This window comes from Salmo trutta, chromosome 31, assembly GCF_901001165.1.
Source record: "Salmo trutta chromosome 31, fSalTru1.1, whole genome shotgun sequence".
Classification (NCBI taxonomy): Eukaryota; Metazoa; Chordata; class Actinopteri; order Salmoniformes; family Salmonidae; genus Salmo; species Salmo trutta.
This window is the reverse complement of record NC_042987.1, coordinates 43,125,993-43,197,414: the sequence shown is the minus strand read 5'-3', so window position 1 is coordinate 43,197,414 and position 71,422 is coordinate 43,125,993. Positions and strand designations below refer to the sequence as shown.

General features: G+C 43.9%; 4 protein-coding genes, 1 long non-coding RNA gene and 3 other non-coding genes across 12 annotated transcripts in view; 7 read left to right on the top strand and 1 right to left on the bottom strand.

The window, feature by feature from the left end:
* Positions 1-2,797, top strand: part of znf414 (zinc finger protein 414) — a 15,951-nt gene extending 13,154 nt beyond the window's left edge. For all 3 annotated transcript variants that reach the window (XR_003871007.1, XM_029726635.1, XM_029726636.1), the window contains 2 exons: positions 2,171-2,323; positions 2,602-2,797. Coding sequence is in view for 2 of the 3 variants with exons in the window: in XM_029726635.1 (XP_029582495.1) it covers positions 2,171-2,323; positions 2,602-2,672 (224 nt within the window). In the remaining variant the exon portion in view is untranslated. The remainder of the gene's footprint in view (positions 1-2,170; positions 2,324-2,601) is intronic.
* On the bottom strand, positions 2,725-14,752 carry LOC115170240 (zinc finger protein ZFMSA12A). 2 transcript variants are annotated; one of them, XM_029726633.1, is made up of 9 exons: positions 14,614-14,752; positions 12,362-12,567; positions 9,159-9,251; positions 8,843-8,938; positions 7,329-7,439; positions 5,678-5,801; positions 4,589-5,351; positions 4,037-4,154; positions 2,725-3,895 (listed from the first exon to the last, which is right to left on the bottom strand). In XM_029726633.1, the coding sequence occupies exons 1-9, from the start codon at positions 14,615-14,617 to the stop codon at positions 3,314-3,316; spliced, it is 2,097 nt and encodes a 698-aa protein (XP_029582493.1). In that variant the 5' UTR covers positions 14,618-14,752; the 3' UTR covers positions 2,725-3,313. The 2 variants fall into 2 exon arrangements, with proteins under 2 accessions (XP_029582493.1, XP_029582494.1); XM_029726634.1 differs by having other exon boundaries at positions 12,362-12,564.
* A 10,115-nt stretch (positions 14,753-24,867) lies between these two features.
* LOC115170238 (trophoblast glycoprotein) lies at positions 24,868-36,399 on the top strand. Of its 2 annotated transcripts, none has more exons than XM_029726630.1 (2): positions 24,868-25,118; positions 34,300-36,399. In XM_029726630.1, exons 1-2 carry the CDS (start codon positions 25,106-25,108, stop codon positions 35,583-35,585), a joined length of 1,299 nt encoding a protein of 432 aa, XP_029582490.1. In that variant the 5' UTR covers positions 24,868-25,105; the 3' UTR covers positions 35,586-36,399. The 2 variants fall into 2 exon arrangements, with proteins under 2 accessions (XP_029582490.1, XP_029582492.1); XM_029726632.1 differs by lacking the exon at positions 24,868-25,118 and adding an exon at positions 31,529-33,138.
* Positions 36,400-39,082: 2,683 nt separating this feature from the next.
* On the top strand, positions 39,083-40,772 carry LOC115170239 (uncharacterized). The gene is made up of 3 exons (XR_003871006.1): positions 39,083-39,215; positions 39,710-39,880; positions 40,558-40,772. It is a non-coding gene; the product is annotated as an uncharacterized LOC115170239 (long non-coding RNA).
* Positions 40,773-62,043: 21,271 nt separating this feature from the next.
* LOC115170237 (40S ribosomal protein S8) lies at positions 62,044-65,852 on the top strand. The gene is made up of 6 exons (XM_029726629.1): positions 62,044-62,119; positions 63,051-63,157; positions 63,509-63,608; positions 63,945-64,120; positions 64,759-64,888; positions 65,699-65,852. The coding sequence occupies exons 1-6, from the start codon at positions 62,116-62,118 to the stop codon at positions 65,806-65,808; spliced, it is 627 nt and encodes a 208-aa protein (XP_029582489.1). The 5' UTR covers positions 62,044-62,115; the 3' UTR covers positions 65,809-65,852.
* On the top strand, positions 63,668-63,736 carry LOC115170289 (small nucleolar RNA SNORD38). The gene has a single exon (XR_003871033.1). It is a non-coding gene; the product is annotated as a small nucleolar RNA SNORD38 (small nucleolar RNA).
* Positions 64,482-64,551, top strand: LOC115170291 (small nucleolar RNA SNORD38). The gene has a single exon (XR_003871034.1). It is a non-coding gene; the product is annotated as a small nucleolar RNA SNORD38 (small nucleolar RNA).
* A 346-nt stretch (positions 65,853-66,198) lies between the features above and the next one.
* On the top strand, positions 66,199-66,330 carry LOC115170297 (small nucleolar RNA SNORA35). The gene has a single exon (XR_003871040.1). It is a non-coding gene; the product is annotated as a small nucleolar RNA SNORA35 (small nucleolar RNA).
* Positions 66,331-71,422: the final 5,092 nt, after the last annotated feature.

Sequence of the window (71,422 nt, the reverse complement as noted above, 5' to 3'; positions counted from 1 at the left end):
CAACTAGAGAGAAAGACCACTAAACACACAACTAGAGAGAGAGAGAGAGAGAGAGACCACTAAACACACAACTAGAGAGAGAGAGAGAGAGAGACCACTAAACACACAACTAGAGAGAGAGAGAGACCACTAAACACACAACTAGAGAGAGAGAGAGAGAGAGACCACTAAACACACAACTAGAGAGAGAGAGAGAGAGAGAGAGAGAGAGAGACCACTAAACACACAACTAGAGAGAGAGAGACCACTAAACACACAACTAGAGAGAGAGACACCACTAAACACACAACTAGAGAGAGAGAGAGACCACTAAACACACAACTAGAGAGAGAGAGACCACTAAACACACAACTAGAGAGAGAGAGAGAGACCACTAAACACACAACTAGAGAGAGAGAGAGAGAGACCACTAAACACACAACTAGAGAGAGAGAGAGAGACCACTAAACACACAACTAGAGAGAGAGAAACCACTAAACTGCCCTCTGGTCATATCCAATGGAATTCTCCTGCTTCTTCCTCCAATGCTAACCTGCGTTATTGGCTTCCTCCCTCTACCCTTCCTGCTGACTTGGCTTCCCTTTTCCTGCCCCGGCCTAACCAATCACCTATCCAATCACCTAACCAATCCATCATTCAACCTGTCCAACTCCCAGATTCACTGACACAGCAAGGTGTGGATGCTTTCACCAGCAGGGGTATTAACCTCTAAAAGTCTAATATATTTATATATATATTATATATCTATCCTATAGAATAACACATTCAGAACTGGCAAAAAAATAAATGCCCGGACTTGAACCCGAGCGAACATCTCTGGAGAGACCTGAAAATAGCGACGCTCCCCATCCAACCTGACAGAGCTTGAGAGGATCTGCAGAGAAGAATGAGAGAAACTCCCCAAAATACAGGTGTTGCCAAGCTTGTAGCGTCATACCCAAGAAGACTTGAGGCTGTAATCGCTGCCTAAAGTGCTTCAACAAAGTTCTGATTTGAAGGGTCTACATACCTTTTATTTTTAATACTTTTGCAAAAAATTCTATAAACCTGTTTTTGCTTTGTCATTATGGGGTATTGTGTGTAGATTGATGAGGGGGGAAAAAACAATTTAATCCGTTTTAGAATGAGGCTGTAACGTAACGTGGGAAAAGCCAAGGTGTCTGAATACTTTCCAAATGCCCTGTATATGAAAGCTCAGGAAATATGGTTTTATTTGGACACATATTTAACCCCTCATTTTTGTTGCCACAAAAACCCTCCGAGTTTTTGTGGGCCAAACCTTTCAGACGCTACAGATGCGTGTGAGAGAGAATACATGGTCTGACAAACACCACTCTAGCTCTTCCACCGCAGATGCAGAAGGCCCGACATCGACGTATATGTGGTGGATTGAGAGATGCAGCCCAAGCAAAAGACTGATATCTATAGCTTAAACTGACAGATTGCCAGGTCGCAATTGTAAATGAGAACTTGTTCTCAACTTGCCTACCTGGTTAAATAAAAGTAAAATAAAATAAATAAAGATTGGATTTATTATTGTTACTTAGATTGATATTAGACTTTTTAAGGATTAACTACCATTCAGATGTCTGGGTTCGTTACCGTAAAACCTTTTCCTACAGAACATGCAGGTGAGCGTACTTTATCATACTTCCTCTCGTTCCATCTGGTGCCTACTGAACAAGACCCCTGTCTGTGCCCAAGCACCGACTTCCTTTTAGTAGAGGTCTGTGGTGTGAAGAGCTGTAGGTTCATTGGGGCTTTCAAGTAGTCCAGGGCTGAGGGCTTGTGGCTTTCAAGTAGTCCAGGGCTGAGGGCTTGTGGCTTTGCTGTCTGGCTGCCTTCACTTCAATGTTGATTCATGTTCACCAGCTTCCACTTTCCCCGCCCGCCCTTGTCAAAAACCTTGTGCTTTTTAGGCTACACATGCTTTGACCTTACATCAATCTGAAACCACTATCCCACGTGTTAACAATATGGACCACTAGACCCTACCCCTTAGGGAGATGTGAGAGGATTTGATTGGTGTAACTTCTACCTAAGCCTATCAGAGAGCAAAGGGCAGCTACTACCTACCATGTTTACACCCTCAGCTCCTCCCCAAGGGTCTAGGAGTCCATTTTGGGATTGGACCATGGTTAATTTACAGAGTTACACCTCTTCCCTCCAGGTCAATCCTTCAACGGCCGTATTCTATGGAAACACACCAAGGGGCGCTACAGCTGTGTCCAGTGTGGCCACTCCACCCCAAACAGGAAGGAGATGACTGCCCACATCAAGGGCCAACACAAGAGCCCTGCTGCAAGGCCTGGTAACGACGCAGGTACCACTGTCTATTATAGAGCCTCTGCTGCCAGGCCTGGTAACGACACTGTCTATTATAGAGCCTCTGCTGCCAGGCCTGGTAACGACAGATACCACTGCCTATTATAGAGCCTCTGCTGCCAGGCCTGGTAACGACAGGTACCACTGTCTATTATACCCTCTGTTGTCTAGTAAATCCCACCGTCTATGCTGTAACATTTGAGGGATCCTTTGGTTAAATAAGGACTGATTTGGTGTGCGTGTTGCCTCGTCTCACTCAGCCCTCTTCATTTTTAGACGGCCACGTGCCCTCTTCACAGACTAAAGTGTCTTCAGCTGTGGAGGCCAACACCTACACCTGTCTCTGACTCGACGCCCACAGGAGAGGAAAATGGCAGAGGACCGTTCAATAATGTGGAACTAGTTTCATCACCTTTTTTTATTTTCCTGTGAAAAGTGATTCATTTCAATAAACATAATTAAACTTGATCAAGGTCAATGGTATTCAAGTGAGTTTTTTTTTTTTTTTTTATGTGCAGAAAATGTATTGACATCACACACCCTCATAACTAGATTGGTTGGGAAGGACCACAAATTATAGTTCTGACTGATAGTCAACGCAGCTTTACATAGCTGATAAAGTTAACTTGGCATGTGAGATGTCAACAATCACCATCTGCTGCAGCAAGCTAAAAGCATGGTGACATTAGACAAAATTACCTTGTTCCCAGGCGCAACTACAGCAGCAAATAAAACATTCCACTTCCTAGTCCTGACATTAAACAGTCAGAAAATAAAACATTCCACTTCCTAGTCCTGACATTAAACAGTCAGAAAATAAAACATTCCACTTCCTAGTCCTGACATTAAACAAGAAATAATGCACTCAGTCGAATTTTAACTACCGCGCCTTACAAGGAGCATAAAGCAGTCAGAAAATAAAACATTTTATAAATCGACAACATCGTGTTAAATAAGGGCAATATGTATTTCCTCTGCCAAGTGGTCATTATACTACAGTCGACCCACTGCTCATATCCAACGACTGGGAGCCAGAGTGAGTCTTTAAATGTCTCTTCAGGTGATTTAGACAGGTGTAGGTCTTAGAACAGAGATGACATGGGTACGGTCTCACCCCAGTGTGGTTCAGAACGTGTTTCTTCAACTCCGCACCGCGTGAGAATGCCTTACCACACTCGTGGCAGATGTAAGGCCGTACTCCTGTATGTACACGCATGTGAAGCGTGACCTTACTGGCCATGGTAAAACCTTTCTCGCAGACGGTGCACTTGTACGGTCTCTCCCCAGTGTGTGTTCTCCTGTGGATCTGCAGCTCTCCTGCAGAGCAGAAGGCCTTGCCGCAGTCGGAGCAGAGGAAAGGTTTCTCCCCCGTGTGAGTCCTGATGTGTATCGTCAGGTTTCCGTTCACAGAGAATCGCTTGGCGCAGTAGGTGCACTGGTACGGTCTCTCGCCAGTGTGAGTTCGCATGTGCAGCTTCAGGTCTCCTTTGCATCTGAAGGCCTTTCCACAGCTGGAGCAGATCTTGGACCTCTCTTGGGAGTGACGTTGCTCGTGGTTATTCTGCCAGACCTAAACGAAATTATTTCGTTAAGACATTTTATAATAATATTAGTCGTCTCAACCGTTTTAGTATAATAATAACATACAGCGTTTTTCTTGTCTGTGAAATCAGGGTTAACCTCTAGATTCTGTGGTTTTACTAATCAATACCTGTGAGCTGAAGCCCTTTCCACACTGTTTACACTTGTAGGGTTTGTCTTCTGCACCGTGGGCTTTCTGGTGGGCCCTCAGCTCCGCCACGCCTGGGAATGGTCCCTCCCCACAGTACCTGGCAATACATAGGTTAGCAGATTGTCTGTGTGCTAAATTACAGTCTATTCCATACATATATATATATACATATATATATATATATATATATATACACACACACACACACACACACATATACACACACACACACACACACACACACACACACACATATATATATATAGGGCTCTGGTCAAAACTAGTGCCCTGAATAGGGTGTAATTTGGGATGTAGTTATTGACTGTTCACCTTACAGGACAGAGAACTTTCTGAAGGGCAGGGGGACTGTACAAGTGAAAAAAAAACATGATCAACAATCATGAATCACAGACGGGTATCCCAAATGGCACCCTATTCCCTACATGGGGGGCCCTGGTCAAAACTAGTACACTATATAGGGTCCCATTTGGGACTACACATACAGCAATAGGATATCAGTATAATATATACCTGCAGTTGAAGACCTTGTCAGTGGTGTGGGTTACCAGGTGTTTTTTTAACGAGTTGTGCCACTTGAAGATTTTCCCACACTGCGGACACTCAAACTGACCCGCTTGACCCAAACCGCTGGCCCGTCTACCGCCACTACACCGGTGTCTGATCCGCTCCCTGATCGACTCAAAACTGCTCCCACATTTAATACAGACATAGGCGGCGTTGGAGCACTGTGTCCGACGGTGGGTAGACATCTCCGAGGACCTTCTGAAGGTCTTACCACACTGGGAACACTTGTAAGGGTTCTCCCCCGTGTGAAGTCTCTGGTGCTCTAACATCTCATAGAGGTAGATGAAACAACGGCCACATTGGGGACACTTGTGAGCCACTCGTTGACGCGGCTGCTCTGATGATACACTGGAGGAGGAGGAGGCTGCTGTTGTTGTTGTTGACTGGGCCGGGTCGTGTTCAGCTGTAGCGCTGCTCAGGGAGTATTGGTGCTCAGAGACAACCGCTTCTCTTCCTTCCTCAGACTTCAATCTCACCTTCGGTCTCTCCTTCAGGTGATCTTTTCCTTCAGATCCTTGGCTTTCTACTGACTCTGTTCCTGTAATCTTATCCGTACTTGCTTTTGACTCAGCCCATTGGCCACTCAAACTGTCAGTCATGATCTCCAAGGGCGGGCTGTCGCGGGCGCTGTGGCGCGAGGCATTGGCCAGTCTCAGTGATGGAGGGAAGGATAACGAGACGAGGAGACGGTCCTCTGTTCTCGAGGGAACTGAACGGTGACGACCAGGACCAATGGAAAGAAGATGGGAAAAAGCTAATTATTCTATAGGTTAGTGAAATATAATGCTATAGCACTTCAACTACAGTCAGACAGAATATGCATCCCAAATTACACCTATTCCCTATATAGTGCCCTACTACGGGACCCTATTCCCTATATAGTGCCCTACTACGGGACCCTATTCCCTATATAGTGCCCTACTACGACCCTATATAGTGCACTACTACAACACTGGGACCCTATGGACCCTGGTCAACAGTAGAGCATTATAAAAGGGAATAAGGTTGCCATGTGGACTGCAGACAGGGGCTTACCGCTCTTGGGCAGCTTCCCGGGGCAGTGTTGGTTCTGTAGCAGAGACTTCAGGTCCTCTCCGTGAGAGACACAGCGCATGTAGTCCTCCAGAACAGAGGGGGCAGCACTGATCAACAACGCAGTCTGAACAAAGAAAAAGAAAAATCACATTGTATTGGTCACATACATTTACATTTAAGTCATTTAGCAGACGCTCTTATCCAGAGCGACTTACAAACATTGTATTGGTCACATACACACGTTTAGCAGATGTTATTGTGGGTGTAGCGAAATGCTTGTAAATGTTTTAGTTATTCTACATACACCAATGAATTGCCATGTAAGCAATAAGGCCCGGGGGTGTGTGGTATATGGCCAATATACCACAGCTAAGGGCTGTTCTTAAGCACGACGCAATGCTGAGTTCCTGGATACAGCCCTTAGCTGTGGTATTGGCCATATACCACACACCCCTGAGGTGCCTTATTGCTGTTATAAACTGATTACCAACGTCAAAATATTTGTCATATCGGTGGTATACAGCTGTCAGCCAATCAGCACTTGAACAACCCAGTTTATTCTAAATAACCATGTTTTGTTCCAACCCTGTATAATCATTTTATCTTGACACCAGACTGTTCAGAGGAACAACGGACCAAGTGTTACTCATTGATCTGAAAACTCAGTGTCACTGGCCATGTCCCAAATCTGTCTGGCCTACTACTTACTAATCATACATTTACATTTTAGTCATTTAGCAGACGCTCTTATCCAGAGCAACTTACAGTAGTGAATGCATACATTATCTTTTTTTTTTTGTACTGGCCCCCCGTGGGAATTGAACCCACAACCCTGGCGTTGCAAACACCATGCTCTACCAACTGAGCCACAGGGAAGACCATACTGCATACTGTTCAGTAGAAATAAATGCAGTAAGCAACAAACAACATTCTAGGCTCCTCCTCCCGAGAATCTCCACATTCTAGGCTCCTCCTCCCGAGAATCTCATTATACTAGGCCCCTCCTCCCGAGAATCTCATTATACTAGGCCCCTCCTCCCGAGAATCTCATTATACTAGGCCCCTCCTCCCGAGAATCTCATTATACTAGGCCCCTCCTCCCGAGAATCTCATTATACTAGGCCCCTCCTGCCGAGAATCTCATTATACTAGGCCCCTCCTGCCGAGAATCTCATTATACTAGGCCCCTCCTCGCGAGAATCTCATTATACTAGGCCCCTCCTCCCGAGAATCTCATTATACTAGGCCCCTCCTCCCGAGAATCTCATTATACTAGGCCCCTCCTCCCGAGAATCTCATTATACTAGGCCCCTCCTCCCGAGAATCTCATTATACTAGGCCCCTCCTCCCGAGAATATCATTATACTAGGCTCCTCCTCCTGAGAGCGTGTAATCTAATGTGTTGATTCCTGCCATTGGTTCATTCTGGTACAGCGCCTCCCCTCATCAGCTGTTGTCTGGAAAGACTGTTCCTCAGTAGTGAATTCTACTGAATGAAGAGCTGAAATGAGTATGACATCACGACATTTAAACCATACTCGATTTTAGAAAGTTTGATAGTATGTCAATTTTCGCATACCTAAAAATGCCTTCCATTTACAACACAAGTATGGGTATTCGGACATTGTAGCACTGCTGTCCAACTGTGTACCTGTTTGAAGTCTGGGACCGGCAGCAGCTCCTCCAGTCTAGACAGGAAGTGGCACACCAGAGTTTGCAGCGATGAGTCAAAGTTAGGACCATACTCCACCGGGAACACCACCTGACAGACAGTCAAAGTTAGGACCTTAGTTAGAGATGATACTTTAAACTTCTTTGGGATAGGGGGCGGTATTTTGACGTCCGGATGAAAAGCGTGCCCAAAGTAAATTGCCTGCTACTCAGGCACAGAACCTAGGATATGCATATAATTGGTAGATTTGGATAGAAAACACTCTGAAGTTTCTAAAACTGTTCAAATAATGTCTGAGTATAACAGAACTGAAATGGTAGGCGAAACCCCAAGGACAAACCATCCCCCCCCCAAAAAAAATAAATCATGCTACCATTGATTTCAACGGTTGGCACTTTTATAATAGGGCGAAATCATGCCCGATTGCAATTCCTAGGGCTTCCACTAGATGTCAGTCTTTAGAACGAGTTTCAGGCTGGTTTTTGGACAAATGAGCCAGAAATAGTAGTTTTTGTAGGAGGCTCCCATTTTGGCTGTAGTGTTTCCTAGCGAGTGAATGAGAGTACGTTCCTTGGTATTCTTCTCCGGTAAAGACAATAACGATTCTCAGTCTTAAATTGTATCGTTTATTTGCGTATTAGGGTACCGAAGGTTTGATTATAAACGTTGATTGACTTGTTTGGAAAAGTTTATTGGTAACGTTTGGGATTCATTTTGTATGCATTTTGAAAGAGGGAAACCGAATGGATTATTGACTGAAGCATGCCAGCTAAACTGATTTTTTATGGATATAAAGAAGGCCATTATCAAACAAAAGGACCATTTGTAATGTAACTGGGACCTTGGAGTGCCAACAGAAGATCTTCAAAGGTAAGGCATATTTTATATTGCTATTTCTGACTTTCATGTCGCACCTCTGGTTGAAAATGATTTGTTATGCATTTGTGTGCTGGGCACTGTCCTCAGATAATCGCATGGTTTGCTTTCGCCGTAAAGCCTTTTTGAAATCTGACACGGTGGCTGGATTAACAAGTTAAGCTTTATTTTGATGTATTGCACTTGTGATTTCATGAAAGTTTAATATTTATAGTAATTTAATTAGAATTTGGCGCTCTGCAATTTCACCGGAAATTGTCGAAATGGGACGGTAGCAAGAAGTTAAAGATCCCAGAGGGGAAACCCAACAACCATAGTGAAGGGCAAGAGAATTTATCACTGTTCCAATACTTTAAAACAGCATCCTGCCTTGAGATTAAAACACTAACATGAATCTTCATCATCTGAGAAGAGAAGTCCATCATGGAGGTTAGGAGCCCTGTTAGAGTTTAGCAGCCTCGTGTCCCCTCCTATCTGGGTCTTCCACTAGGCTCTATCATACCTTGAAGAAGTGTTCCCTAGGCTCTATCATACCTTGAAGAAGTGTTCCCTCCTATCTGGGTCTTCCACTAGGCTCTATCATACCTTGAAGAAGTGTTCACTAGGCTCTATCATACCTTGAAGAAGTGTTCCCTTCTATCTGGGTCTTCCACTAGGCTCTGGATCAGCTTCAGGAAGTTGGATTCAGCAAATTCAATCGCGGCATCGTTTGACTGCAACACATAAGGGTCCAGACAAACATCACAAGCTGGACACAGTGTCGGTTTCCTGGAGACAGTCTAGTCTTGGACTAAAAAGCAAACAAATAGAGAATCATCTTTGATAAGTGCTTTTTAGTCTAGGACTTAGTTTGAATCTGTATCCAGGGAACTGCTCATTACTGTTCAAAAAGAATGGGCTTGTCAAAATATCTCCCCAGTTGATTAAACACACCTGTTTCAGACCAGATGCTGTGATTCTATCCAGGTGTGTTTGAACAGCCTCGAGGTCATCAGGATGTCCAGATCGGAACAGTTCCAGAGTCACCTGAGAAGAGAACCAACCAGTTACCACGTGCATTCAACTCATCCGCAGCCTCCAATCACAGACGCTCTTGTGCTGTGTGCACCTTCCCACACAGACGCCAAGCCCCTCCACCCTGACACTCACAACAACAAAGTCGAGATGAAAGATCACGACTTCCTCTCTGACAACAAGCAGTTTCAACTCTCCATTAGCATTTGAGGTTTGGTCCGACATAGGTCGGTCATATGAACACCGAAACAGACATTTACTGTTGTCGTAGAAATTACCAGTAAGGATCCCAAAGTCGAGCTTAAATTAATTGAAGCTTAACTGCCTGTAGCTCAGGACCTGAAGCAAGGATATGCATATTCTTGATACCATTTGAAAGGAAACACTTTGAAGTTTATGGAAATGTGAATTGAATGTAGGAGAATATAACACAATAGATCTGGTAGAAGAAAATACAAAAAAAAAAAAGTATTTTTCTACCACCATCTTTGAAATGCAAGAGAAAGGTCATAGTTCTAGCCATCACTCTGGTTGTAATTCCAATAGTGTCCACAAGATGGCAGAAGTGTGCGCACAAAAGTTTCAGATGGATAACTTGAAGTATGAGTGAACTACAAGACTTTCAGTGTGAAGATCCCAGGTACATTTGGGCAAATCGTGAAGGAGGCATTCGCCTTCATATTAAATTTTTTGGCAAGAATATCATCAAATCTGTATACTTGGACTTTGATTTAGATTTCCAAGTATTAGTAGCCATATCATAAGTTCAACATTTGCAAAACAACCAGTTTTCATAACTTCATAACTCTGAAAATCCTTATAATTTCTGTCCAAAATGAAATATACATGGTTTCTGGATACTCCTGTAAAGCCCAGCTCATTGGCTATCTAGCTAGCTTTGTTTGACCCCGATTGGTGCTTCTTTGACAAAGACAGACTTTCAAGCGGGCCATGAAGGCGTCGCTCTCTGACCAAATATGGTGTCCTATCGGATACACTACACCCCTAATGATATAGTGAAGTCTGTATACATTCTAGGATCTCTGAGGAATAAATACGAATGTGATTTGACTCATTGAAACAACGTTTAGAGTGAGATATTCACAGATTTCTTTCTTTGCAAGTTGAACGAGTGGAAATACAAAAATCGGTCTTGCATGCTATTTGGACCTTTTTAGGATATGAAATCCTTTTTCACTTAACAAAATGACACTTCATGTTATCTCTGGGACCCTTTGGATGATAAATCAGAGCAAGATTTCAGAATGTAAGTACACATTTCACCTTCAGAGGTGAATTTATCAAACCTATCGGGGTGAAAAAAAGTGTTGTTAGGAGCTCTCAAACAATCGCATGGTATTATTTCTCAGTAATAGCTACTGTAAATTGGACAGAGCAGTTATATTAACAAGTATTTAAGCTTTCAGCCGATATAAGACATTTAATATGCACCGACATTTGTTGTTTCTTTAAAATCTGTGATCTTGACATAAAAACGCTGCATGATTTACAACTGTCCCGTTGACGGAACGCCGATCCTTAATTATTAATATCTGGGTTTTTAGTCATTTACACTGAAATAGTTTTTCCAACCCAACAATTAATTTTGAAATAAAAATATACACACAGTGCATTCGGAAAGTATTCAGACCCCTGGACTTTTCCCACTTTGTTATGTTACAGCCTTATTCTACAATGGATTAAATTGTTTTTTTTGTAAATCAATCTACACACAATACCCAATAATGACAAAGCAAAAACAGGTTTAGAAATTTTGGCAAATGTATTAATTAAACTGACATTTCAAATTTTCATAAGTATTCTGACATTTTACTCAGTACTTTGCTGAAGCACCTTTGGCAGCGATTACAGCCTTGAGTCTTCTTGGGTATGATGCTACAAACTTGGCACACCTGTATTTGGGGAGTTTCTCCCATTCTTCTCTGCAGATCCTCTCAAGCTCTGTCAGGTTGGATGGGGAGCGTCGCTGTACAGCTATTTTTCAGGTTTCTCCAGAGATGTTTGATCGGGTTCAAGTCCGGGCTCTGGATGGGCCACTCATACTTGTCCCGAAGGATCTCAAGGATCTCAGTACTTTGCTCCGTTCATCTTTCCCTCAAACCTGACTAGTCTCCCAGTCTCTGCCGCTGAAAAACATCCCCAAAGCATGATGCTGCCACCACCATCCTTCAGGTTTCCTCCAGATGTGACACTTGGTATTCAGGTCAAAGAGTTCAATCTTGGTTTCATCAGACCAGAGAATATTGTTTCTCTTGCTCAGAGTCCTTTAGGTGCTTTTTGGCAAACTCCAAGCAGGCTGTCATGTGTCTTTTACTGATGAGTGGCTTCCGTTTGGCCACTCTACCATAAAGGCCTGATTGGCGGAGTGTTGCAGAGATGGTTGACCTTCTGGAAGGTTCACCCATCTCCACAGAGGAACAACTCTGAATCTCTGTCAGAGTGACCATAAGGTTCTTGGTCACCTCCCTGACCAAGGCCCTTCTATCCCGATTTGATCAGTTTTGCCAGGCGGCCAGCTCTAAGTGGTTCCAAACTTCTTCCATTTAAGAATGATGGAGGCCACTGTGCTCTTGAGGACCTTCAATGCTGCTGATATTTTTTTGGTACTCTTCCCAGATCTGTGCCTCGACATAATCCTGTCTCGGAGCTCTACGGACAATTCCTTCGACCTCATGGCTTGGTTTTTGCTCTGACATGCACTGTCAACTGTGGGACCTTTATATAGACCGGTGTGTGCCTTTCCAAATCATGTCCAATCAATTGAATTTACCACAGATGGACTCCAATCAAGTTGTAGAAACATCTCAAGGATGATCAATGGAAACAGGATGCACCTGAGCTCAACTTCAAGTCTCATAGCAAAGGGGTCTGAATACTTATGTAAATAAGATATGTTTTTCTTTTTTATTATACATTTGCAGACATTTTACATTTGATCAATTTTAGAATAAGGATGTAACGTAACAAAATGTGGAAAAAGTCAAGGGGTCTGAATACTTTCTGAATGCATTGAATATATATTATTTATTTTACACACTGTTTGGACACCTAAGGATTTCAAACAGCAGAAAAATCCCTGAGATTGATTCAGAATCTCTTACCCGTCCTCTGAGAGCCAGGATGAGCAGCCACCTCTGTCTGTTGGACAGGAGTTCTGGAACCACCTCCGTTACCATGGACACAAACTCCTCCAGCTTCCCATAATGCTTTGTGTTGCCCTGGCGCACCACCTGCCACATAACAGCTGACATCATCCGGAGAGGAGGGACCAGCAGGCCCAGGGAGGGCAGAGGAAAGGGAGATTCTGCTAGGAGGAGAGACGGGGGGGAGAGGGAGGTAGAGAGATGGTGAAGGGGAGAGGGAGGTAGAGAGATGGTGAAGGGGAGAGGGAGGTAGAGAGATGGTGAAGGGGAGAGGGAGGTAGAGAGATGGTGAAGGGGAGAGGGAGGTAGAGAGATGGTGAAGGGGAGAGGGAGGTAGAGAGATGGTGAAGGGAGAGGGAGGTAGAGAGATGGTGAAGGGGAGAGGGAGGTAGAGAGACGAGGTTGAGTCACCGTAGTGAGGCATAGTTCATTGTCTAAATAAACTAAACCAACACAAGCAAGCTAAAGGCCGTCCTTCGTCCTCCTTTCTGCAAATCAGATCATGATTCTACACTCCTGCTTCATTTTTTACAAGCAGAAGCTCTCAAAAGGAAGTAGCCATAGAGAAATGTTCCTCCGAAGCGGAGACTATGCTGCAGCTTTGATAGCTGCTGACAAATGTTTCTGGGACGCCGACGATAGCGTTGACGAGTTAACCACCTCAGTCCCCCAGTTAGCTGCTTCCCCTGGATTAACACCCCCGGGTATGCACTAAAGGACAGGGTTACCGCTCACAGGGCTATTGTAGTGTACCCTGACACTATAGCTGAGGACACGAACGCATACAAGTCCCGCTACGACCTCCTCAAACAGGCAAAATAACAATATAGGAACAAGGTGGAATCCTATTATGGCAGGGCTTGCAAACTATTGCGGACTACAAAAGGAAAACCCAGTGACGCGAGCCTACCAGACGGGCTAAATGCCTTCCATGCTCGCGTCGAGGCAAGCAACACTGAAGCATGCATGAGAGCACCATGTTCCGGACAACTGTAATCACTTTCCATAGCCGATGTGAGTAAGACCTTCAAGCAGGTCGACATTCACAAGGCCGCAGGGCCAGACGGATTACCAGGATGTGTACTCAGAGTACACGCTGACCAACTGTCAAGTGTCTTCACTGACTTTTTCAACCTCTCCCTGACCAAGTCTGTCATACCGTCATGTTTCAAGCAGAACACTATAGTCCCCGTGCCCAAGGAAGCGAAGGTAACCTGCCTAAATGACTACCGTCCCTTAGCACTCACGTCGGTAACCATAAAGTGCTTTGAAAGGCTGGTCATGGCTCACGTCAACATCCCTGAACCCCTAGACCCACTCCAATTTGCATACCACCCCAACAGAGCCACAGATGACTCAATCACACTCCACACTGCCCTTTCCCACCTGGACAGAAGGAATACCTATGTAAGAATGCTGTTCATTGACTACAGCTCAGCATTCAACACCACAGTACCCTTGATAAATGTGTATTCAACCAATAAAATTAGATTTTAAAGAAAGTGGAGAGGAGAATTTTTAAAAGAATTTAGAAATAGCTTGACAACTTTGAATTTTCTGCATGCAGAACATCTGGAAAACTGTATAAAATAGCACTTTTGGTCCATGAACCACACACGTTACGATGTTGGGAGCATAAGGACCTTCATCTTTCATTATCAGCGAGAAATAGTCCAAACACAAAGATGTTTACTGAAGACAGAGTGGACTGCTAATTCCCCACAACACCTCTGTGTAAACGGAAGATCGATGCCACAAACACGTTGTCACTGATAAAACAATAGTGTTGGCTGCCACTGTTAATAAAACTGGTTACCCGTGTAAAGACTAGTTGTCCTTATTGTGTATGCGTTACATTTTACATTTACATTTTTTGTCATTTTAGCAGACGCTCTTATCCAGAGTGACTTACAGTAGTGAATGCATACATTTCATACATTTTTCCCCCGTACTGGTCCCCCGTGGGAATCGAACCCACAACCCTGGCGTTGCAAACACCATGCTCTACCAACTGAGCTTTCATTCTCCCCTGCATTGTTGGGAAGGGCCCCATATTATTAAGCATGTGACGAGTACAGTTTGATCTGGGCTACTAAGGCTACAGCCAGATAAAACATGTAACGGAGGGCCGAAGCAAGATAGCTAAGCTACATATAGAAGCATAATAGCTAAGCTACAAAACAAAATATACGACTTTAGTTAATACATACCCATGTTGCACCTCTAAGCAACTTAACGCTTCGGATTGTTATAAAGACAAAATGAAATGAGCGTTGTATTTATATAAAAAAAATGTTTTTGCTAGTTAGCACAAGGACACCATTTTTGGCGTTTTCTTTGTTGGTTATAAAAAAAAAAGAAGCAAATGTACTTCCGGAAACAGTCCTTATGGTTGGTGCATAGAGGTAGATAGAGGTCTTATCTTTATATCTGTTCCGTTTATATTGTCTGTGACAGCATGAGCAGCTCCATAGAGGTAGATAGAGGACTTATCTTTCTATCTGTGTCATTATACAGTCTGTGACAGCATAGAGCAGCTCCATAGAGATAGATAGAGGTCTTATCTTTATATCTGTGCCATTATAGAGTCTGTGACAGCATAGAGCAGCTCCATAGAGATAGATAGAGGTCTTATCTTTATATCTGTGTCATTATAGAGTCTGTGACAGCATGAGCAGCTCCATAGAGATAGATAGAGGTCTTATCTTTATATCTGTGTCATTATAGAGTCTGTGACAGCATAGAGCAGCTCCATAGAGATAGATAGAGGTCGTATCTTTATATCTGTGCCATTATAGAGTCTGTGACAGCATAGAGCAGCTCCATAGAGTTAGATAGAGGTCTTATCTTTATATCTGTGTCATTATAGAGTCTGTGACAGCATGAGCAGCTCCATAGAGGTAGATAGAGGACTTATCTTTCTATCTGTGCCGTTTATAGCGTCTGTGACAGCATGAGCAGCTCCATAGAGGTATATAGAGGTCTTATCTTACTATCTGTGTCATTTATAGCGTCTGTGACAGCATGAGCAGCTCCATAGAGGTATATAGAGGTCTTATCTTTCTATCTGTGCCATTTATAGCGTCTGTGACAGCATGAGCAGCTCCATAGAGGTAGATAGAGGACTTATCTTTCTATCTGTGTCATTATAGAGTCTGTGACAGCATGAGCAGCTCCATAGAGATAGATAGAGGTCTCTCCGGATCACAGAATTTCTGGGGGGTTTTTTTCAAATAAAAGTCCCTCACGTAATAGTATAAAGGTGTAATTAACCTGTATTTATTCATAATGTATGAAAAATAATTGTCTAAACATTAACAATGATAACTATTTGTTAATTTTTTTTAAGTGACATTTCCATTAAATTTGGCTTTTAAAACATGTTCCAAGGTCAAATAAATTCCCCCAATTTAAATCATTGTATATGTATTGCGTATTGGATTCTAGAGAAAAAAAGTATTATTTGTGCCAATGTAAAAGTGGAGTTGGGGGTCTGTAGAATCTATATATGGTGTCATTTCATGGGGCTCTGAATAATACGGAGTGCTGCTGGCCTTTTACTGGGGTCAAACAGCTTAAAGAGGGTTGCCTGGACACTACAGTAGAAAATATAGCACTGTACAGGAAAAATTCTTGCAAAACCTAAAATATCCATATTCACAGGGTAAAGTGAACGGTGGCGTAGCAGCACCAGGATCACCCTGGAAGGTCAGTGTGACCTGGAGGTGGACGTCTTCCCCAAGTCCTACCGAGTTCATACTGATAGTGATGCTGTTGTCTGTGGTAACTGAGTTAACTGTGGAGATAACTGTACTGATAAAGGCATAGATCATAAATGCTGTTGAACCACCAAATTTAAGACATAAATTGTATGAGGTGGTTGTGATGTTGGGGAGCGCCAGAAAGTTAAGAATTGCAAAAGAAAGGGGAAAAAATAAAATACATGTTTGGATTATCATGCTGTTTCCATGGCAATACACGTTGTCATGCAGCATAATGAAACATTGCTGTTTCCATGGCAATACATGCTGGAGGAAGTTTGCAATGGTGTTTGGAAATTGCTCCCAAGGATGAACCAGACTTGTGGAGGTCTACAATTTTTTTTTGACTCAAATGATGTCAATTAGCCTATCAGAAGCTTCTAAAGCCATGATATCATTTCCTGGAATTTTCCAAGCTGTTTAAAGGCACAGTCATATTATGTATTGTTGTTGTATGTAAACTTCTGACCCACTGGAATTGTAATACAGTGAATTATACAGTGAAATAATCTGTCTGTAAACAATTGTTGGAAAAATGACTTGTGTCATGCACAAAGTAGATGTCCTAACCGACTTGCCAAAACTATAGTTTGTTAAAATTAACAAGACATTTGGGGAGTGGTTTGAAAAACAAGTTTTAATGACTTCAACCTAAGTGTATGTAAACTTCTGACTTCAACTGTATATATGGTGAGGAATGGGTCATACAGCAAAATAAACCCAAAACACTGATTTGTTTCTGTAAATCACCAAATAACAGTAAACGAGTAATGATAACATTTGATATTTGTACAAATTGGTATTACTTAAATTCGTCTGGCCTATCTCCAGATAGTCAAAACGATGTGGAATCTGCTACTGTTCTATGCAACTCAGAATCATGTACAGCCACTGCGAAATGGATTTAACCTTATTAAAAGGGGCTTTGACACATTGATACATTACATTGATAAGTGACAACAAGGTGACATTAAACAGATTGGTAAAGAGGATTTAAAGGAGCCTCGGGTTCTAAACCTGGTAATCTCTGAATCAGATGAACAGTATTTAACTAGAGAGGTTGACCTGGTAATCTCTGAATCAGATGAACAGTATGTAACTAGAGAGATTGACATGGTAATCTCTGAATCAGATGAACAGTATGTAACTAGAGAGATTGACATGGTAATCTCTGAATCAGATGAACAGTATGTAACTAGAGAGATTGACATGGTAATCTCTGAATCAGATGAACAGTATGTAACTAGAGAGGTTGACCTGGTAATCTCTGAATCAGATGAACAGTATGTAACTAGAGAGATTGACATGGTAATCTCTGAATCAGATGAACAGTATGTAACTAGAGAGATTGACATGGTAATCTCTGAATCAGATGAACAGTATGTAACTAGAGAGATTGACCTGGTAATCTCTGAATCAGATGAACAGTATGTAACTAGAGAGATTGACATGGTAATCTCTGAATCAGATGAACAGTATGTAACTAGAGAGGTTGACCTGGTAATCTCTGAATCAGATGAACAGTATGTAACTAGAGAGATTGACATGGTAATCTCTGAATCAGATGAACAGTATGTAACTAGAGAGATTGACCTGGTAATCTCTGAATCAGATGAACAGTATGTAACTAGAGAGATTGACATGGTAATCTCTGAATCAGATGAACAGTATGTAACTAGAGAGGTTGACCTGGTAATCTCTGAATCAGATGAACAGTATGTAACTAGAGAGATTGACATGGTAATCTCTGAATCAGATGAACAGTATGTAACTAGAGAGATTGACATGGTAATCTCTGAATCAGATGAACAGTATGTAACTAGAGAGGTTGACCTGGTAATCTCTGAATCAGATGAACAGTATGTAACTAGAGAGATTGACATGGTAATCTCTGAATCAGATGAACAGTATGTAACTAGAGAGATTGACATGGTAATCTCTGAATCAGATGAACAGTATGTAACTAGAGAGATTGACCTGGTAATCTCTGAATCAGATGAACAGTATGTAACTAGAGAGATTGACATGGTAATCTCTGAATCAGATGAACAGTATGTAACTAGAGAGGTTGACCTGGTAATCTCTGAATCAGATGAACAGTATGTAACTAGAGAGATTGACATGGTAATCTCTGAATCAGATGAACAGTATGTAACTAGAGAGATTGACATGGTAATCTCTGAATCAGATGAACAGTATGTAACTAGAGAGGTTGACCTGGTAATCTCTGAATCAGATGAACAGTATGTAACTAGAGAGATTGACATGGTAATCTCTGAATCAGATGAACAGTATGTAACTAGAGAGATTGACATGGTAATCTCTGAATCAGATGAACAGTATGTAACTAGAGAGATTGACCTGGTAATCTCTGAATCAGATGAACAGTATGTAACTAGAGAGATTGACATGGTAATCTCTGAATCAGATGAACAGTATGTAACTAGAGAGGTTGACCTGGTAATCTCTGAATCAGATGAACAGTATGTAACTAGAGAGATTGACATGGTAATCTCTGAATCAGATGAACAGTATGTAACTAGAGAGGTTGACCTGGTAATCTCTGAATCAGATGAACAGTATGTAACTAGAGAGGTTGACCTGGTAATCTCTGAATCAGATGAACAGTATGTAACTAGAGAGATTGACATGGTAATCTCTGAATCAGATGAACAGTATGTAACTAGAGAGATTGACATGGTAATCTCTGAATCAGATGAACAGTATGTAACTAGAGAGGTTGACATGGTAATCTCTGAATCAGATGAACAGTATGTAACTAGAGAGGTTGACATGGTAATCTCTGAATCAGATGAACAGTATGTAACTAGAGAGATTGACATCTAAATAAGGATATGCTGAAGTGTGTTTTGTCAGATGAGGATCATTTTGTAGGGTTCAGGTTAACCACTCCAAATAATGGTGTGTTTACTTTGACTCGTGAGGAATGGGAGAGGGACCATTCGGAGAGAAGTGGTAGGTTATTCAAAAAGTTATCATAGGTAGTCCTGTAGTTACCATGGGAAGGTATATAGTTACCATGGGTAGGTCTATAGTTACCATGGGTAGGTATATAGTTACCATGGGTAGGTCTATATTTACCATGGGTAGGTCTATAGTTACCATGGGTAGGTCTATAGTTACCATGGGTAGGTGTATAGTTACCATTGGTAGGTCTATAGTTACCATGGGTAGGTCTATAGTTACCATGGGTAGGTCTATAGTTACCATGGGTAGGTTTATAGTTACCATGGGTAGGTCTATAGTTACCATGGGTAGGTATATAGTTACCATGGGTAGGTCTATAGTTACCATGGGTAGGTCTATAGTTACCATGGGTAGGTATATAGTTACCATGGGTAGGTCTATAGTTACCATGGGTAGGTCTATAGTTACCATGGGTAGGTCTATAGTTACCATGGGTAGGTGTATAGTTACCATGGGTAGGTCTATAGTTACCATGGGTAGGTCTATAGTTACCATGGGTAGGTATATAGTTACCATGGGTAGGTCTATAGTTACCATGGGTAGGTCTATAGTTACCATGGGTAGGTCTATAGTTACCATGGGTAGGTCTATAGTTACCATGGGTAGGTGTATAGTTACCATTGGTAGGTCTATAGTTACCATGGGTAGGTCTATAGTTACCATGGGTAGGTCTATAGTTACCATGGGTAGGTCTATAGTTACCATGGGTAGGTCTATAGTTACCATGGGTAGGTCTATAGTTACCATGGGTAGGTATATAGTTACCATGGGTAGGTCTATAGTTACCATGGGTAGGTCTATAGTTACCATGGGTAGGTCTATAGTTACCATGGGTAGGTGTATAGTTACCATGGGTAGGTCTATAGTTACCATGGGTAGGTCTATAGTTACCATGGGTAGGTCTATAGTTACCATGGGTAGGTCTATAGTTACCATGGGTAGGTCTGTAGTTAACCATGGGTAGGTCTATAGTTACCATGGGTAGGTCTGTAGTTACCATGGGTAGGTCTATAGTTACCATGGGTAGGTATATAGTTACCATGGGTAGGTATATAGTTACCATGGGTAGGTCTGTAGTTACCATGGGTAGGCCTATAGTTACCATGGGTAGGCCTATAGTTACCATGGGTAGGCCTATAGTTACCATGGGTAGGTCTATAGTTACCATGGGTAGGTCTATAGTTACCATGGGTAGGTATATAGTTACCATGGGTAGGTCTATAGTTACCATGGGTAGGTCTATAGTTACCATGGGTAGGTATATAGTTACCATGGGTAGGTCTATAGTTACCATGGGTAGGTCTATAGTTACCATGGGTAGGTATATAGTTACCATGGGTAGGTGTAACAGGGTTGGTTATGTTTCCACTTGCCTCTAAAGCAATGTGTACTTAATGTTCAAGCATTCGTATTGGTTGGTTCAACTGATGACAATAAGGTGTGTTGTGATTGGCCCCGCTTGCAGATAGGGGGAGATCGCGAACGTCAGGTCTTCCCAGTATGAAAATGTGATGCAAGGGGTAGGTCACGTTCTGAATACTGTTTTATATTTTATATTTTACAATGTGTACAAGTTTGCTGTACGTTACTGATTTATACATGTGTGGGTATATGGTACCTGTTAGGGATTGAGGGGCTTTCTGTGAAGTGCTTTGGCATATGATTGCTGTAGATAATTGTTAGCTAGCATACACCGTTGTAATGGTCACATAAGCCCACTGCTAACACAGTTGTCTTCATGCTACCGCTTTTGCCATCGACAGCCATCAGTATCATTAAGCCCTGCACAACTACCGTGCTGTTTCTCATTTAACAACAGATAATAAATGATGCTCAACTGGGACCACTGGCTGATGTGATTTATTAGGAGAAAACACAACGCAAGGAGAGTACGATATACATCTGTTACATAGGCATATAGTTACCATGGGTAGGTCTATAGTTACCATGGGTAGGTCTATAGTTACCATGGGTAGGCATATAGTTACCATGGGTAGGTCTATAGTTACCATGGGTAGGTCTATAGTTACCATGAGTAGGCATATAGTTACCATGGGTAGGTCTATAGTTACCATGGGTATTTACATTACATTTAAGTCATTTAGCAGACGCTCTTATCCAGAGCGACTTACAAATTGGTGCATTCACCTATAATATCCAGTAGAACAAACACTTTACAATAGTGCATCTAAATCCTTTAAAGGGGGGGGGGGGGGGGGTTAGAAGGATTACTTTATCCTATCCCAGGTATTCCTTAAAGAGGTGGGGTTTCAGGTGTCTCCGGAAGGTGGTGATTGACTCCGCTGTCCTGGCATCGTGAGGGAGATTGTTCCACCATTGGGGTGCCAGAGCGGCGAACAGTTTTGACTGGGCTGAGCGGGAACTGTGCTTCCTCAGAGGTAGGGAGGCGAGCAGGCCAGAGGTGGATGAACGCAGTGCCCTTGTTTGGGTGTAGGGCCTGATCAGAGCCTGAAGGTACGGAGGTGCCGTTCCCCTCACAGCTCCGTAGGCAAGCACCATGGTCTTGTAGCGGATGCGAGCTTCAACTGGAAGCCAGTGGAGAGAGCGGAGGAGCGGGGTGACGTGAGAGAACTTGGGAAGGTTGAACACCAGACGGGCTGCGGCGTTCTGGATGAGTTGTAGGGGTTTGATGGCACAGGCAGGGAGCCCAGCCAACAGCGAGTTGCAGTAATCCAGACGGGAGATGACAAGTGCCTGGATTAGGACCTGCGCCGCTTCCTGTGTGAGGCAGGGTCGTACTCTGCGAATGTTGTAGAGCATGAACCTACAGGATCGGGTCACCGCCTTGATGTTAGTGGAGAACGACAGGGTGTTGTCCAGGATCACGCCAAGGTTCTTAGCACTCTGGGAGGAGGACACAAGGGAGTTGTCAACCGTGATGGCGAGATCATGGAACGGGCAGTCCTTCCCCGGGAGGAAGAGCAGCTCCGTCTTGCCGAGGTTCAGCTTGAGGTGGTGATCCGTCATCCACACTGATATGTCTGCCAGACATGCAGAGATGCGATTCGCCACCTGGTTGTCAGAAGGGGGAAAGGAGAAGATTAATTGTGTGTCGTCTGCATAGCAATGATAGGAGAGACCGTGTGAGGATATGACAGAGCCAAGTGACTTGGTGTATAGCGAGAATAGGAGAGGGCCTAGAACAGAGCCCTGGGGGACACCAGTGGTGAGAGCACGTGGTGCGGAGACAGCTTCTCGCCACGCCACCTGGTAGGAGCGACCTGTCAGGTAGGACGCAATCCAAGCGTGGGCCGCGCCGGAGATGCCCAGCTCGGAGAGGGTGGAGAGGAGGATCTGATGGTTCACAGTATCAAAGGCAGCAGATAGGTCTAGAAGGATGAGAGCAGAGGAGAGAGAGTTAGCTTTAGCAGTGCGGAGAGCCTCCGTGACACAGAGAAGAGCAGTCTCAGTTGAATGCCCAGTCTTGAAACCTGACTGATTAGGATCAAGAAGGTCATTCTGAGAGAGATAGCAGGAGAGCTGGCCAAGGACGGCACGTTCAAGAGTTTTGGAGAGAAAAGAAAGAAGGGATACTGGTCTGTAGTTGTTGACATCGGAGGGATCGAGTGTAGGTTTTTTCAGAAGGGGTGCAACTCTCGCTCTCTTGAAGACGGAAGGGACGTAGCCAGCGGTCAAGGATGAGTTGATGAGCGAGGTGAGGTAGGGGAGAAGGTCTCCGGAAATGGTCTGGAGAAGAGAGGAGGGGATAGGGTCAAGTGGGCAGGTTGTTGGGCGGCCGGCCGTCACAAGACGCGAGATTTCATCTGGAGAGAGAGGGGAGAAAGAGGTCAAAGCACAGGGTAGGGCAGTGTGAGCAGGACCAGCGGTGTCGCTTGACTTAGCAAACGAGGATCGGATGTCGTCAACCTTCTTTTCAAAATGGTTGACGAAGTCATCCGCAGTGAGGGAGGAGGGGGGGGGGAGGGGGAGGAGGATTCAGGAGGGAGGAGAAGGTAGCAAAAAGCTTCCTAGGGTTAGAGGCAGATGCTTGGAATTTAGAGTGGTAGAAAGTGGCTTTAGCAGCAGAGACAGAAGAGGAAAATGTAGAGAGGAGGGAGTGAAAGGATGCGAGGTCCGCAGGGAGGCGAGTTTTCCTCCATTTCCGCTCGGCTGCCCGTTATTTAGGTTGACGTGATGACGAGGTCGCGGCTTCCGTCACATGGGTAGGCATATAGTTACCATGGGTAGGTATATAGTTACCATGGGTAGGTCTATAGTTACCATGGGTAGGTCTGTAGTTGCCATGGGTAGGTTATAGTTACCATGGGTAGGTCTATAGTTAGCATCGGTAGGTCTATAGTTACCATGGGTAGGTCTGTAGTTACCATGGGTAGGTCTATAGTTACCATGGGTAGGTCTATAGTTACCATGGGTAGGTCTATAGTTACCATGGGTAGGTCTATAGTTACCATGGGTAGGTCTGTAGTTACCATGGGTAGGTCTACAGTTACCATGGGTAGGTTTATAGTTACCATGGGTAGGTCTGTAGTTACCATGGGTAGGTCTACAGTTACCATGGGTAGGTCTATAGTTACCATGGGTAGGTCTATAGTTACCATGGGTAGGTCTGTAGTTACCATGGGTAGGTCTACAGTTACCATGGGTAGGTCTACAGTTACCATGGGTAGGTCTATAGTTACCATGGGTAGGTCTATAGTTACCATGGGTAGGTCTATAGTTACCATGGGTAGGCCTGTAGTTACCATGGGTAGGTCTACAGTTACCATGGGTAGGTCTATAGTTACCATGGGTAGGCCTGTAGTTACCATGGGTAGGTCTACAGTTATCATGGGTAGGTCTATAGTTACCATGGGTTAGAATGGTCCACCACCTAAAGGACATCCAGCCAACTGGACACAACTGTGTGGAAGCACTGGAGTCAACATGGGACCAGCATCCCTGTGGAACGATTTCAACACCTTGTAGATTTCATGCCTCGTCTAATTGAGGCTGTTCTGAAGGGAAAAGGGTGATGCAAATCAATATTAGGAAGGTGTTCCTAATGTTTTGTAGACTCCGTGTAAATTGTCAAAGACATATCAGCAAGTAAACAATGTGTACGTTTGAAGTGAAAGATACCTTGTCAGTTATTCGACTGAAATGTGTCTTCCACATTTAACCCAAGCCCTCTGAATCAGAGAGCCCCCCCCCCCCGACACATAAACTACTGCAGCATAAATACTGGAGGCTGAGACAGGAGGGGTCGGGGACACTGTGGCCCCATCCGATGATACCCCCGGACAGGGACAAACTGGCCCTGTCAGAGGATTTGGAACTTGACGTTTAAGACTTATCCATCGACGACCACCAGAGGGCGCACTAGTACTAAGCTACAATATTACTGGGGCGCGGTATAGTAACAAATACCAACTACACCGACTGTGTACCAACTATACTGACTGTGCTTAAAAGGAAAGTTAGTGTTATTTTAGCATGAACTATACCGACTGTGCTTAAAAGGAAAGTTAGTGTTATTTTAGCATGAACTATACCGACTGTGTACCAACTATACTGACTGTGCTTAAAAGGAAAGTTAGTGTTATTTTAGCATGAACTATACCGACTGTGCTTAAAAGGAAAGTTAGTGTTATTTTATCCTATGTCAATGTTTCAGTCACGCACCTACCGTGCGCGTAAACACACCCTCTAAAATAAGATTTCCACATTCCGTTTAAACTTGTCCGACTGTGCATTAGCGGGGAGGCAGGGACAAGAGACACACCCATAGGGATAAGACCCAGGAGAGATCAGCGATGGGTGACTATAGTTACTAAATCACTTCGTTATTTAGGTTGACGTGATGACGAGGTCGCGGCTTCCGTCACCGCTGTAGGCTAAACGTTTTACAGCGGGATACACGCTGGCTGTGGCGGACCAGTCGTGTTGAGAAGGCTATGTGCGTCTACTGAAGACGAGGCAACAGGTTGCAGCCATGGGCGTTAAAGGTAAGATAAATGATACATTCATTCAGGGTCGCTACAATATTATTAAAGTTTATTTTGCCATATGTGAAATGGGGAATAGGAAAAAAAGTTCATATTGTTGTTAATTTATGCTTTATTAGAATATAGTTTGTAATATTTATATTACTCAGTGATATAATTTAAAACCGGCTAAGTGTGCTGCATCTGTAAGTCGTTTTGTTTTGTTTTAGACATCTTTTTTTTAAAGTCAATTGTTAACTTGTTATTGCTGTAACTAGGTGTAACCATTTGGTTGATAAGCAGAGGGAATTACTTTTGTTGAACAGCTGATTAGTTTAATGTAACATTCAGTCAAGTCTTGTATTGAATTTCATCTGCCTTACATTTAAAAAGATGTACACAAAAAAAAACACATCAAAAAGAGTCATGGAATAAGCTATTCAGTCTGAAAAAAATAGTATTTATCAGAAATAAGGGCCAAGCCATTATCTTTGAGGAAACTCAGCGAGAGAGAATGTAACAGCTCACATTGTTCCAGAATGAGATCACCTTAGTCCTTAGAATAAACCTCACCTCCTTTCCTCTCCTCCTTTCCTCTCCTCCTTTCCTTTCCTCCTTTCCTATGCTCTCTTGACTACAGTAACACAGTACACACATAACAATGTCTCTCTGTAGGCCTACACACCCGAAGAGCTCTCTCTCTCTCTCTTTAGCCATTCTACACACACACACACACACACACACACACACACACACACACACACACACACACACACACACACACCCTAAGATAAGATCTCTCTCTACCTACTCCACACACACACACACACACCCATACAATGATCTATCACTCTACACACACACACACACACACACACCCATACAATGATCTATCACTCTACACACACCCTAAGATACACTCTATATACAGCAGTATGTGGACATCCCTTCAAATTAGTGGATTTCTGGCACACAATGATTTTTTTTGTTTGTTGAGCACACAGCCATGCAATCTCCATAGACAAACATTGGCAGTAGAATGGCCCGTACTGAAGAGCACAGTGACTTTCAATGTTGCATCGTCATAGGATGCCACCTTTCCAACAAGTCAGTTCGTCAAACTGGGGGGTGCCGCTCTGCCCTGCTAGAGACGCCCCCTGGTCAACTGTAAGTGCTGTTATTATGAAGTGGAAACAACTAGGAGCAACAACGGCTAAGCCGTGAAGTGGTAGGGCCACACAAGTTCACAGAACGGGACCACCGAGTGATGAAGCGCGTAGCGTGTAAAAATCGTCTGTCCTCGGTTGCAACACTCCACTCACTACCGAGTTACTGCCTCTGGAAGCAACGTCAGCACAAGAGCTGTTCGTCGGGAGCTTCATGAAATGGGTTTCCATGGCTGAGCAGCCGCACACAAGCCTAAGATCACCATGCGCAATGCCAAGCGTCGGCTGGAGTGGTGTAAAGCTCGCCGCCATTGGACTCTGGGTTTGGTGGAGGAGGAATAATGGTCTGGGGCTGTTTTCATGGCCCCTTAGTTCCAGTGAAGGGAAATCTTAACGCTACAGCATACAATGACATTCTAGACTATTCTATGCTTCCAACTTTGTGGCAACAGTTTGGGGAAGGCGCTTTCCTGTTTCAGCATGACAATGCCCCCGTGCACAAAGCAAGGTCCATACAGAAATGGTTTGTCGAGATCGGTGTGGAAGAACTTGACTGGCCTGCACAGAGCCCTGACCTCAACCCCATCGAACACCTTTGGGATGAATTGTAACATCGACTGCGAGCCAGGCCTAATCGCCCAACATCAGTGCACGACCTCACTAATGCTCTTGTGGCTGAATGGAAGCAAGTCCACTACAGCAATGTTCCAACATCTAGTGGAAAGCCTTCCCAGAAGAGTGGAGGCTGTTATAGCAGCAATGTTCCAACATCTAGTGGAAAGCCTTCCCAGAAGAGTGGAGGCTGTTATAGCAGCAATGTTCCAACATCTAGTGGAAAGCCTTCCCAGAAGAGTGGAGGCTGTTATAGCAGCAATGTTCCAACATCTAGTGGAAAGCCTTCCCAGAAGAGTGGAGGCTGTTACAGCAGCAATGTTCCTACATCTAGTGGAAAGCCTTCCCAGAAGAGTAGAGGCTGTTATAGCAGCAATGTTCCAACATCTAGTGGAAAGCCTTCCCAGAAGAGTGGAGGCTGTTACAGCAGCAATGTTCCTACATCTAGTGGAAAGCCTTCCCAGAAGAGTGGAGGCTGTTATATCAGCAATGTTCCAACATCTAGTGGAAAGCCTTCCCAGAAGAGTGGAGGCTGTTATAGCAGCAAAGGGGGGGACCAACTCCATATTAATGCCCAATGATTTTAGAATAAGATGTTGGACAAGAAGGTGTCCATATACTTTTGGTCATGTAGTGTATTTCACGAACACTCCCAAATACCGCCCCTGAGAATTCTCACTCTGCGCCTGAAGAACTCTACTGTAGACCTACTCCAAGACGAGACATTCCCCAGAGACAAACTGTTTAGATAATACCAAGTGAGTGTGTGCCGTTGAAATAGACAAGCGGATAGGCCTGCTGCTGTTTGCCAAATGGCACCCTATTCCCTATGTATAGGGAACTACTTCTGATCAAGGCCAATAGGGAATAGGATGGCATTTGGGACGTCGCCCTGTCGACGAGCTGTTTCATAGCAGGCTACATACATAGTGCATTAGTCATCCTCAACCTTTGACCTCAGTGAGAGACTTGAGTCCCAAATGGTACCCTCATCCCTATATAGTGCACTACTATAGCACCCTCATCCCTATATAGTGCACTACTATAGCACCCTCATCCCTATATAGTGCACTACTATAGCACCCTCATCCCTATATAGTGCACTACTATAGCACCCTCATCCCTATATAGTGCACTACTATAGCACCCTCATCCCTATATAGTGCACTACTATAGCACCCTAATCCCTATATAGTGCACTACTATAGCACCCTAATCCCTATATAGTGCACTACTATAGCACCCTCATCCCTATATATAGTGCACTACTTTTGACCAGAAAAGTACATCAGAAATATGATGCCATTAGGGACACGGCCCCACGACTGGGATTTCCAAACGCACAGCGAGACACCCTCATCAGTCAATACGGCTGTTTGCCTGTTCTGTTCTGTGATAAAACCCCAGACTACAGCTTTCCTGTCGTATAATCGTACCGCAGAACAGACTTTGAAATATTATCAATCACGCCAACCTTTAGACTCGGTTACCATGGCTACCAGAGTCACTCATATTAACTAGTATCAGACCAGATCATTAGACTACACATGGGATAACTAGTATCAGACCAGATCATTAGACTACACATGGATGGGTTAACTAGTATCAGACCAGAGCATTAGACTACACATGGATGGGTTAACTAGTATCAGACCAGATCATTAGACTACACATGGATGGGTTAACTAGTATCAGACCAGAGCATTAGACTACACATGGATGGGTTAACTAGTAGGTCTATCATGGATCTTAACGTGGACTGTTGAACCAAACTGTTAGCACACGTTTCAATCACTTCAACAAACACATTTATTGGAATTCTTGTTGGATAAGATTAAGTGACTGGTGAAGTGATCGTTGCTGTGCGATATGGATTCTGAAGGTGCGCTGTTAAACAGGTACAGTATATAACCGCTAATCACAGCGTTAGCATACAATATATAACTTTTACTTACAAAATGCAGAGGGGGTTTTATTTTAACAAAGGAATCCCTACATTCAGTACAGTGTCCCTACTGAATCAAGTGATTGGGGGGACCACAACCCAACCTCTCAGTGACTGTATGTTTACTTGATCCGATCATTTCAATCAATGATGAGGTGAATAAATGACCAGCCTATCTGTTGTCTAGACTGTTGGATAGCCTTCAGAGCCTCGTAGAAGATAGCCTGATTGATCTATGCGTATCAATTAATGTGTGTGTGTGTGTTAAATACATCAAAATCAAGTCTCCTTCAGTCAGAATAGTTCTGTTTATAATACTGCAACAGTAAACAGTCTCTTTCCATTGTAATAGATTGTAGCAGAACTTTTGAGGCCTATTTTTCTAGTCCTGAGTTTCAACAAAGCCTTTCCATAAAGCTGTGAAGGATGCAAATGATACTGAGTATAAATAACAAGAGGTCGATGTGAATCCCAAATACCACCCTATTCTCAATGTAGTGCACTCTGGGCTTTTGGTCAACGGTAGTGCACTATATAGGGAATAGGGTGGCGTTTGAGGCTAGAGAAAACAGTGACTGTCGCAATCCACAGTCTCTATGGGATACTATCTTTGATAGAGACAGTGTTGGATAATGCTTCACTCTTTTTGTAAACAAATCGACTTCCTCCCTCAAACTCGCCTGTGTTTTTCCTAAGAAAATACCCAAATACACGTCTTCCTGTTGGTAAATAACTATGGATGAAGTTTCATCTGGATGTACTGTGACCAGCAGGCAAAGATTGGATACTATAGTCTATTGGAGCACATGGTTAACGTATGGTCTGCTCTGAATGCAAGGTTTTATTCTAGCCAAGCTGTAACACACCTGATTTTAGAAAACATTCATAGCGTGTTAACTAGTAACCAGCTGTCAGAGCCGCTCACAGATTACTGCACCTGTACATAGCCCATCTATAATCTAGCCTAAACAACTACCTCTTCCCCTACTGTATTTATTTATTTTGCTCCTTTGCACCCCATTATTTCTATTTCTACTTTGCACTTTCTTCCACTGCAAATCTACCATTCCAGTGTTTTACTTGCTATATTGTATTTACTTTGCCACCATGGCCTTTTTTGCCTTTACCTCCCTTATCTCACCTCATTTGCTCACATTGTATATAGACTTATTTTTCTACTGTATTATTGACTGTATATTTGTTTTATTCCATGTGTGACTCTGTGTTGTTGTATGTTGTCGAACTGCTTTGCTTTATCTTGACCAGGTCGCAATTGTAAATGAGAACTTGTTCTCAACTTGCCTACCTGGTTAAATAAAGGTGAAATAAAAATAAAATACAAAAATGTAACCTGTGTATTGCATCAAATGTAGTCATACATTTCGAGTTTACATCCGACTATCAAATGTCTGAGTTAAAACAAAGTGGCTTTCACACGGTGAAGACCTCTGTACAGGGTTTATATGATAACAGTTAAACCATCCCTCCTCCTAAATTAACAAGAAATAGTGTGTGATTATAGAAAACTTCTCATAACTCAGGACCCACCTCTCACATGCCCAGGGTCCACTCTGGGTCCCGACCCATAGTTTAAGAAACCCTGTTGTAGAAACCCTGTTATAGAAACCCTGTTATAGTTATGGAAACCCTGTTATAGAAACCCTGTTATAGAAACCCTGTTATAGAAACCCTGTTATAGTTATAGAAACCCTGTTATAGTTATAGAAACCCTGTTATAGTTATAGAAACCCTGTTATAGTTATAGAAACCCTGTTATAGTTATAGAAACCCTGTTATAGAAACCCTGTTATAGTTATAGAAACACTGTTATAGTTATAGAAACCCTGTTATAGAAACCCTGTTATAGTTATAGAAACCCTGTTATAGTTATAGAAACCCTGTTATAGAAACCCTGTTATAGAAACCCTGTTATAGAAACCCTGTTATAGAAACCCTGTTATAGTTATAGAAACCCTGTTATAGAAACCCTGTTATAGAAACCCTGTTATAGTTATAGAAACCCTGTTATAGTTATAGAAACCCTGTTATAGTTATAGAAACCCTGTTATAGTTATAGAAAGCCTGTTATAGTTATAGAAACCCTGTTATAGTTATAGAAACCCTGTTATAGTTATAGAAACCCTGTTATAGTTATAGAAACCCTGTTATAGAAACCCTGTTATAGAAACCCTGTTATAGAAACCCTGTTATAGAAACCCTGTTATAGTTATAGAAAGCCTGTTATAGTTATAGAAACCCTGTTATAGTTATAGAAACCCTGTTATAGTTATAGAAACCCTGTTATAGTTATAGAAACCCTGTTATAGTTCTAGAAACCCTGTTATAGTTATAGAAAGCCTGTTATAGTTATAGAAACCCTGTTATAGAAACCCTGTTATAGTTATAGAAACCCTGTTATAGTTATAGAAAGCCTGTTATAGTTATATAAACCCTGTTATAGTTATAGAAAGCCTGTTATAGTTATAGAAAGCCTGTTATAGTTATAGAAACCCTGTTATAGTTATAGAAACCCTGTTATAGTTATAGAAAGCCTGTTATAGTTATAGAAACCCTGTTATAGTTATAGAAACCCTGTTATAGAAACCCTGTTATAGTTATAGAAACCCTGTTATAGTTATAGAAACCCTGTTATAGTTATAGAAAGCCTGTTATAGTTATATAAACCCTGTTATAGTTATAGAAAGCCTGTTATAGTTATAGAAAGCCTGTTATAGTTATAGAAAGCCTGTTATAGTTATAGAAACCCTGTTATAGTTATAGAAACCCTGTTATAGTTATAGAAACCCTGTTATAGTTATAGAAACCCTGTTATAGTTATAGAAAGCCTGTTATAGTTATAGAAACCCTGTTATAGTTATAGAAACCCTGTTATAGTTATAGAAACCCTGTTATAGTTATAGAAAGCCATTCTTATTATACAGGTAGTGTACAGCCTTATTACTGCTAGTCACAGCCTCACAGGTGACAGACAGGTGTTTTCTCTTTAAAGCTCAATGGAATCAAATACATCCAGGGTTATAGAGCAGGGGTGGGCAATCTTCCACTCTGTTCAGTCTCTCTTTTAGAGAGCCAGTCAGTCAGTCTGCTGGGTTGTTGGGGAGTTCCTGTCTTCTATTCCTGTGCTATTGTTGTTGAGGAAGTGTGACATCATATCCACACACAGATACAGGCTTTCTCTCTGTTGTTCTGCCAGCCACACAAATATACAGGCTTTCTCTCTTTCTCGTTCTGCCAGCCACACACATATACAGGCTTTCTCTCTGTCGTTCTGCCAGCCACACAAATATACAGGCTTTCTCTCTTTCTCGTTCTGCCAGCCACACAAATATACAGGCTTTCTCTCTTTCTCGTTCTGCCAGCCACACACATATACAGGCTTTCTCTCTGTTGTTCTGCCAGCCACACAAATATACAGGCTTTCTCTCTTTCTCGTTCTGCCAGCCACACAAATATACAGGCTTTCTCTCTTTCTCGTTCTGCCAGCCACACACATATACAGGCTTTCTCTCTGTCGTTCTGCCAGCCACACAAATATACAGGCTTTCTCCCTTTCTCGTTCTGCCAGCCACACAGATACAGGCTTTCTCTCTGTCTCGTTCTGCCAGCCACACAAATATACAGGCTTTCTCTCTTTCTCGTTCTGCCAGCCACACACATATACAGGCTTTCTCTCTGTCGTTCTGCCAGCCACACAAATATACAGGCTTTCTCCCTTTCTCGTTCTGCCAGCCACACAGATACAGGCTTTCTCTCTCTCTCTTTCTGCCAGCCACACAAATATACAGGCTTTCTCTCTCTCTTTTCCTGCCTGTTTAAAATGAGTTTTTTAGAGTTAGTTGGGAGAGAGAGTTTTTTTAAGGGTCCTTTGGGAGAGACAGTTTTTTAACTATAAAGAAACCCTGTTGTTGATCACCTTTAATTTAATTTTTTTCCATTTTTTTTTTTTTTATTTCATTTTTTTCCAAAATCCCCTTCAGAAGTCAGACGGAGAAGACAGTCAGGATTTCGGATCTGTTGACCATTACAGTTGACCGTTACAGTTGACCGTTACAGTTGACCGTTACAGTTGACCGTTACAGTTGACCGTTACAGTTGACCATTACAGAGTTGGTTCAGTTGACAGACAGACAGACTCAACACAACAACAATATAGTACAGACAACAGACATGATACAGTAGACAGGCGTGAGAGGTGGACGTCTGATCTCCCAGCGTTCCGCATCGCCAGGCCGACGGCCTCCCCGACTTGTCAACAACCAGCCAGGAGCCTCAGAAGGGTTGCTACAGGGGTTGCTGGGTAACGGATTCCTGGTTACATCTCTGTGGAACAACAAATAGCATGTCCCTCTGGGAGGGAGAGAGGCCCAGGACAGCAACACAATTAGACCTAACCAAATCATGAGGAAATTAAAAGATAATTACTTGACACATTGGAAAGAATTTACAAAGAAACTGAGGAAACTAAAATGCTATTTGGCTCTAAACAGAGAGTACACAGTGGCAGAATACCTGACCACTGTGACTGACCTTAACTTAAGGAAAGCTTTGACTATGTACAGACTCAGTGAGCATAGCCTTGCTATTGAGAAAGGTCGCCGTAGGCAGACCTGGCTCTCAAGAGAAGACAGGCTATGTGCATACTGCCCACAAAATGAGGTGGAAACTGAGCTGCACTTCCTAACCTCCTGTCCAATGTATGACCATATCAGAGACACATACTTCCCTCAGATTAAACAGACCCATAAATAATTTGAAAACAAATCCAATTTTGATAAACTCTCATATCTACTGGGTGAAATACCACAGTGTGCCATCACAGCAGCAAGATTTGTGACCTGTTGCCACAAGAAAAGGTCAACCAGTGAAGAACAAACACCATTGTAAATACAACCCATATTTATGTTTATTTATTTTCCCTTTTATACTTTAACTATTTGCACATCATTACAACACTGTATATAGACATACTATGACATTTGAAATGTCTTTATTCTTTTGGAACTTCTGTGAGTGTAATGTTTAGTGTTCATTTTTATTATTTATTTCATTTGTGTTTATTATCTACTTCACTTGCTTTGGCAAAGTGAACATGTTTCCCATGCCAATAAAGCTCTTAAATTAAAATTGAATTGAGAGAGAGAGAGACGGGCCAACTTTGTAATCACAATCATGACACAATGTCTGTATGTCTCTCTCTCTCGCCTCTCTATCTCTCTCTATCTCTCTCTCTGTCTCTGTCTCTGTCTCTCTCTGTCTCTCTCTCTCTCTCTCTATCTCTCTCTCTGTCTCTGTCTCTGTCTCTCTCTGTCTCTCTCTCTCGCCTCTCTATCTCTCTCTGTCTCTCTCTATCTCTCTCTGTCTCTCTCTATCTCTCTCTGTCTCTCTCTGTCTGTCTCTGTCTCTCTCTGTCTCTCTCTGTCTCTCACCTCTCTATCTCTCTCTGTCTCTCTCTCTCCAGAGATGTTCTCTCAGTGGGCTCTGCTGTTGCTGTGTACTCTCCCTGTGATGACCATCCACTCAGAGGGATGTCAGTGTCCAGGAGCCACCATTTTGTCCCAGTTTCCCTCTGTCCTACCCGCTGAGGCCTGCTGTCTGAACTACTCCGGCTCCACGTTCGGCCATGTTCGCTGGGCCATGCTCACCAACAGGACCAGACTACAGCTCCTGGACCTGTCTCACTGTACCATCACTCAGATAGACCTGGAGGATACAGAGACCACACTCTCTCCTCTCCAGGAGGTCTATCTGGGTCACAACAGACTGACCTCCATCCCAGGGGACTTCCTGTCAGATCTACCCAGCCTGAAGGTGCTGGAGCTGGGTATGAACCAGCTGAGGGAGCTACCTGAGGATTTCCTCCAGGGATCTGACGGTCTTCAGGAGCTAGATCTCAGGGGCAACCTCCTCCGTTCTCTCCCCGCCTCTGTGTTGTCTCTGCGGGGTCTGGAGCGGCTGGAACTGATAGACAACCCCTGGGACTGCTCTTGCTCCCTGGTAGAGGAGCTGGACAACAACAACAACAACACCATCCTGCAGAGCATCGTGGGTAACATCACCTGCGCATCTCCTCGGAGCCTGGCTGGGCGGCTCGTGTGGTCGGTGGCTCCTGGTGACGTCTGCCGCCCACCAGGGCTCACGGCACTTTTCATCCTTCTGCCCCTCCTCATCCTCCTCGGTCTAGTCCTCTGCTGGTGCTGTGGGAGGAAGAGGAAGACGAAGGAGAAGCCGGCCTTCGGCTCCTCCAAGAAGAAGGCCTCCCACTCTCATTCACCCAACGGCCACCACCACCACCACCGATCCAAGCCCCCAGCAGGCGGAGGAGGGAGTAACTTCCCCACCGCGGGGGACAGCAACAGGAAGGAGATGTTGAAGAACCAGCTCTTCCTACGACCCTCCTCCACCCTTCTTGGCTCCACCAGGGACATTTATGAGGAGGTGGAGATTAAAGTAGAATCTGTAGAGTCCCTCCCTCACTCCCTCCCCAACTCCCCTCCTTCTCATGGATCCTCCTCCCAGACAGAGGGCCCTGAGCTGGGCCTGGGCGGACAAGCAGAGTTGGATGCAGTGAGTGTGACGGAGATGATGAAGGATTCAGCAGACAGGGAGAAGGCTTATATGACCCAATCCACTGAATACTACAGTCTGGTGCCAGGGATGGACCTGGACGACTCAGATCACGCCCCGGACTACACCTCGGATCAGGCATCAGACCACGCAGAGTACGAGAGTGTTGACCTGTCGTGACAACGGACATAAGTTCGCTAGAAGGAGTGTGTCTCTCTCATGACTGGCTGACTGGCTTGTGTGTGTGTGTGTGTGTGTGTGTGTGTGTGTGTGTGTGTGTGTGTGTGTGTGTGTGTGTGTGTGTGTGTGTGTGTGTGTGTGTGTGTGTGTGTCAGAGAGAAAAGAGAAACGGAGTGTTCCACAGAGATGTGGTCGGAACACTGAAATTGTCGATCACAATCATATGACAGGAAGTGAGGTCACCTTGAGATCTCCAGGATGGGACTGACATGACATCACCCTGAACACCACCACCACCACACACTCAGACTTACTGTATTGTGTTCTATACAACATGGGATGCCACAAAGGACACTGTTGGAAGATAACTACCATATGCAACACCTTATCCTGATGAATGTGACATAGACATCGAATGACAATTAAAATGACTGTTGCAAGATAATCAACAACAACAAGAAGGACGTGCTTCTACACCTGCATTGTTTGCTGTTTTGGGTTTTAGGCTGGGTTTCTGTACAGCACTTTGAGATATCAGCTGATGTAAGAAGGGCTATATAAATACATTTGATTTGATTTGATTACTGTCTAAGTGTGTATGTCTGCGAAAGAGAGGTTAGTTAAAAAAAAAAATCCGTTGTTCTTACACTGTTACAATGTCAGAAAGTTAAACCACTTCTTGGCTAAAGGCACAGATTTAGTTTTCTTCATTTCTGTATGTTCAGATTGTCAAACATCGTATCTGTCCATTTTGTACTTTGTCTGAATTGCATATTTGTTATTTGAGATAAATAAAAGAAAAATGTTATTTTTATGTTTCTTTCTCAGTGCTGTCTCTTGAGGTTGTTCAAGGTGGTAAGACGGAAGACTCATTTTAGCTAGCTAAATATTCACAGTAAAAGATATATAGAGGACTCATCATAGGATTTAACCCATTTTAGCATGGACATGGAGGGCTTCCACCATTTTAAAGTAGTCAACTGGATGGGGATTCCTATGAGTTGGGAGCAATCAATGCCAATGAAGAAGAAGAAGAAGAAAATGAACTACTTCAAAATGGAGATGGCCTCAATGACACTTCCCATTCTGTCACAGATGCCGTAATGGCACAGATACAAAGATGAGTCCTCTGTCTATCTCAAATCAAATCAAAATCAAATCAAATTTATTTATATAGCCCTTCGTACATCAGCTGAAATCTCAAAGTGCTGTACAGAAACCCAGCCTAAAACCCCAAACAGCAAGCAATGCATGTGAAAGAAGCACGGTGGCTGGGAAAAACTCCCTAGGAAAAACTCCTGAGAAAGGCCAAAAACCTAGGAAGAAACCTAGAGAGGAACCAGGCTATGAGGGGTGGCCAGTCCTCTTCTGGCTGTGCCGGGTGGATATTATAACAGAACATGGTCAAGATGTTAAAATGTTCGTAAATGACCAGCATGGTCAAATAATAATAATCATAGTAATTGTCGAGGGTGCAACAAGCACGTCCGGTGAACAGGTCAGGGTTCCGTAGCCGCAGGCAGAACAGTTGAAACTGGAGCAGCAGCATGGCCAGGTGGACTGGGGACAGCAAGGAGTCATCATGCCAGGTAGTCCTGAGGCATGGTCCTAGGGCTCAGGTCCTCCGAGAGAAAGAAAGAAAGAGAGAAAGAGAGAATTAGAGAGAGCATATTTACATTCACACAGGACACCGGATAAGACAAGAGAATACTCCAGATGTAACAGACTGACCCTAGTCCTCCGACACATAAACTACCGCAGCATAAATATTTAACCTTTTTTAAACTATCATATTTGTTTATTAAATTGGACTTTATTAATGCAATGAGTAATCCAGGAATTTCATAACTTAATTGACACGAGAAACCCTTCCCTTGGCCTCTCAGCCTCTCTCTGTCCCAACAGCGACCCAGGACCCAGGCCAGACCTTTCTCAGTCAGCTACCTGAAATCCCTCCTCACCTGAAGTCTTTCCTCACCAGCCAGTCAGCCAGAGAACCATGGAACCAGAGAACCAGAGAGTCAGAGAACCAGAGAGTCAGAGAACCAGAGAGTCAGAGAACCAGAGAGTCAGAGAACCAGAGAGTCAGAGAACCATGGAACCAGAGAGTCAGAGAACCAGAGAGTCAGAGAACCATGGTACCAGGCTCTGATTTCACCCATCGTGGGAGGTAGTAATTATAGCATTGGGTTACCAGGCACTCAGACAATCACCCAGGGCTGGAGTAGACCTCTGTCCATCCAGTTCTCAGAGAGGTCTGAAACATAGAATTAGAATGACTGGAATTATAACTATAGAATTAATAATATCATTAGAACGGATATTACCCGTTCCATGGTGGGTGGACCAGCAACTATATTGAGTGAGCCAGCTACATTGCTCTGGTCTGATTCTGAGGCCCTTTCTGCAGTCTTCTTCACCGGGCAGGTGATCAGGCTAAAGGGGAGAGGGATCTACAGTGAGGGGGAAAAAGTATTTGATCCCCTGCTGATTTTGTACGTTTCCCACTGACAAAGAAATGCGCAGTCTATACTTTTAATGGTTTATTTGAACAGTGAGAGACAGAATAATAACAAAAAAATCCAGAAAAACACATGTCAAAAATGTTATAAAATGATTTGCAATATACATAACTTTTATGAGAGAGAGAAAGAGAGAGCTTCCTGGAATTAAACCACACATGAAGCCCTCTGCTGAGCTAACTGAATAATAAAAAAAAACTTTCTGAAACATATCTACCTTTTATCTTGCGCATATTAATGCAAAATTAAGTATCTAATACTCCACTACATTTACGGATCCTTATATGATTTGAACCAATGTGATTAAGGACGTTGTCTGGCTGTCAGTAGGACAGGTAAGTTCTTAAGCGGCGTCTCTCCAATAGAAACCAATGCGATAGCAGCTGGGTCTGGACTACTTGTAGTTAGTTCATTGACTTCCATTGAAACAGAAAAAAATGTGGGTTAAATGTCCGTGTCCGTGTTCTTTTGAAAAGACAGATGGACCCATAAATAGGGTGCTTCTACACCTGCTTGCTGTTTGGGGGTTTTAGGCTGGGTTTCTATACAGCACTTTGAGATATCAGCTGATGTAAGAAGGGCTATATAAATAGAATTGATAGAAGTTAATGGTTATCTGTAGGAGCCAGATGGCTTTGGAATGTGCTGGGTGGATGGGAAGAAGTCAGGGGACTGCTGTAGGGGGATACGGGTGGGTTTCAACCACAGGGTCGTCTACAGCACCACAAAACGGTGTTCCTCTGAGATACAGCCTAGGTGTTCAGATTGTCAGGAAGGCTAGTGTACCGTAATATAACATGTTTTTATGCCAACGCGACTTACAGTCATGCGTGAAAACATTTTGGTATGAGTGGCACCAGCAGGAATCAAACCGACGATAGTGAAGTTGGAAGCGCCATGCTCTACCAACTGACTTACAGCTGTAGTGGTTTGTCTTTTCAGACACAAGGCTACTTCAGGTGGATGGACGGCTGGCCCTTGAGCCTGGTCCGGTGGGCCCAAAACGAGCCCAGCAGAGACCGGCCCTGTGTCTACCTGGATGTGGAAGGCATCTGGAAGACAGCCCTTTGTAACCACACCTACCCCACTGTGTGCAAGCAGTCCACAGGTGAGACAGTCACTGAACCCGGTATGTTAGTAGTCACCAGGTGAGACAGTCACTGACCCAAGTCTGTTAGTAGTCACCAGGTGAGACAGGTACCTACCCCAGTGTGTTAATAGTCACCAGGTGAGACAGTCTCCTACCCCAGTGTGTTAGTAGTCACCAGGTGAGACAGTCACCTACCCCAGTGTGTTAGTAGTCACCAGGTGAGACAGTCACCCACCCCAGTGAGTTAGTAGTCACCAGGTGAGACAGTCTCCTACCCCAGTGTGTTAGTAGTCACCAGGTGAGACAGTCACCTACCCCAGTGTGTTAGTAGTCCCCAGGTGAGACAGGTACCACAGCCACATACCCCAGTGTGTCAAAGCAGGGAGGGACGGATCCTATCTGTAGGTCCCTATTCAGCGCCATAATCCCATACACTAGTTTCTTCCAGAGAGGAGATCCTATTGGTGGATCCATGTGCAGTGCTGTAATCCTATTGGTTGGTTCCCCCATAGCCGTCCCGCCCACGGCCCCGCCCCAGTACCCCGGGGTATGTGTCCAGGAGGACGAGGATATCAGCGGTAGGAACAGCCCCTGGTCCTGGTTGCCTTTCCGAGGTCACTGCTACAGCTTTGTCATTAACGACGTCAGGTGGGCCGACGCCTCCACCAGCTGTATACGTAAAGGTAGGAGGAGCCTCAAAACCAAGGGTGTGTCAAAAAATGCCGCCCTATTGAATACCCGTGATTTCTGATAAGATGACTTGGCAGGAGAGAGACGAGACTTGAGGCCATGTAACACATTTCATTCAGAACTCTTCAGGGTTCAAAATGCCAGATTTGATAGCAAGTTTCATCTTAGATCCAAGGGCATAGTACTTAGTGCACCTTCACTATTCCCTACATAGTGCACTACTTTTGATCAAGGCCCTATGTGGGGTACCGTTATAAAATGGAGCAATTTTGGACGGGGCCCATATCCCATTCTCTAACCCTTCTCCTCCAAGTGTGTACTGGTTGACTGGATTGGTGGAAGAAAGGTGTTTCAGTGTGTGTCCCACCTATCTAATGATGTAGTACACAGACTGTTACACCTATCTAATGCTTTAGGATACAGACTATTACACTAATCTAATGATGTAGTACACAGACTGATACACCTATCTAATGATGTAGTACACAGACTGTTACACCTATCTAATGCTTTTACATCCTGGCGTGGAGTGAGATGGTGAACGCTTCAGGGAGAAAAGGAGACAACTGGAATTGGGATCCAGTATTCCATGATCTCTGCACTTCTTTGGACAGAACAAACCGTAAAGAAAGTAAATGGAGAAGCATTAATACGAATATTGTGTGTGAAGGGGCGTCTCTGGTGAGCATCGAGGATCCTGCCGAACTCCGCTTCATAAAGAGCAACCTGGAGTTTCTGAAAGACAGCTACTCTTCCTTCTGGATAGGCCTGTTCAAAACACACCTAGGTAACTACCAATCCTTCTGGATAGGCCTGTTCAAAACACACCTAGGTACCTACCAATCCTTCCAGATAGGCCTGTTCAAAACACACCTAGGTAACTACCAATCCTTCCAGATAGGCCTGTACAAAACACACCTAGGTAACTACCAATCCTTCTGGATAGGCCTGTTCAAAACACACCTAGGTAACTACCAATCCTTCCAGATAGGCCTGTACAAAACACACCTAGGTAACTACCAATCCTTCTGGATAGGCCTGTTCAAAACACACCTAGGTAACTACCAATCCTTCTAGATAGGCCTGTTCAAAACACACCTAGGTAACTACCAATCCTTCTGGATAGGCCTGTTCAAAACACACCTAGGTAACTACCAATCCTTCCAGATAGGCCTGTACAAAACACACCTAGGTAACTACCAGTCCTTCCAGATAGGCCTGTGTGAAGGGGCGTCTCTGGTGAGCATCGAGGATCCTGCCGAACTGAGAAATACACACAATAAATCGGATATAATAATATATTAAAAATGTATTATTTAAAGTGTTAGCCTTACATTTTGCTCAAAGCTCTACTATATGACAGAATTAAGTCTGTGACTGTGAATGTTGTCCATTATTGATAATCTTTGTCTCACAGTGTGCTGTGATGTCCAGTTCCTCCTCCATCTTGGGAAAATGGGAAACCAGGTCCTGCAACAACACCTACGGCTTCATCTGTCAGCGCAAAGTTGGTGAGCAAAGACATTCTTCTATTTCCTCTTCTTTCTTTCTCCTCTTCTTTCTCTCTCCTCCTCTTCATCCTCTTCTTCATCCTTCTTCTCGTCTCCATCCTCAGCCCTCTGATTTGTAATGTGACTAAGTGTTGCTCTGCCCTCCTAGACTCAGGCATCCCAGTCCCGGCCCCGACAATGTTACCTAGAGGCTGGGTGAAGCTGGCCAACGACTCTTACAAGGTGCTGCCCCAGAACTGTACATGGCCCGAAGCCCGGATGCAGTGTGAGGCTGAGGAGGGCCAGCTGGCTAGCACCCTGGATGAACTGTCAGCAGCCTACCTGGAGCTGCAGGCTCTGAAGCTGCAGACACCACTGTGGATTGGACTCAATAGGAATGAGGTACAGTAAAAGCTGTATCTTCAGGTGCCACAGACTCCTCATCAGAATAGGCAGGTTATTGGTACTGTTGGATTCTGGGTGAAACTTTGAACACTGCTATACTAGAGACATGATGGATCAGAAGCAATACTACAGTATCTGAGGGGTGATAGAGAATGGTTGTTACATCAGAAGTAACAAGGTGCTTCTACATCTGCATTGCTCGCTGTTTGGGGGTTTTGGGCTGGGTTTCTATACAGCACTTTGTGACATCAGCTGATGTAAGAAGGGCTTCATAAATACATTTGATGAATTTGTGTCGGAAAGGAGGAACAGAACAAACAGAGGAGGATGAAACAGGACAAGTAGAGAACAGAGAGGTTTATTAGTCCACTGACTGGTGAAAACCGTCTTGGCATTGAAATGAGAAACATAAGTCAGCTGGGTACCAGCAACAACGACAAAGAGGACAAGATACACAACACGTCACCAAAAGTATGTGGACACCTGCACGTAGAACATCTCATTCCAAAATCATGGGTATTAGTATGGAGTTGGTCCCCCCCCTTTTCTGCTATAACAGCCTCCTCTCTTCTGGGAAGGCTTTCCACTAGATAACAAACTTTCCGCTAGATGTTGGAACATTGCTGCGGGGACTTGATGTTGGGTGATTAGGCATCCAATTCATACCAAATGTGTTCGATGTGGTTGAGGTCAGGGCTCTGTGCAGGCCAGTCAAGTTCTTCCACATCGATCTCGACAGAATTGTCATGCTGAAACAGGAAAGGGCCTTCCCCAAACTATTGCCACAAAGTTGGAAGCACAGAATCATCTAGAATGTCATTGTATGCTGTAGCGTTAAGATTTCCCTTCACTGGAATTAAGGGGCCTGAACCATGAAAAACAGCCCCAGACCATTATTCCTCCTCCACCAAACTTTACAGTTGACACTATGCATTCGTCTGTCGGACTGCCAGATGGTGAAGCGTGATTCATCACTCCAGTGAATGCGTTTACACTGCTCCAGAATCCAATGGCAGCGAGCTTTACACCACTTGGCATTGCGCATGGTGATCTTAGGCTTGTGTGTGGCTGCTCGGGCATGGAAACCCATTTCATGAAGCTCTCGACGAACAGTTCTTGTTCTGACGTTGCTTCCAGAGGCAATTTGGAACTCGGTAGTGAGTATTGCAACTGAGGACAGACAATTTTTACGCGCTAAGTACTTCAGCACTTGGTGGTCATGTTCTGTGAGCTTGTGTGGCCTACCACTTAGCTGAGCCGTTGTTGCTCCTAGACGTTTCCACTTCACATTAACAGCACTTACAGTTGACTGGGAAGCTCTAGCAGGACATAAATTTGATGAACTGACTTGCTGGAAAGGTGGCATCCTATGACGGTGCAATGTTGAATGTTACTGAGCTCTTCAGTACGGGCCATTCTATTGCCAGTGTTTGTCTATGGAGATTGCATGGTTGTGTGCTCGATTTTATACACCTGTCAGCAACGGGTGTGATTGAAATAGCCGAATCCACTAATTTGAATGGGTGTCCACATACTTTTGTATATATTGTGTAGTTGGGCTCTACACAGCTGTCAGTCTATGAAGGACCAAACCTGCAATAATTATAAATAAATAAATTAACAAATATATGCAAACATATATAAATAAATTAATTCACTCATAAATAAATAAATGAACAAGGAAATACAAAAATGCTGACAAAAAGAAATACATTTTTCTCTATATATCTGTATAAAATGATTTATCTAACTATAATCTAATTATTCACACTTTCATTCATTTATATTATTTATACATTTATTTATGTATTTCTTCCTCCAATATGATAATGATGGGGTGTCAATCAAACGTCTCCGGGTGGTAAACACAACATTGGTTGGTCAATGTCACAGAGCGTTGCTCGATTGCATTTTCTTGGCTCTGATGGTCCAAAATGACAAACAATCAAACTAGGTAGACAGTAGCCCAGTTCTTCTGGCAAGTAGTATGGCTGCCATCAGGTGAGCCTTAGTTTCACGGCTGTCAAAAGGATCGGACCAAAGTGCAGCGTGTGTTTAGTTCCACATATTTATTTAATCCGTGAAACTATGCAATACATCAATTTAACTGAAATCTACAAAAACAACAAACCGTGACGCAGAGGAGAAACAAACACTACTCACAAATGAATCACCCACAAAAACAGGTGGGACCAACATCAGCTTAGATATGACCTCCAATTAGAGACAACGACGACCAGCTGCCTCTAATTGGAGATCATACCAAACAAAACCAACATAGAAATACAAAACTAGAAACTGAACATAGAAATACAAAACATAGACAAACACCCCCTGTCATGCCCTGACCTACTCTACCATAGAAAATAACCACTTACTATGGTCAGGATGTGACACGTAGCCTTAGACTTGGTAGTGCTGCTGAGTTAGGTTCAACGTTTCCAATGTTGCGTGACGGTTTGAACTCAACGACACGTTTTACGAAAATGGTGCGCATCGTTCTTCATCCTTTTAGGTATGTTTGCATCCCCTTTTGGTGGGTGTGGCCTGATCAATATGGGTGTGACCATTGTCGCAAAATTTGTGCAGCACAACATAGACAGTCGCCCTCTGGGCCACCATAATCACACAGTTTTTTCAACTGGTTGTTCAGTACAGTGAGGTTTCCATTGAATTAAGCGTTGCAGGCAAAGGCAATGGAGCAACGCGCCGTGACATTGATCAACCAACGGTGTGTTTGATACCACCCACGTACATTTGATTGACACTCTTTCATTATCATAATTTAGATGAATGAAAGTGGGATTAATGTATCTATTTATGTGTGCTTTGATGGATTTATTAATTTATTTCTAATTATGGCAGGTTTGGTCCTCCATATAAGTCAATCAAGCATTCAAATAGGCAGTGTAAAACATTTTGTTCCAGTTTTGTGGTACCTCCATAAACTATATTTTGTTCTGCTCTGAACAGGGTGATATTGTGGGGAGTTATCACTATGCTATCAATCAATCACTGTAAAAAAAAAAACGCCTTTTTAATTTCACAGTGTTGGTGTACTTCCTCAATTTTTGTTGCATTCATTGATTAACATTCTCAGAGAGTACCCGACCTGTAAATCTGAAAATGACGATGATGGATTCTGACAGGCCATCATGGAAGGTTAAAATGAGAGGAGAGGGAAGTCATTATCTTTCTAAGGACAAAAGGACTGGATTCTTTAGCAGTCTTTACAGGTATGAGGGGACATGCCTTTATAATGATTTTCAACTTAGCTGTAACATCATTATATTACTCTGAAAAATCAAACATTTGAATTTAAAATGTAAAGAATTGTACATTTTGGATAGGATAGATAGGATATATAGGATAAGATAGGACAGATAGGATAGAATAAGATGGAATAGATAGATAGATAGATAGATAGATAGATAGATAGATAGATAGATAGATAGATAGATAGATAGACAGACAGACGGACGGATAGATGGATAGATGGATAGATGGATGGATGGATGGATGGATGGATGGATGGATGGATGGATGGATGGATAGATAGATAGATAGATAGATAGATAGGTTAGATGGGATGGGATAGATAGGATAGGATGAGACAGATAGATAGTTTCGGATAGGATGGGTGTGACGACCCTCCCGCTCGGTCTGCTGTATTTTCTCTCTTTGCTCTTGTTCCTTATTAGGATGCCAGTGGGCGGAGTTGGAAGGGTCGTCAGCTAGATGGGAAACACCTGGGCTCGGGTGTGTCCCAGGATAAAGACAACTCTTCCACAGTCATTGGGGAGACTCTCTCCATGCAGACACCTTGTTTTTGGTTGTGCTAGTTATGGTATCGAATAAATATATATTTTTGATACTCCTTGTCTCCACGTTGTCTCCCTTTTGTTGCGAACTCTGAGCCGGTTCGTAACAATGGGACAGATAGATAGGATGGGATAGGATGGGATAGGATAGGTTAGGATGTACTTAAATGTCATTGAGGGTGACATACAGTAGATTTTACACACAGTACTGCTGTATATAAAATAAACACCTTACATTACACATTCAACAAAATAAAGTTCAAAACAATTTTACAGGTGTTTTGCTTTACTACAAGCTAACAATGTCCTTTGTGCTGGGTAAGTCAACGTTATTCCAATGTCTATTGTGCTGTGTGTAAGGGTCCTGTGTGTAGTGGTGTAATGGTCCTGTGTGTAGTGGTGTAATGGTCCTGTGTGTAGTGGTGTAATGGTCCTGTGTGTAGTGGTGTAATGGTCCTGTGTGTAGTGGTGTAAGGGTCCTGTGTGTAGTGGTGTAAGGGTCCTGTGTGTAGTGGTGTAAGGGTCCTGTGTGTAGTGGTGTAAGGGTCCTGTGTGTAGTGGTGTAATGGTCCTGTGTGTAGTGGTGTAATGGTCCTGTGTGTAGTGGTGTAAGGGTCCTGTGTGTAGTGGTGTAATGGTCCTGTGTGTAGTGGTGTAAGGGTCCTGTGTGTAGTGGTGTAATGGTCCTGTGTGTAGTGGTGTAAGGGTCCTGTGTGTAGTGGTGTAATGGTCCTGTGTGTAGTGGTGTAATGGTCCTGTGTGTAGTGGTGTAATGGTCCTGTGTGTAGTGGTGTAGAGAGTCAGGCGCAGGACAGCAGATATGAGTAGAACAACACCAGGTCTGTAAGGGTCCTGTGTGTAGTGGTGTAGAGAGTCAGGCGCAGGACAGCAGATATGAGTAATCAACGTACTTTTACTCAAAAAGACAAATTTACAAAGTGACATCACGAGCCCACAAAGACGGACCGAATTACAATAAACAATCACTCACAAACACAACCTGGGGAACAGAGGGTTAAATAATGAACAGGTAATTGGTTGAGTGAAGCCAGGTGTGTAAGACAAAGACAAAACAAATGGAAAATGAAAAGTGGATCGGCGGTGGATAGAAGGCCGGTGACGTCGACCGCCGAACGAACAAGGAGAGGGACCGACTTCGGTGAAGTCAACTTTATTCCAATGTGCTGGGTAAGTCATCTTTATTCCAATGTCCTTTGTGCTGGGTAAGTCAAAACCTCTCAGTTGGGGGTTGTCATGCCTCTATTGTATCTGTGTCGGAGAATACTAGGATGTAGTATGTTATATTTACTGATGAACACCTGGGGGGCCAGGTAAACTGCAGGTTTGTCAAAGTTACCTGTTGTAATATAGCCCCTCATTATGCTATTAACACAGGATTGTTACTGTAGAAGTCACGTAGACCTGCTCACAGGATTGTTATTGTAGAAGTCGCATTCTGCTGAATAACAGCCGTGATAATGATGCATGACTTTTACTGAAGCCTGGTACCATCGATATGACGGAGCACAGTGCCCTCTAGTGGTTTTCTATGGTGTCACTTGGATGGTCTAAGGTAGGACTTCGATATTCACCAGACATTCGGACCTTCAAACTTCAATAGCTCACAAACTATTTGAGCGACAGACCTCAGGTTAGACTCTTTATGAAGGAAAAAAAAGGTGTTCAAAGTTACACAGGGTTTATGTTCTGAGCAAATGTGTAACGTAGGATGTGAAATCTGAAACCGCTTGAAGCTGGGATGTCCCTCCTACCATTTCATTCGCTCTTCCGCCTGTCCATCAACTCCTAGCTGAACCCTACGTCACAGTCACTGACAAAGCACATGCCTGCGATCGTTACGTCGTAGCGCAGCAGGAGAGAGTGGTTTCATCACTATAGCACATTCAGAAATCGATTTTTTTTAAATTATTTATAGCTCCAACACTAAACATACAAATCCATTTTTTTTGGCAGAAAGGGGAGATTTTTAACTTTTTGTTGTTTTTGAGTATGCATCTTTTCTAGCTATTGTTTATGGCCCTCTCATAATAAATAATTACTTTCAGAGATTAAGTAGCTTACATTTACATTTTGCCAAGATAATCCAACCATCTGACAGGTGTGGCACATCAAGAAGCTGATTAAACAGCATGATCATTACACAGATGCACCTTGTGCTGGGGGCACTAAAAGGCCACTCTAAAATGTGCAGTTTTGTCACACAACACAATGCCACAGATGTCTCAAGTTTGTAGGGAGCGAGCAATTGACATACTGACTGCAGGAATATCCACCAGAGCTGTTGCCAGAGAATTGAATGTTAATTTCTGTACCATAAACCGCCTCCAATGTTGTTTTAGAGAATTTGGCAGTACGTCCAACCGGCCTCACAACCGCAGACCCACGTGTAACCACGTCAGCTCAGGACCTCCACATCCGGCTTCTTCACCTGCGGGATTGCCTGGGACCAGCCAACCGGATAGCTGATGAAACTGTAGGTTTGCACAACGGAATAATTTCTGCAAAAACCGTCTTCATGGAATCTCATCTACATCCTCGTCGTCCTCACGTGGGTCTTGACCAGACTACAGTTTGGCTTACAAAGCATTTCCAGCACCAATGCCAAATCCCACTGCGGAATTGTGGCTTGAGACACCGGTCTGAGCCGCCACATCTCCAATAGGAAACATTTCAAGAATGATAAGACAGACACTCATGACAAGCAGAAATCGCTGAGGCGCACACCTTATTATTGGCCTGTAAACATTACTTGTCAAATAGAAACTGCAAGAACGAGAGAATACTCTCTACCTGGCAGAACACAGGGTCAACATTCTCTGTGACGGACAATTGTGCTAACAACATTCCATTACCGTGCTAACAACGTTCCATTACCGTGCTAACAACGTTCCATTTACCGTGCTAACAACGTTCCATTACCGTGCTAAACACGTTCCATTTACCGTGCTAACAACGTTCCATTACCGTGCTAACAACGTTCCATTACCGTGCTAACAACGTTCCATTACGTGCTAACAACGTTCCATTACGTGCTAACAACGTTCCATTTACTGTGCTAACAACGTTCCATTACCGTGCTAACAACGTTCCATTTACTGTGCTAACAACATTCCATTACCGTGCTAACAACGTTCCATTACCGTGCTAACAACGTTCCATTACCGTGCTAACAACGTTCCATTACCGTGCTAACAACGTTCCATTACCGTGCTAACAACGTTCCATTACCGTGCTAACAACGTTCCATTACCATGCTAACAACGTTCCATTACGTGCTAACAACGTTCCATTACGTGCTAACAACGTTCCATTTACCGCGCTAACAACGTTCCATTTACCGCGCTAACAACGTTCCATTACCGTGCTAACAACGTTCCATTACCGCGCTAACAACGTTCCATTACCGCGCTAACAACGTTCCATTACCGCGCTAACAACGTTCCATTACCGCGCTAACAACGTTCCATTACCGCGCTAACAACGTTCCATTAACCGCGCTAACAACGTTCCATTAACCGTGCTAACAACGTTCCATTTACCGTGCTAACAACGTTCCATTTCGTGCTAACAACGTTCCATTTCGTGCTAACAACGTTCCATTTCGTGCTAACAACGTTCCATTTACCGTGCTAACAACGTTCCATCCATTACCGTGCTAACAACGTTCCATCCATTATCGTGCTAACAACGTTCCATCCATTACCGTGCTAACAACGTTCCATCCATTACCGTGCTAACAACGTTCCATTACCGCGCTAACAACGTTCCATTACCGCGCTAACAACGTTCCATTACCGCGCTAACAACGTTCCATCCATTACCGTGCTAACAACGTTCCATTACCGCGCTAACAACGTTCCATTACCGCGCTAACAACGTTCTATTACCGCGCTAACAACGTTCTATTACCGCGCTAACAACGATCCATTACCGCGCTAACACCGTTCCATTTACTGTGCTAACACCGTTCCATTACCGTGCTAACAACATTCCATTACCGTGCTAACAACGTTCCATTACCGTGCTAACAACATTCCATTACCGTGCTAACAACGTTCCATTTACCGTGCTAACAACGTTCCATTACCGCGCTAACAAAGTTCCATTTACTGGCATAAGTCCTGGATGTTCGGATAACAGTAAAGAAATGAAAACAATCAAGCATCCCAAAATAGTCCACTTTAACATATGAAGCTTAAGAAACAAGGTTCATGAAATCAATAGTTTACTAGTAACAGATGACATTCATCTCTGAAACTAACTTAGATAATACCTTTGATGATACTGTGGTAGAAATACAAGGTTATAACATTTTCTGTAAATGTTAAATAGTGTTGAAGTAATATGGCTACAGGTTCATCTGCCTCACCTAAAGCCCATTCTGGTGGGAAGCTGCTATAGACCACCAAGTGTTAACAGTCAGTATCTCGATAATATGTGTGAAATGCTTGATAATGTATGCGATATCAACAGAGAAGTATATTTTCTGGGTGATTTAAATATTGACTGGCTCTCATCAAGCTGCTCACTCAGGGAAAAGCTTCAAACTGTAACCAGTCACTGTAACCTGGTTCAGGTTCAGTCAACCTACCAGGGTAGTTACAAACAGCACAGGAATTAAATCATCAACATGTATTGATCACATCTTTACTAGTGCTGCAGAAATTAGCTTGAAAGCTGTATCCAGATCCATCAGATGTAGTGATCACAGTATAGAAGCCATATCTAGGAAAACCAAAGGCTGGGCCTAATATAGTGTATAAGAGGTCATACAATACGTTTTGTAGTGATTCCTATGTTGGTGATGTAAATAATATTTGTTGGTCCGTGGCGTGTAATGTGGAAGGACCACCAGAGGGCAGGCTGGGATAGTAGCCCAACAAGGCTTCTGAGACCAGGTAACCAGAGGCAGTTAAGCACAGCTGACGGTACTAATGAGAAATTCTCGTTCCCCTATAAGAGAGAGGATGGAACCAGCTGACGGTACTAATGAGATATTCTCTTTCCCCTATAAGAGAGAGGATGGAACCAGCTGACGGTACTAATGAGATATTCTGTTCCCCTATAAGAGAGAGGATGGAACCAGCTGACGGTACTAATGAGATATTCTCTTTCCCCTACAAGAGAGAGGATGGAACCAGCTGACGGTACTAATGAGATATTCTGTTCCCCTACAAGAGAGAGGATGGAACCAGCTGACGGTACTAATGAGATATTCTCTTTCCCCTACAAGAGAGAGGATGGAACCAGCTGACGGTACTAATGAGATATTATGTTCCCCTACAAGAGAGAGGATGGAACCAGCTGACGGTACTAATGAGATATTCTCTTTCCCCTACAAGAGAGAGGATGGAACCAGCTGACGGTACTAATGAGATATTCTCGTTCCCCTATAAGAGAGAGGATGGAACCAGCAGGAAGGGGGAGGAAGATAAACTAGAGTGGCGACGAAGAGAGAGGAGCTATCCAAGAAGAGCCGTTAAGACGGTGACAAATCTGTGATTGTTGTTATAGTTTGAAGATAATCGTAATGTGTTCATGTGTCATCTAAAGAAGAAGATGTATGTTGTTCCTTTGGAGATTCTCATTGACTGTGTTGGAGTGTTTGTATTGTCAGAAATCCCTCAATAGAGAACTGGGTTCAATCAAGAAAACCTACTCCTGACTCGTTTATTCCACCTTTACCGCTTTAGAGGGACACCAAATGACTTGGTCCGCTCACCGTAATGAGGAGCAACCAGATGCTGCACTTGACACATATATGAAATTGCTTATTCCAGTTACTAATAAGCATCGACCTATTAAGAAAATGACTAAAAACTGTTAAATCCCCGTAGATTGATGAGGTATTGAAAAATGGTATGGTTGAGAGGGATTAGGCTAAAGGAATGGCAAATAAGTCTGGCTGCACAACCGATTGGCAAACTTATTGCAAATTGAGAAATCATGTGACTAAACCGAATAAAAAGAAGAAACTACACTATGAAACAAAGATAAATGACATAAAGAATGATAGTGTAAAGCTTTGGAGCACCTTCAATGAAATTCTGGGGAAAAAGGCAAACTCAGCTCCATCACAAAACCAACTGATATTACCAACAACTTTAATTATTTTTTTTTAATTGGCAAGATTAGAAAACTTAGGCATAACATGCCAGCAACAAACACTGGCATGTTATGTTACAAGCATTGTAATTTAAATTCCGTAAAGTGAGGGTGGAAGAGGTGAAACAGTGATTGTTGTCTATCAACAATGACAAGCCACCGAGGTCTGACAACTTGGATGGACAATTATTGAGGATAATAGCAGATGATATTTCCACTCCTATTTGCCATATCTTCAATCTAAGCCTACTAGATAGCGTGTGCCCTCAGGCCTGGAGGGAAGCTAAAGTAATTCCGCTACACAAGAATAGTAAAGCCCCCTTTACTGGCTCAGATAGCCCACCAATCAGCCTGTTACCGACCATTAGTAAACTTTAGGAAAAAATGGTGTTTGACCAGATACAATGCCATTTCACAGTAAACAAATTGACAACAGGCTTTCAGCACGGTTATAGGGAAGGACATTCAACAAGCACTTACACAAATTAATGATGATTGGCTGAGAGAAATTGATAAAAAGATTGTGGGATCCATAATAAACCCCAGGAAGAGTAGCTGCTGCCTTGGCAGGAACGAATGGGGATCCATAATAAACCCCTGGAAGAGTTGCTGCTGCCTTGGTGGCACGACCAACATCTGAGTAATCTCTGCACACCATGGAGCCCCAGGGTGACCTCTGACCTCACTCTAGTAACGGGAGGACCTCCTAGGGACGTGTGGTCCGTCCCCTCATCGTTGTCAGTCCCCTTGTTGTGGTTATGTCCCCTCATCGTTGTCCATCCCCTCGTTGTGGTCCGGTGTGCGGTCATCAACGAGTGAAGATGCTTGTGAGCCCATAACTACATAAGTATTCAGACCCTTTACTCAGTACTTTGTTGAAGTACCTTTGGCAGCGATAACAGCATTGAGTCTTCTTGGGTATGACGCTACAAGCTTGGCACGTCTGGATTTGCGGAGTTTCTCCCATTCTTCTCTGCAGATCCTCTCAAGCTCTGTCAGGTTGGATGGGGAGCGTTGCTGCACAGCTATTTTCAGGTCTCTCCAGAGATGTTCGATCGGGTTCAAGTCCAGGCTCTGGCTGGGCCACTCAAGGACATTCAGAGACTTGTCCCGAAGCCACTCCTGCGTTGTCTTGGCTGTGTGCTTAGGGTCGTTGTCCTGTTGGATGGTGAACCTTCGTCCCAGTCTGAGGTCCTGAGCGCTCTGGAGCAGGTTTTCATCAAGGATCTCTCTGTACTTTGCTCCGTTCATCTTTCCCTCAATCCTGACTAGTCTCCCAGTCCCTGCCGCTGAAAACATCCCCACAGCATGATGCTGCCACCACCATCCTTCACCGTAGGGATGGTGCCAGGTTTCCTCCAGATGTGACGCTTGACATTCAGGCCAAAGAGTTCAATCTTAGTTTCATCAGACCAGAGAATCTTGTTTCTCATGGTCAGAGTCTTTAGGTGCCTTTTGGTAAACTCCAAGTGGGCTGTCATTTGCCTTTTACTGAGGAGTTGCTTCCATCTGGCCACTCTACCATAAAGGCCTGATTGGTGGAGTGCTGCAGAGATGGTTGTCCTTCTGGAATGTTCTCCTATCTCCACAGAGGAACTGAAGAGCTCTGTCAGAGTGACCATCAGGTTCTTGGTCACCTTTCTGACCAAGGCCCTCCTCCCTCGATTGCTCAGTTTGGCCGGGTGGTCAGCTCTAAGAAGAGTCTTGGTGGTTCCAAACTTCTTCCATTTATGAATGATGGATGCCACTGTGTTTTTGGGGACCTTCAATGCTGCTATAAGGTTTTGGTACCCTTCCCCAGATCTGTGCCTCAACACAATCCTGTCTCGGAGCTCTACAGACAATTCCTCATGGCTTGTTTTTTGCTCTGACATGCACTGTAAACTGTGGGACCTTATATACGTGTGTGCCTTTCTAAATCGTGTCCAATCAATTGAATTTACCACAGGTGGACTCCAATCAAGTTGTAGAAATTTCTCAAGGATGATAAATGGAAACAGGATGCACCTGAGCTCAATTTCAAGTCTCAAAGCAAAGGGGTCTGAATAGGTTAACAGGTATTTCTGTTTTTGTTTTTAATTCATTTCTAAAACTGTCATAAAACCTGCTTTCGCTTTGTCATTATGGGGTATTGTGTGTAGACTGCTGAGGAAATTGATTTATTTCATCCATTTTAGAATAAGGCTGCAACAAAATGTGGAAAAAGTCAAGGGGTCTGAATACTTTCCGAATGCGCTGTATGTATGTATGTATGTATGTATGTATGTATGTATGTATGTATGTATGTATGTATGTATGTATACAGTATGTATGTATGTATGTATACAGTATGTATGTATGTATGTATGTATGTATGTGTGTGTATATATATATATATATATATATATAATTTTAATCATATTAATGAAATTGGAGCCAAGTCTCATATGTGCCATAATACAGACCAGAGATGTGACCCTTCTAGTCTATCAAAAGCTTTTTCTGCATGGAGAGGTAATACAGGCCAAGGAGCTATAGTTTCTGATGAACCGTCTGAGATATGGGATAGTCCACATGGGTTATTTTTAAACAAACCCCGCTTTGGTCCGTGTGGATTTGCGTAAGTCTCAAGACGGAACGACAACAGATTGGAAAACAATTTAACATCTGTTTTTATCTAAGATATGGGGGAACACTGGGTGGCATCCTTACCTTTACAAATAAAAGATAAATTAGTGCTGTGTTCAAATCTCTCCCAAATGAACCTTTGTGAACGGCTGTAATAATAATTTCCAGAAATAGCGGACGTAACTGTTTCCAAAATGTTTAAATAGACCTCAGGAAGAATAGTTTCCCCATCAAGGTGACTTGCCTTTATTCATGATGTAGTGTCTTATTACGAATTGATATAATAAGAAAGACTCTGAATACAAGGAAGTGAACTGGAGCTTCACGTTTACTGAAGCTAGTTAGTCCAATAATAACAGGGTAACTGCACGTGACCAAGGGCGCTCCGTTCTTAAAGGGGACATCAGTAATTAACAGAACATAACATTCCTTCTCTTATACAATCAGAGTTACTTTTATCAAACTACAACGTCAAACATTTCCCAGAACCTGTTGTAGTTATTTTGGATCTTTTGATTTGAACTTGAACTGTCTTTAGTTTTTTGATTGTGTTTTATAAGTCCAGTCTGTCTGGTGGACGGTGTCATCGTTCCTAAGTAGCGTCTTGTATTGTCTGGAGGCTCCTGCACATCCTCATTGTGTGCTTGTTCCATTATAGCTTCTGCTATAGCATCACCATCTACACGAGACACTCTATAGTCTGAGCTGAGGTGGAGGAGTCAGTGATCGCTGATCCAGACCGGGCCACCAGAAGTGACTCCTCGCTGGTCCAGTCTGGGCCACCAGAAGTAGTTCCTCGCTGGTCCAGACTGGTCCACCAGAAGTGTCTCCTCGCTGGGCCAGACCGAACCACCAGAAGTAGCTCCTCGCTGGTCCAGACCGAACCACCAGAAGTGGCTCCTCGCTGGTCCAGACCAAACTACCAGAAGTGGCTCCTCGCTGGGCCAGCCCGAACCACCAGAAGTGGCTCCTCGCTGGGCCAGACTGAACCACCAGAAGTGGCTCCTCGCTGGGCCAGACTGAACCACCAGAAGTGGCTCCTCGCTGGTCCAGACTGGTCCACCAGAAGTAACCCCTCGCCAGCAGCTTCATTTTGACAATTCCAACATGCCCTTCATGTAGTTGCTGCAAAACCTAATGTTGTCATTTCTGGGGTATCATGACTCTCATTCCCCACATCAAACATCCTTGGTACATTGTCATTTTGTTTCTCAGCTCCTTTCTGCCTGTAGCTGGCCATCCTGACATGGTGTAGGTGTATACTTTTGACAAGGTCACATCTTTCCTCGTCTCCCATTTGATAACTGTGTTTGTGGTAGGTAGTGCCTCTAGCTGAGAGGTATGGAAAATGTCCACTGCATCCACACTCCTTTGTCTTTCTCTTGAACAGGGCAGTCTGGATAATTCATCTGGCTTAAACTCAATGTCACGCATATGACCAGCAAGGAACTAGGTGTATCGCTATAACCTGGCCCGCTTTCATTGCCAGTATGCCTTTCTTTGAACTGAAAATGGAAAAGAACGGCTGGTGATTCGTAACCGGTGTGAAACGCTTGCCATTTAGGTATGCGTGGAATTTATTGACGCCTCGCACTATCGCCGGTGCTTCTTTTGTAAATTTGTGAGTAAGTACTTCTCTGCATTATTCAATGTCCTGGCCTCTCTGACTCATCTTTCAGTGTGTGTGAAAGGACAGCCCCTAAGCCATAAAGGGACACATCACAACTTCACTGGCAGTTCAGGGTCGTAACGCATCAGGACCTGCTCAGATGTGATGAGCCGTTTTGCCTCAAGAAATGTATTTCCACACTGTGTTCTCTCCACCTCCATGTCCTATTCTTTTCCAGGAGCTGATCGAGAGGCTAGAGTGCTGATGAACGGTTTGGGAGGAATCTTCTGTCGTCATTGAGCGATAACAAGAGAGTTGGTCAGAGTCAACACGCTCAAGTGTTTTGGAAAGAAAAGAAAGAAAGCGTCTATAGTTTTTAACATCAGATGAGTCGAGTTTTGGTTTCTTGAGGAGGGGAGCGTCTCAGGACATGTTGAAGGCAGAGGGGACGCAGCCAGTGGTAAGGATGAGTTGATGAGGGAAGTGAGAAGGTCTACAGAGATGATATGGGGAAGGGAAGAGGGGATGGTGGTCGAGAAGGCAGGTTGTCGGGTGGCCGGACCTCACTAGTCGCAGCATTTCATCAGGAGAGAGAGAGGAGAGAAAGAGGTCAAGGCGTAGGGTAGTTCTGTGTGAGTGAGACCAGTGGACTCAATAGGTTGAGTGAATGAGGAGCGGATGTCGTCATACTTCTTTTCAGAGTGGTTGACAAAGTCGTCTAGGGGAGGGGGTTGAAACATTTTCTTAGAGTTAGAGGCTTGACATTTAGAATGATAGAAAGAGGCTTTAGCAGCGAATAGAGAGGAAGAGAAGGCTCAGCTTCCCGTAGCCGTGTTCTGTAAGCTTGCAATGATTTACTCAGCCACAGAGCAGGAGGGGAGGGCCGAGCTGGCCGGGAGCAAAGGGGACAGTGCAAATCAGAGGATGCGGAAAGGGAGGAACGCAGGGTCAAAGAGGCAGAATCAAGAGGGAGAAGGAATTAGCAGAAGGGACAGATGATAGGATAGAAGAGGAGAGAGTAGTGGTTAGAGAGAGAGACCATCTAGGTAGGGGCTGAGTGGTTAGAGAGAGAGAGACCATCTGGGTAGGGGCTGAGTGGTTAGAGAGAGAGACCATCTGGGTAGGGGCTGAGTGGTTAGAGAGAGAGACCATCTGGGTAGGGGCTGAGTGGTTAGGGTTGGAGGAAAAGGAGACAGGAAACAAAGTAGTGAACAGAGACCTGGAGGGGGGTTACAGTGAGATTAGTAGGAGAACAGAGACCTGGAGGGGGGTTACAGTGAGATTAGTAGGAGAACAGAGACCTGGAGGGGGGTTGCAGTGAGATTAGTAGGAGAACAGAGACCTGGAGGGGGGTTACAGTGAGATTAGTAGGAGAACAGAGACCTGGAGGGGGGTTACAGTGAGATTAGTAGGAGAACAGAGACCTGGAGGGGGGTTACAGTGAGATTAGTAGGAGAACAGAGACCTGGAGGGGGGTTACAGTGAGATTAGTAGGAGAACAGAGACCTGGAGGGGGGGTTACAGTGAGAAATTAATCGAAGGCCGATGGCAGGAGGTTAAAATCGCCAAGTACGAAGAGCAGTGAGCCATCGTCAGGAAATGAGCTTATCAAAGTGTCCAGCTCATTGAGGTACTCTCTAAGGGCACCTGGTGGGTGATAGATGACAATGTTAAGCTTGAATGGACAACTGACAGTGACAGCATGGACTTCAAATAAGATAGACAGGTGAGAGAGAGAAAAGAGAATCTCCACAGGAGAAATTAACAGACCTGTGCCACCACCGCAACGATCAGATGCTCTTGGACTATGAGAGAAAACGTAGTCGGATGAAAAAGCAGCGTTCTCTGGGGTGATCCATGTCTCCGTCAGGACCAAAACAAAGTTAGGGGCCTGAAGGGCAGCATAGGCTGAGATGAACCCTACTTTCTTGAATGCAGATCAGCAGTTCCAAACACTGCCAGAGACCAGGAATTCCACATGAGTTGTGCATGCAGGGTACACTAAATTAAAAGGGTTGCAGCCAAGGGGTAGGGAGTGTCAGTAAAGCCTACAGGGAAAGGTGCGAACAGGTATAGGACACACACACACACACACACACACAGTTGCCAAAGCTACAAAAATATTGAAAATCAGAAAATAACTAGGTAAGATACTCAACTGAGAGAGTGGCGTGAAGCCATCCTCTTTCCTACGCAGAACAACTCCGCAGAACCGTTTTTGTTTCTGCGACCGTCCTTAGTTTTGTGACAAAACCGCCACCGCCACGACCGCCGCTTACAGCGGCGCTGAGAAACCAGTGGTGACTGAAGTACTAAGGAGAGTAGAAACCACTCCACCCTCCAAAACAAGCCACAAATTTCCCTGCCCCTTGATCCTGGTTGGTGTCAACAACTATCTGCAAATGATGAGCAGTCATCAGTTCACAAATAGGCCACGAGGGAAAACAGGCAGCACTTACAGTAGATGGACCTAGCTAGCAAAAAGACAGTACTAGACCACAACAGATAAAGATGACACAATGATACTTATCACTCCTGGAGATATCTGGAGTCCTCCAGCTCTAGAATCACTCCTGGAGATATCTGGAGTCCTCCAGCTCTAGAATCACTCCTGGAGATATCTGGAGTCCTCCAGCTCTAGAATCACTCCTGGAGATATCTGGAGTCCTCCAGCTCTAGAATCACTCCTGGAGATATCAGGAGTCCTCCAGCTCTAGAATCACTCCTGGAGATATCAGGAGTCCTCTAGCTCTAGAATCACTCCTGGAGATATCAGGAGTCCTCTAGCTCTAGAATGAATCACACAAGAGCAGCACATAACCATAAAATAATACCAATGTTATTTAATAATTTAAGGTTTATCTATTTCCCTAACTGTCTGTCTGTATCCTGTCCCCTGCAGTGCAAAGTTGTGTGAGGACAATCTGCGCTACGCTGCCTACAACTGTGTAGCCATTTGACACAGACATGAGTCCCTGGGAGGAGTGACCACGTCTCCTTGCCAACCTCCAGCCATCTCAGAAAATACTACTTGTGAACTTGGGAGCAAGGAGTTTGTGTGCATTCACGTGCTTTGAACACGTTGAGAACGCCGATTGGCTAATGTTCTGAATGCAGCATCGGCATCCCTAACTGTAGCTGCTGCCAAACCTATGATCATGTTTACCATATCTATACAGTTGATAACCTATTACAGCTGTACTGTACATAATAAACTCATGTGATTAAATGTAATATACATTACTTCTGGTACGTCTCTTCATAATAAGGGGAATATTCAAATGAATGAACAACAAAAAAAAGAAACTGTGTTTGAGATGTTATGTTTTCTTGAATCTGAAGAGGGCAGATTAGTGTTATAAAAATGTAAGTATTTCTTAGAATAGTAAGAATAGTCTAATAGCCAAACCTTTTCACACAGTGACTGTGTTTAGACAGACAGATTCTGATATTTTTAACACTGAATGTGGTCTTTTAACCGGTCAGCTCTGGGTAAAAAAAAAATCTGATGTAAAATTATCTGATGTGATTGGTCAAAAGGCCAATTAGAAAAATAATGAGAATTTGGCTGCCTTGACAACGAATGAGTCATGTAGTACCATGGCAGGTAGCCTAGTGGTTAGAGGCAGGTAGCCTAGTGGTTAGAGGCAGGTGGCCTAGTGGTTAGAGAGGCAGGTAGCCTAGTGGTTAGAGAGGCAGGTAGCCTAGTGGTTAGAGGCAGGTAGCCTAGTGGTTAGAGCAGGTAGCCTAGTGGTTAGAGGCAGGTAGCCTAGTGGTTAGAGAGACAGGTAGCCTAGTGGTTAGAGAGGCAGGTATCCTAGTGGTTAGAGAGGCAGGTAGCCTAGTGGTTAGAGAGGCAGGTAGCCTAGTGGTTAGAGAGGCAGGTAGCCTAGTGGTTAGAGGCAGGTAGCCTAGTGGTTAGAGAGGCAGGTAGCCTAGTGGTTAGAGAGGCAGGTAGCCTAGTGGTTAGAGGGGTGGCAGGTAGCCTAGTGGTTAGAGGGGTGGTAGGTAGCCTAGTGGTTAGAGAGGCAGGTAGCCTAGTGGTTAGAGGCAGGTAGCCTAGTGGTTAGAGGGGTGGTAGGTAGCCTAGTGGTTAGAGAGGCAGGTAGCCTAGTGGTTAGAGGGGTGGCAGGTAGCCTAGTGGTTAGAGGGGTGGTAGGTAGCCTAGTGGTTAGAGGCAGGTGGCCTAGTGGTTAGAGTCAGGTGGCCTAGTGGTTAGAGGCAGGTAGCCTAGTGGTTAGAGGCAGGTGGCCTAGTGGTTAGAGGCAGGTAGTCTAGTGGTTAGAGGCAGGTAGCCTAGTGGTTAGAGGCAGGTGGCCTAGTGGTTAGAGGCAGGTAGCCTAGTGGTTAGAGGCAGGTAGCCTAGTGGTTAGAGGCAGGTGGCCTAGTGGTTAGAGGCAGGTGGCCTAGTGGTTAGAGGCAGGTGGCCTAGTGGTTAGAGGCAGGTAGCCTAGTGGTTAGAGGCAGGTAGCCTAGTGGTTAGAGGCAGGTAGCCTAGTGGTTAGAGGCAGGTGACCTAGTGGTTAGAGGCAGGTAGCCTAGTGGTTAGAGGCAGGTAGCCTAGTGGTTAGAGGGGTGGCAGGTAGCCTAGTGGTTAGAGGGGTGGTAGGTAGCCTAGTGGTTAGAGGCAGGTAGCCTAGTGGTTAGAGGCAGGTAGCCTAGTGGTTAGAGGCAGGTAGCCTAGTGGTTAGAGGCAGGTGACCTATTGGTTAGAGGCAGGTAGCCTAGTGGTTAGAGGCAGGTATCCTAGTGGTTAGAGGCAGGTGGCCTAGTGGTTAGAGGCAGGTGGCCTAGTGGTTAGAGGCAGGTGGCCTAGTGGTTAGAGGCAGGTGGCCTAGTGGTTAGAGGCAGGTAGCCTAGTGGTTAGAGGCAGGTAGCCTAGTGGTTAGAGGCAGGTGGCCTAGTGGTTAGAGGCAGGTGGCCTAGTGGTTAGAGGCAGGTAGCCTAGTGGTTAGAGGCAGGTGGCCTAGTGGTTAGAGGCAGGTAGCCTAGTGGTTAGAGGCAGGTAGCCTAGTGGTTAGAGGCAGGTGGCCTAGTGGTTAGAGGCAGGTGGCCTAGTGGTTAGAGGCAGGTGGCCTAGTGGTTAGAGGCAGGTAGCCTAGTGGTTAGAGGCAGGTAGCCTAGTGGTTAGAGGCAGGTGACCTAGTGGTTAGAGGCAGGTAGCCTAGTGGTTAGAGGCAGGTAGCCTAGTGGTTAGAGGGGTGGCAGGTAGCCTAGTGGTTAGAGGCAGGTGGCCTAGTGGTTAGAGGCAGGTGGCCTAGTGGTTAGAGGCAGGTGGCCTAGTGGTTAGAGGCAGGTGGCCTAGTGGTTAGAGACAGGTAGCCTAGTGGTTAGAGGGGTGGCAGGTAGCCTAGTGGTTAGAGGCAGGTGGCCTAGTGGTTAGAGGCAGGTGGCCTAGTGGTTAGAGGCAGGTGGCCTAGTGGTTAGAGACAGGTGGCCTAGTGGTTAGAGACAGGTGGCCTAGTGGTTAGAGGCAGGTAGCCTAGTGATTAGAGGCAGGTAGCCTAGTGGTTAGAGAGGCAGGTAGCCTAGTGGTTAGAGGCAGGTAGCCTAGTGGTTAGAGAGGCAGGTAGCCTAGTGGTTAGAGGCAGGTAGCCTAGTGGTTAGAGGCAGGTGGCCTAGTGGTTAGAGGCAGGTAGCCTAGTGGTTAGAGGGGTGGCAGGTAGCCTAGTGGTTAGAGGCAGGTAGCCTAGTGGTAAGAGGCAGGTAGCCTAGTGGTTAGAGGCAGGTAGCCTAGTGGTTAGAGCGTTGGGCCAGTAACTGGAAGTAACCCACTGTTCCTAGGCCGTCATTGAAAATAAGAATTTGTTCTTAACTGATTTGCCCAGTTAAATAAAGGTTCAATAAAATTCACATAGCAATTTATGGGAGATATTTTGTTTGTCAAAAATAATGAGAAACGTTTCCCCTGCTTCCAAAATCCCATTTCAGCCACATGTCCGATGAATCACAGCAGTAATAATTTTGGTGAATTTAAGTATATCCTGGGTGGTTTACAGTCTGGTCACAAATACATGACGGAAGTTCAATTTCCAGGTTGCTGAACTGCAGTTGAAGATATCCGAAGAAGAATTGCTCTTTTTTTTATTTTAACAATCTCGCGATATCTTGACACCGTCAAACTTCCCCCATGATCCTTTGCGTGTTCTCTTTCTACCCGGCGCGTTAGAATGGGTACGTGTTTTCATCTTCTGGTCGCTAAGAAAATCCTTGTCCATCTGTTGTTTTACATCAGGACTATATCTATAATGGTTTGTCATGTTAAAGTGTATTTTAATATCAAATCGTTATGTTGTTAAATTATACGGATGACCCATTTGATACTTTTTTTTTTTAAAGGATTTATTGTTAAACAATGTCTTGACATGTATCAAGATGGCGGCTCTCATGGGCTAGTCTACAGTTGACATGTAATTGAGCTTAATTTGCAACTATTTCTCGAATTGTACTCAGTCGCTTGTAATATTTACTGTTTCTAAGTCTAGTTTATCCCCTTAACGTTAATATACATTTCTGGGTTGCATGGTTTGGTTGAAATGTCGCTGGCAAAGTCCTCGTTAATAACTAGCTAGTGGTTTTGCAGTGGTTCGCTAGCGCTTGGCCTTCGGATGTCTTACACGTTTTTAGCTCACTGAATTTATTACGTTGCATCGCGACTAAATCTGCATTGGTACGAAGTTTTTTTTTTTATATCTACTAGACTGCAGTGTCTACTAAGCTAGGTAGTATGTCAGCTGGCTACTCTTTCTCCACGACGCTATGCTAACGTTTGCTAATGGCTACTCACAGCCATGCTAGCGTAGGGGAAACGTGTTAGCCATGTGTACTTGGCTGGCTAGTGGTACTGCAGCGGTTTCCTACCCCGGGGGGACACCTAAGATACTTGAGAAGACTTAAAACTGTAGGTCCACTAATAAATTGCAGTCTATTCGGAGTAGCTGTGTGCTTGAGTGAAAATGATGACAATAAGGTTTCTGACATTACAGTGCGGATAAACACCTTGGAGAACTGACATTCAAAAAGCACGTAAAAAGTAACTGTTGTGTAAATTCTGCAGTTTGCTCCTTTCACACCAGTGTCTTGCCTCTTCGTTTCTGTGACCCAGGTATCTCTAGGGACAACTGGCATAAACGCCGCAAGACCGGCGGCAAACGGAAGCCCTACCACAAGAAGAGGAAGTATGAGCTGGGTCGTCCTCCCGCCAACACCAAGGTAAAAACCACTCCGAATCACCGCTAGTGATTTTATGAGGGTGGACCGAGCTATAGTAACCTCAACATAGAGTTGATGCCTGTGATAGTGGTGTGGGGAATGGGCACTAGTTCAACAGGAGTGTGGATGATTAGACATTGACCATAGGTAGGTCTGTTTTGACCGTTTTGGTTCAAAGTTTAGGACCTACCAATGACCCGGACTGTCATAGTTACACTGACACACCGATACTAAACAATGGGACATGTGTAGCCCCGTTCCATGTAAGCGCAATTTAATTCACTTTATTACGTATATTTGGTTTCTACTAAAAAAAACAAATGTTTCCCCCATCTTTCCCCCTTGTCCTAGATTGGACCCCGTCGTATTCACACGGTGAGGACCCGCGGCGGCAACAAGAAGTACCGTGCTCTGAGGGTCGACGTGGGTAACTTCTCCTGGGGCTCTGAGTGTAAGTCTCTCGTCACTCATGTTCTTTGTGGTAATAAGTTGGAGGGTAAAAGTGATGTCTTTCTGTGAAGATATCCATGTCCAGTTCTGCTACTGAATGCTTGTGACGATATTCGTGACTCTGAGAAAGACAAAAAGCTAGATTTAGTTATTAAAACCAAACTGTATTGAACTCTGATTTCACCCCGATACTACAGCCTGTTCAGGTTTTAATACCTTTGTGTTCATTCTCTTTCTTCAATGTTTCATATCTATTCATTATTACCTTTCATATACCTCTAGTAGTTTCACATCATTTTGCTATGCAGGCGGTATTGACGCAGCCTTTATTCTTCAGGCTGCACTCGTAAAACCAGGATCATCGATGTCGTGTACAACGCCTCTAACAACGAGTTGGTGAGAACCAAGACCTTGGTAAAGAACTGCATCGTTCTCGTTGACAGCCTGCCTTACAGGCAGTGGTATGAGGCCCACTTCGCCACTCCTCTGGGACGCAAGAAGGGAGCCAAGCTGGTGCGTACTAAAAGATGGTCCCAAATGGCTCCTATGTGTTTCCTTACATAGTGAACTACCTCTGGCAAGCCTTTATGCTGTTATGTACCAGTCAACAGATTGTGTCCCAAATGGCTCCCTTTTTCCTCATACTCTCCTTTGCGTAAGGCAGACAACGGCCGAGGCCGCTGTGGCCAAAACGGTGCCCTTTTAACTTTAGATTTGTGAATTGTTAGATATTACCTCACTGTTGGAGCTAGGAAAACAAGCCTTTCACTACACCCTCAATAACATTGCTGAATATGTGTCCAATGTGATTTGATTGTCCAGAGTCCTGTGAAACATTCATGTTTGTCCATAATATTGATTAGAATCTCTGGTCTTCTATGAAGATAACTTTGTCCAGTTCTGCTACTGAGTGACTGATTGATTGATATTTTTGACTCTGAGAATGACCTTGGATTTATTACAATGCAAGAGAACTTAGTGACACTAAATGTTCTGTGGAATTTAATGTTCTGATATTACAGCTAAATTACTAGTGCTCTTACCATGGGGATGGCTACACTGGGCAGCTGCACTAGTCAATCACAGGTGTTTATATTGCAGCATTGTGTCCATTAATTGCCTAACGTCAGTCTGTGTCTTTCCTGGTTTAGACTCCAGAGGAGGAGGAGGTGATCAACAAGAAGAGGTCGAAGAAGATTCAGAAGAAGTTTGAGGAGCGTAAGAAGAACTGCAAGATCAGCCCTCTCCTGGAGGAACAGTTCATGCAGGGGAAACTCCTCGGTAAGTCTACAACCTCTGCTTCTACTGGTTAGCACTGCCGGCCCAGGAGACTCTTGGAGGGCCTCTGGGGCCCGGGAGACTCTTGGGGGGGGCCCCCGGGAGACTCTTGGGTGGATGGTTTTAGGATCTGTCCAAATCAGATATCTTATTAAAAGGCAACTGATCCTCTTTCAGCACACCTACTCAGCTTTGTGGGTCCAGGCCTTAATTATAGCACTGCTCTTCAATCTGGGTCCTGGGACTGAGTATAGGCTTTGGTTCCAGGCCATTAACTTCAGAGCTCGTGCTACTAAGTGACCTAATCTGTGACATGCTTATTAACACACGAGGGGATTTATTCATGGTTTTCACAACTGACTGATTGGCTGTGACGGTGTAGGGCTGGAACAAAAGCCTGCACTCCCTGCAGGTCTCTTGGGATTGGATTTGGGGGGTGCATAGGAAGTGCAGGCTTAAGGTTTGTGTCCCAAATGGGAGACAAGCTGGTATGTACCAACACCTAATTGACCCAATTTGAATTGAGTTCAATTGAGTGTTGGTGCTGGACTGGCACACCCTGTGGGACTGCATTATGAGGTTCATGATAAGAAATCTTAAAACCCAGTTCTGTTACTGGATCCTCGGTGATGCACCTTGGAACTTTTTCTGATGGGACTTTTGTTACTTGCTAGTTGGTGCGCTTGTCTTTGACTTGGTAATAATTGTACCTTTCTCTCCGTGTCCCTTCTTCCTATTGCATTTCTCCCAACTTTATCTCCTAAACCCCTTTTCTCCATTAACTACCTTCCTTTCTCTCTCCCTATCTCCCAGCCTGCATTGCCTCCAAGCCCGGCCAGTGCGGCAGGGTGGATGGCTACGTGTTGGAAGGCAAGGAGCTGGAGTTCTACCTGAGGAAGATCAAGGCCAAGAAGGGCAAATAGATCCGCTGTTTCATACTACCACGTCAATAAAAACACAAATCCCACATCGCTGTCAACTTGTCTTTTTTCTTTTCTTTTTAGCTTTATGAACTTCTTGGGTGGTTGACTACTTTTATTGTACGTTTCATTTTAAAACAATTTTAATTTAACTCGACTTACTCAGTTTTGATTCTCGACTTACTCAGTTTTGATTCCTGGACATGGTGGTTTAGTCTAGTTGCGTTCTGAATTTGTTCAGCAGATTTGGCTAAAGCACATTCAGATCTGTGCTGTTTCTGGTTTCTGAAATGGTTACCGTAGACGGTCTTCCTTAGTGGTTAAATCAGGGTTGACGAGTCTAATCTTCCAATCGGGTTTCGTTGAGTGTTTTTTAAATTTTTGCTGCCGCCGCCGCATTGTCTAGTGCCAGGTCTACCATCTCCATGGCTCTCCTGTCTCATTCCAATGCCAAATCAATCTCCGCCACAGGCAGAAGGGCTGGCCACAACACTGGCCCCTCCCTTTCGATGGCAGAGAACAATATTTACGTTATTTCATTGAAATCTGTTTGAAATAAAGTGAAGTGTTGATCTGATCGATTTGTCTTTTTTTGGGGGGGTTGAAGTTGATTTATTAAACTGACTTGGAAATTGGGTAATGAGGTTTTCTAGTCGCCTCTTGCTTGAACTTTATCGTACCTTTTATGGTCTAAATGAAAGTTTACTGCATGTTTTTTTTGGGGGGGGGGAATAAGTCGTTCACATGTAGTCGTTCAGAAACGGAAACCTGTCCAGCCTTTTCCTAACATGTCTGTCTTGTTCCCTCTTACTGGTCTAGTTAGAATGCAGATACTCAGCCGACACTGCTCTGAAATACTTTTCTCTGAGGTCTTTACCGTGGGTGGCGAGGTCTTTACCATAGATATGGTACTCTAGTACCCAAAAATCTGTTTCAGCAGGGAAGCCCCATTTGAGATAGTCTACTGGGTGGGACTTACATTTTTTTTTTTTACATTTTAGTCATTTTAGCAGACGCTCTTATCCAGAGCGACTTACAGTAGTGAATGCATACATTTCATACATTTTTTTTCCTTCTGTGCTGGCCCCCCGTGGGAATCGAACCCACAACCCTGGCGTTGCAAACACCATGCTCTACCAACTGAGCTACAGGGAAGGCTAAATTAGGATCACATGTGGGTTAAATTAGGATCACATGATTCTGATTGTGTTACCAGGTGGGATCGGGCAGATTGAGCAACGGGCCATACAGATGAACGGAGGACTTACCCTTGTCTGTGACCGCAGCAGCATTGAGTATTTCCATGTTAAAGTAGTACATTTTCTAAATTGCTAATTACGCCCAGCTCGTAGGATACCCCCAAAAACTACTAAAGTAGAACTTTAAAGCATTTTTACTTCAGTACACTTTACACCACTGGCAGGTCAATGGGACTGATTCCTGTGTGTGTGAGAGCAAGTAAAACAAAAGTTGCTCCCTACTTGTAGACTAGTTGATTTATCACACTGGAAATGGTGGAGGAACTGCATTTATGTGGAAATGTTGCTATAGTAACCATATCGGATGTAAACTTGGTCATGTAATGTTACGGTGTTTATGGACCTCTCCCACTAGGACCTGGGCAAACCGTGCAGTTTATTAGGCAACAGATTAAATAAGTTATAATGAACTTCACAGGAAGGAGCACAGTGATCCTTTTCTCATAAATTTCGAGGGTCTTTTTCTGGTGGTCGATGCTCGACTGCCGTTTGACAAAAAAAATAATCTCACTCATATAATGTTATAAAACTATCGGTGGAGTTGAAAATGCAAATGGAAACACATTGAACTTTAGATTTTTATTCAGTACGTGAAAACTTAAATGAATAAATACGTCGTGTGATATTTTCAGTCTCCTGAGGGGGAATACATGCCCTTTTCACGACTGTCTTGGTGTGTTTGGACCATTCTAGTTTGTTGGTACATCTCAATATGCCAAGTCTAGGGCAAAAAAGGCTTCTCAACAGTTTTTACCCCCAAGCCATAAGACTCCTGAACAGGTAATCAAATGGTGACCCGGACTATTTGCAATGTGTGCCCCCCCCACAACCCCTCTTTTACGCTGCTGCTACTCTGTTTATCATACAGTGAGGGGAAAAAAGTATTTGATCCCCTGCTGATTTTGTACATTTGCCCACTGACAAAGAATTGATCAGTATAATTTTAAAGGTAGGTTTATTTGAACAGTGAGAGACAGAATAACAACGAAAAAATCCAGAAAAAGCATGTAAAAAATGTTATAAATTGATTTGCATTTTAATGAGGGAAATGAGTATTTGACCCCTCTGCAAAACATGACTTAGTACTTGGTGGCAAAACCCTTGTTGGCAATAACAGGTCAGACGTTTCTTGTAGTTGGCCACCAGGTTTGCACCCATCTCAGGAGGGATTTTGTCCCACTCCTCTGCAGATCTTCTCCAAGTCATTAAGGTTTCGAGGCTGACGCTTGGCAACTCGAACCTTCAGCTCCCTCCACAGATTGTCTATGGGATTAAGGTCTGGAGACTGGCTAGGCCACTCCAGGACCTTAATGTGCTTTTTCTTGAGCCACTCCTTTGTTGCTTTGGCTGTGTCTTTTGGGTCATTGTCATGCTGGAATACCCATCCACGACCCATTTTCAATGCCCTGGCTGAGGGAAGGAGGTTCTCACCCAAGATTTGACGGTACATGGCCCCGTCCATCGTGATGCGGTGAAGTTGTCCTTTCCCCTTAGCAGAAAAACACCCCCAAAGCATAATGTTTCCACCTTCATGTTTGACGGTGGGGATGTTGTTCTTGGGGTCATAGGCAGCATTCCTCCTCCAAACACGGCGAGTTGAGTTGATGCCAAAGAGCTCCATTTTGGTTTCATCTGACCACAACACTTTCACCCAGTTGTCCTCTGAATCATTCAGATGTTCATTGGCAAACTTCAGACGGGCATGTATATGTATTCTTGAGCAGGGGGACCTTGCGGGCGCTGCAGGATTTCAGTCCTTCACGGCGTAGTGTGTTACCAATTGTTTTCTTGGTGACTATGGGCCCAGCTGCCTTGAGATCATTGACAAGATCCTCCCGTGTAGTTCTGGGCTGATTCCTCACCGTTCTCATGATCATTGCAACTCCACGAGGTGAGATCTTGCATGGAGCCCCAGGCCGAGGGAGATTGACAGTTCTTTTGTGTTTCTTCCATTTGCGAATAATTGCACCAACTGTTGTCACCTTCTCACCAAGCTGCTTGGTGATGGTCTTGTAGCCCATTCCAGCCTTGTGTAGGTCTACAATCTTGTCCCTGACATCCTTGGAGAGCTCTTTGGTCTTGGCCATGGTGGAGAGTTTGGAATCTGATTGATTGATTCCTTCTGTGGACAGGTGTCTTTTATACAGGTAACAAACTGAGATTAGGAGCACTCCCTTTAAGAGTGTGCTCCTAATCTCAGCTCGTTACCTGTATAAAAGACACCTGGGAGCCAGAAATCTTTCTGATTGAGAGGGGGTCAAATACTTATTTCCCTCATTAAAATGCAAATCAATTTATAACATTTTTGACATGCGTTTTTCTGGATTTTTTTGTTGTTATTCTGTCTCTCACTGTTCAAATAAAACCTACCATTAAAATGATAGACTGATCATTTCTTTGTCAGTGGGCAAACGTACAAAATCAGCAGGGGATTAAATACTTTTTTCCCTCACTGTATATGCATAGTCACTTTAACTATACATTCATGTACATACTACCTCAATTGGGCCGACCAACCAGTGCTCCCGCACATTGGCTAACCGGGCTATCTGCATTGTGTCCCACCACCCGCCAACCCCTCTTTTACGCTACTGCTACTCTCTGTTCATCATATATGCATAGTCACTTTAACCATACCTACATGTACATACTACCTCAATCAGCCTGACTAACCGGTGTCTGTATGTAGCCTCGCTACTTTTATAGCCTCTCTACTGTATATAGCCTTGCTACTTTTATAGCCTCTCTACTGTATATAGCCTCTCTACTGTATATAGCCTGTCTTTTTACTGTTGTTTTATTTCTTTACTTACCTATTGTTCACCTAATACCTTTTTTTCACTATTGGTTAGAGCCTGTAAGTAAACATTTCACTGTGAGGTCTACTACACTTGTTGTATTCAGCATTTCACTGAGGTCTACTACACCTGTTGTATTCAGCATTTCACTGTAAGGTCTACTACACTTGTTGTATTCAGCATTTCACTGAGGTCTACTACACCTGTTGTATTCAGCATTTCACTGTGAGGTCTACTACACCTGTTGTATTCAGCATTTCACTGTAAGGTCTACTACACCTGTTGTATTCAGCATTTCACTGTAAGGTCTACTACACCTGTTGTATTCAGCATTTCACTGTGAGGTCTACTACACCTGTTGTATTCAGCATTTCACTGTGAGGTCTACTACACCTGTTGTATTCAGCATTTCACTGTAAGGTCTACTACACCTGTTGTATTCAGCATTTCACTGTAAGGTCTACTACACCTGTTGTATTCAGCATTTCACTGTAAGGTCTACTACACCTGTTGTATTCAGCATTTCACTGTAAGGTCTACTACACCTGTTGTATTCAGCATTTCACTGTGAGGTCTACTACACCTGTTGTATTCAGCATTTCACTGTAAGGTCTACTACACCTGTTGTATTCAGCATTTCACTGTGAGGTCTACTACACCTGTTGTATTCAGCATTTCACTGTAAGGTCTACTACACCTGTTGTATTCAGCATTTCACTGTGAGGTCTACACCTGTTGTATTCAGCATTTCACTGTAAGGTCTACTACACCTGTTGTATTCAGCATTTCACTGTAAGGTCTACTACACCTGTTGTATTCAGCATTTCACTGTGAGGTCTACACCTGTTGTATTCAGCATTTCACTGTGAGGTCTACACCTGTTGTATTCAGCATTTCACTGTGAGGTCTACTACACCTGTTGTATTCAGCATTTCACTGTGAGGTCTACTACACCTGTTGTATTCAGCATTTCACTGTAAGGTCTACTACACCTGTTGTAGTCAGCATGTCACTGTAAGGTCTACTACACCTGTTGTATTCAGCATTTCACTGTGAGGTCTACTACACCTGTTGTATTCAGCATTTCACTGTAAGGTCTACTACACCTGTTGTATTCAGCATTTCACTGTGAGGTCTACTACACCTGTTGTATTCAGCATTTCACTGTGAGGTCTACTACACCTGTTGTATTCAGCATTTCACTGTAAGGTCTACTACACCTGTTGTATTCAGCATTTCACTGTGAGGTCTACTACACCTGTTGTATTCAGCATTTCACTGTGAGGTCTACTACACCTGTTGTATTCAGCATTTCACTGTAAGGTCTACTACACCTGTTGTATTCAGCATTTCACTGTGAGGTCTACTACACCTGTTATATTCGGCGCACACGTGACAAACTTTGATTTGATCTCAATGCAAGAAATACTCTTGAAGTGATATACTGGATTGGAGACACTTATATGTGTCTTTTACCCACTCAGTCCAAAGTTATATATGTTTGGACACTGGTCTAAAAGATATGCGTTTGCATGGTGTCATTATCCTGTAATATCAGAT

Bases quoted from the DNA above. Each gene is read 5' to 3' on its own strand.
- LOC115170240 (XM_029726633.1), bottom strand. The intron at 8,939-9,158 runs GTGTGTTTAATC...TATGTGTTGCAG, and splicing joins CAGCATCTGGTCTGAAACAG to TCAAACGATGCCGCGATTGA. The intron at 5,802-7,328 runs GTACACAGTTGG...TTCTTTGTTCAG, and splicing joins CGGTCCCAGACTTCAAACAG to ACTGCGTTGTTGATCAGTGC.
- LOC115170237 (XM_029726629.1), top strand. The intron at 63,609-63,944 runs GTAAGTCTCTCG...TTTATTCTTCAG, and splicing joins CTTCTCCTGGGGCTCTGAGT to GCTGCACTCGTAAAACCAGG. The intron at 64,889-65,698 runs GTAAGTCTACAA...CCTATCTCCCAG, and splicing joins CATGCAGGGGAAACTCCTCG to CCTGCATTGCCTCCAAGCCC.